Below are 63,387 nucleotides of genomic sequence, written 5' to 3' on the forward strand. Positions count from 1 at the left end.
ATTTTACAATGAATTTCTACAAACATGTATTACTGGATAATAAAGGTACTTGACAGGCGCCTTGAGGAAAGGTTTAAAGTCACCTCGGAGACACTCTGACCTCCCTATCTATAAAAACCAGTTGCCGAGTTCGTCAACCCTATTAAAAAAAAAAAAAACCAAACCCGTTGCCAACGAGTGGATTCCGACTCATCGTGACCCTATAGGACAGAGTGGAACTGCCCACATAGGGTTTCCAGGTCTGTAATCTTTACTGAAGCCGACTCCCACATCATTTTCCCGATCTATACCCTCTAGTCTCGTCATCCATTTGTTTTCTTCCTTGGTACCATATTACAGTCATCTTATTTGTTTATACGTTTGTTGTCTGTCTTTCCAGTAAGTTCCATGGAAGCAAGGACCTTGGTCCAGTTGCCGAGTTAGGTTCTCAATAGAATGAATTACACCCATTATACAGGAAAGTGAGGCTCAGAGAGGTCAATCCACTTGCCCAGTATTACAGAGGTAGATCTTGTCTAGATATCATTTATTCATGTAGTCAACATTTATTTTTTCCAGATCAGGGACTGGGGATTTGATGGTGAGCAAAAACCAGACACAGCCTCTGATCTCTTGCAAGTTTCCAGTCTTGAGAGGAAAGTGAGGCTCAGAAAGGTCAATCCACTTGCCCAGTATTACAGAGCTAGATTTAGGTTTAGAACTGGTTTCCTCGTCTAGATATCATTTATTCATGTATTCAACATTTATTTTTCCAGATCAGGGCCCAGGGATTTGATGGTGAGCAAAAACCAGGCGTAGCCTCTGACATCCTGAAAGTTCCCAGTCTTGCAGGAGAGGCAGAGGAAATAATTAATGACACAACTAATTGGTTAATTACAATCCAAACTTAGTGCTAAAGAGGAATAGTATGATGGCACCTATATTTCATGGGGAAACCCTGGTGGTGTAAGTGGTTAAGGGCTACCACTGCTAACCAAAAGGTCAGCATTGGAATCCATCAGACACTCCTTGGAAGCCCTATAGGGCAGTTGTACTCAGTCCTATAGGGTCGCTATGAGTCAGAATCAACTTGACAGCAACGGGTTTGGTGTTTTTATTTGGTTTATATTTCATGAAGCAGGGCCCTTGAGTGTCCTTCTGAGTCAGGCCTCACCCAATTAGCTGGTGAAGCGCTGGGAGGTGTTCAAGCAGAATGGGGTAGGAGGCTGGGCAGGAGCTGTTTATCAGCCAGTATAGAGACATTTCCATATTTTAACCACCAGTATTACTGGTTGTCTCTCTCTGGTATGTAGCCCTCCAAGAGCACATCACAAGGAGACCTGACCTCACTTGGGCAGCATGAGTTTCCCGGAGATAACACTTGCCCTAAAAGATGAGTTTACTCAGTCAAAGGGTTAGGATAAGAAAGGGTGAGCATCCCTGCAAGAAGCAACAGCAAAGAGCCCTGTTACCAAATGATTACGGCAATAGTAATAATATTACAATTATACTGAATTGATATGAGCATAGATAATTGAGTAAAGATATTTGTAAATGCTTTGGGTCAACATGTGTTACCCCAATTTTACACATGAAGATATTAAGGTTCCAAGAGGCTAAGTGACTTTCATCTTAAGTGGCAGAGCCAGCAGACCTGGGTTCAAATCCTGGCTCTGCTAGGAGTTAGAATTGAGATGTGTGTCAAGTTCTTAGATCACTCCTAGCATATAGTACGTGCTAAATAAATGTTAGTGATTTCTGATTGTTAGTGATTAATCGTTTTGGTTAATATCAGAATAAACCCCCTAACATCAGTCATTTCGTTGGCCATTTTGGATGGGGGTGAGGACATCAGTGTGGGAGATGAGATCAGGTGAGGAAGCCAAGAAGAGCATCCAGTACCAGGCTAAAGTGTTTGGACCCAGTTCTGGAGACACAGGTAGTCTCAAGAGGTTTCCGAGCAAAGGCCTCTGAAATAAACCTCATCTGCCCTCTCAGGAGAGCTGCCAAAGAGATGTGACAGGGCATGTGACCTTCCATGAGGAGGAAGCGAACTAAGGTTATCTGGATCAGATTAAGCCTCGATTGCAAAAGCCTGGAGTAAAAGGAAATGTTTGCCTTTCAAAAAAGAATCTCCATCCTACAAGAGAAATGGCTTTAGAGATGTTAATGCATCTTCAAGTAACTGTTTTAATATTATATAATAATTATATAATATAATATATAATGAGGTGATCTCATTATCACCGATAGAAATTGCAAGTCTCCCTTCCAAAAATAAAGCAAAAAACTATTACTTCAAGGCCTTAGTCTTATAAATGTATCACAAGTTAATTGAACTAAAAAATGGTGTTGGGACATCTCAGCTGCTTTGAGGAGCTCATGGAGGAGACAGCTCATGGAGACAAAAATAGGAAATGAAACTAAACCAAAAAAAACAGTTGTGGTCAAGTCAACTCCGACTCAGGGCTACCTCAAGTGTCAGACCCCCAAATGCACTAAAGGGTTTTCAATGGCTGATCTCTCAGTAGATAGCCAGGCCTTTCTTCTGAAGCACCTGTGTGTACCTGAATCTCTAACCTTTTTGGCTAGCATCTGAGCCTGTTAACCGTTTGCACCACCCAGGAGCTCCAATAAATCAGCTACCATTTATTCAGCACTCACTACACGGCAAGCACTCTTCCACATGCTTCACCTACACTGATTCATTTGATCCAAGCATCAGCCTTAAGAGGTTGATAATTGAGAGGCTATGGAGGACAGCCGAGGTCACAAGGTAGTCAGGGGAAGCAGTAAGTATGAGAACAGAGTCTGACTCCAGAGAGGAACCACAAACATAGCACAGACCTGGCACAGAGTAAACACTCCAGAGCAGTTCCTAGAAAACAGGAAATAAGCTAGGATGTGAAACCCTTTCTGCCTGGGGCTGCTCCACCTTTCCATGCCCCCCGGCCCCAAACACACACAGAGCCATGGAACTGCCCTGAGACCAGTCCCTGAACCCCCAGACAATACCCCTTCTACAAGGCCTCTAGGGTCCCAGATGCCAAAGCCACCCCTGTGCACTCTCCCTAACAAGGAGTTATGGAAACCAGTATGATGTTGGAGCGGTGAGGAGCACAACTTTCACACCAGGTCCTGCTGATGCGCAACATCTGGAGGGTATTACTGTCATTCCTTTCTAGGACTTTATTACCCATACATTAATATTGGGTGTTACTATCATTACCAGCACCTGCTGATCATTGCCAACACAATACTAATGACACACGTTTTTACAATAGACATCTAACGTGTGCTTACTGTGTGCCAAGCACCCAAGCAAAACATTTTACCCAGATTATGCCCTTGACCTCTCACAGCAGCCCTATGAAGTAGGCACTATTTTATTATTCCCTACTGTTTTATTAACTTGGAGATGTTGTCACTTGCCCAAAAATGACAGGGCAGCTATATGCGAGCCCCGAGGTACAAACCCAGGCAACCGGAAAGCAGCTTCAGCAGAGGCCAACATCTGATTTCAACCTCAGCCCCTTCGCACAGATCGTTGCATTCAGCCCTTGCTACTGAGCCTGGGATCACTCAGCTCTGAGCACAGTCCTCATCTTGAGGAAATGGGTCTATCCATAAAGGACAGTGCCCACAGCCCCTCCAAGCTCTCCCATCAACCAGCATTACAAGTGGGCAAGGAAACTCAAAGCCCCCTCACCTGGAGAGCTGGTCCATCTTTCCTCTTGGGGTTGAGACCGGGACTGTTTGTTTTGCTTCATTCTGTCCTGGCATCTAGGTACAGCACTGTACACAAGATGGCTTAATTGGGCAGGTAAAGGCCCTGGGGTATAAATGCCTCAGAGGGAGAAGTGTAGCGCCTACTTTGCTAATTGCAAAGTTCTCACCATGGCAACTCACACCTGTGCTGTTCTAGCCCAGCCACCCCTTTCTAATAATTGTTTACCATTTTTCCACACTAGTTGCTTCTTCCCTCTGGGTCAGACTCTTTAGGAACTTGACCTTATTAAGGCACACAACTATTAAGATGGGCTTTTTCATAACACACCTTATCAATCTTATACATGAAGAAACCAAGGCTCAGAGAAATGCCAAGTTCAACTGCTGTTCAGTGGGCACACATGGAAGTCTTTATCGGCTACTTTTCCCTGACTAAAGGCTGGAGGTAGAGACTAGGATTACAGTATTATGGGCTCTGAGTGGCGTGTGGCAAACAATAAAATGGTACTGATAGAAGGGTGCTAAATTAGTGTTCAAAAGATGGTGGGGCTTTAATCTGGGGCGTTGATCTACCCTGAGAGAACCATATCCCTCACATAGGGCTGAGGACACAGGCAGCTATGTTAGAATCATGGGACCATTCCTAACCGGTCCTCTCACTGAATTTGGTTGACATGCAACAGGACAACTTGGAAGCAATGAAACTAGGTCCAGAAGAATTTAACAGAAGCAGGAAGAACTATGAGAATCAGCCCTGGGCTTCTTTACTTGATCAGCTACCCAAGAGCTATAAGAAATTATGTCTGAACATGGGTGTTCCAAACATGCACTCCAACCACCTTTGTGAATCAAGTCTTGGAAACCCATTCATGAGCCTAGTGGGGTCCCTGGAGCAGTAACATAAAATTCTCAGGCTGTGCTCTAGACTTTAAGGAGCCCTGGTGAAGCCATGGTTAAATGCTCAGCTGCTAGGATGAAAGGTTGATGGTTCAACCCACCCAACGGCTAGCAGTGGGAGAAAGATCTGTTAATCTGCTCCCATGAAGATTACTGCCTAGGAAACCATATTGGAAAGTTCTACTTGTCACATGGGGTTGAAATTGCCTCAAAGGCACCTAACAACCCTAGACTCTGGGGGTGAGCACAGCAATCTGTCCTTTATCAAGCCTTCCAGGTAATGCTGATGCCCAGCAGAGTTTACAGATCACTGCACTAGACCTTAAGCTCCATGAGGACAGGCTCCATGCCTTCTTGGAGTCACTGTGCTATCCCCACAATGCTTCTTGAGTGAATATGAATGACCTACTTCCAATCTCCCACCCCAAGCCCCACCCATCTGACCTGCAGAAGAAAAGGGACAGCAGACTGTTAGAGAAATACTGATTTTAATTAAACATAAGGTAAACTCTAGGCATCAGTCATCTTTCTGCCTAAAAATTAGCAAAACTGTTGAGACAAGGCACAGATTTTTCCCCATCCTTGTTGCGTGGCTTGTTACCAAAAACAAAAGTTTATGAAACTGTTAAACATAAAAATAAAAGTCTGAGATTTTTTTAAAAAGTGTATAAAAAAAACCCCACAATACGCTAATGTTGTTCCTTAGTCGACAAAATAGCACCAGTAAAAGTTATTAAAAAACCATTATGGTAGCATTTCTGAAATGCAGCTTGTCTGACCTCCCATTCCCCTTAAAAATGACTTATTGTGGCATAAAAAAGGATTTTAAAATCTCTGGAGGGAGGCACAAGCTTTTATTGCAGTTTTTTCCCCTGCCATCTCTTAGATGAGGGTAAAGCATGAAGAATGTGCTTCTTCTGCCCCTGGCTGTCACTGCTTCTGAGTTTAGAAAAGGGATGAGGAATTGGGGTATGATACTTCTAATCTGGGGACCTGTGCCTGAGTGAGTAAGACAAGTCTGAAGGGTGCTCGTTGTGGAGGGGGGTTACACCTAAGCTACCTAAGCTCCCTCCTTCATCTCACACGGGGAGAAGATCGAGAAGCAGTACTTGGCTATATAACATATGGCAGCTTATAATTCCGCTCACCCCTTCCTGAGCACCCCCAAAGGGTTCCATTGCAGTCACTGGGAGGGATTTACTACAGGTGGCCCTGCCCTTGGGTTTGGGGGGAAAATAGCCCTGAATGTGATGATGACATCATCCCTGCTGAAATCATCATCATTGTGGAAAATATTCTACATGGGCCCCGACAGCAGAGTCCGGCCTTTGTACTGAAGCAAGGGGCCTGTGCCAGGTAAAATTCAAGACATACACATCATTTCTTCTGCTAGCCCTAGAAGAAAAATAAACAACATCCTGGGCCCTTTAAACATCCCTTAGCTACATGTTCACAGCTGCACACCCCTGTAACATGGAGCAGCAGACAATAAACAGTAATTAAAGTCATGCAATAACTGCCTTGGATGATTTTTCTGTATTAACCTGAGTATTAGAGAGCTGTCGGCACTGTGATTTTGGTATCTTAGCCATTGTTTCTCTGAGTGGTAAACCCAGGGTAAAAAAAAAAAAAGCAATCTTACTACCTATTTCAAGTTTTAGAAGAAAAAAACGAGCACCAAATTTGGCTGCTCAGAGCAGCCAGGTCTGAGTTGTGTACAAGGAGGTGGCACCTTGGGCATGAGGCAACAGAAGCCCTTGAAAGAGCCTCCTTCTGTTGGAGAGGGAGGGCTCTGCTCCCACTGATAGTGGAGTAAACAGGTACGCGGTGTGACCCCGCAAAGCTGAACTGAGGCAGGGCAGAGCTGGGGAAGCCCATCTCCTGGGTCCTGGCCCTGCCCCACCCTCCTCAGTGCCCCCAGCGCGCCTGGCGTGGGACTATTCACAGGCAAAGTAGTCCTTCAGGGGGGCGAAGAGATGTCTGATGACAGGCACGCTCCAGGACCTCCCGAGCAGCTTCTGGCGGGCACCGCGGCCCATGTTGGACACATCCGTGTAGTGTACGGGGAAGCCGAAGATCCTGGGAAGGCACCAGGGTGAAAGACAGGGAGTCAGAAGTGCCATCTCTAGCCAACTCAGAGCCTCTGGACATGCTCAACATGGCCGACGAGGGATCGTCCTCTTGCCCATGCTTTCCACGTACCCTCCCCTCCCTTTAGTCAGGCCACTGGGCCTTCACATGGGCCCTTTCCTGACCGTCAGAAGAGGTCAGTTCCCTCGGTTCTTCAAAACCCTTGATCACAAGTGACTGTCACTGGAGCATGCCCCCATGAGGGCACCTTCTTTATTCCAACAGTACATCTCCCAGTGCTAGCACCACGCTCCTGGCACATACTTAGTGCTAAGTGGGTCTTTCTTGAATGAATGAATGCCAAGCCAGCTCACCAGAGAGGACAAGATGTGTATCAGTCCTCAAAACACAATCATGGTATGAGTTAAGCAAGTTCTTTAACAAGAAAGAAGGGCACTTTCAGATTGGACCAAGTTTTCAGTCATCAGACACTCAGGTGATTTACCCTGGGTACACTTGATTGTCCTGAGTTTCCCTTTCCCTCCTTAATGCAGTTTGCTGGATTAAGTGCCAAGCTGGGCTTGGGGCAACCAAATATACCACGAGCCTCCTCTGTGGGATTCTATCAGTACTTGGTAAGAGGCTACAAAGATGCTGAACCTAGGACTTACCTAGGTTTACAATCAAAAACTAATCACACCAAAAGGCCAGTGGCTGAATGGGTGAAAGAAACACACAAACATACACTATAGGCTCTTCTCTTGCTTTGCCTTGGCATTTACATAAGGATACAACCATTTGCACCAATCGTACTCACAGGTCTAGCCCAGCACGGTAGGCCTGGGTCTCAAAATACAGAATAACTCACAGCATGAATAGGCGGGGCAGGTTACTCACCAGCTTTGCTTTTTTTTTAAAAAAAAAAAAAATCAGAATTTTTTACACTAATTCTAAGTCAAAAAAATAAAACCAGTTGTAGAACTGAAATATCTGGAATATTCTGTATTAAAGCCTTTGGGGCACAGGCAAAAATGTAAAGAGGAAAATTCATAGCCTTAAACAACTTCATTTCTAACAAAATAAACAACAAAAAAAAAAAAGAGGAAAAGTGAAAGAACAAACATTGAATGCAAAATGGGAGAAAAGAATTGAAACCCAAGTGCTGATTCTCTGAGTCAAAATACATAAACCATCAGCTTAGCCAAATAAAGGAAAGACAGAGAAGAGAAACTGGGGCTAAGTAGAGACCAGCCACAAAATGAGAAACTTGGCAAAAGGAATCTTTCAAGCAATGGCATGTCTGTGGAACTTTCTTTCACGGGTTCCTCCTACCTCCAGGTGCCCCAGCACGCAGGGGCAGGCAGATGCCAGGGTGGTAAAGCCAACACAGACAGATGGTAATGTCTAATGACCTCATGTCTCAGATTCCCCCACCATCCCCTCTAACCACCATTTCTGGCAGGAAATAAGAACGAACTCCAAAGAGGTATCACCTCCAGACCCACTGCTATTATAGCTCAATGAGACCAGGAAGAATTAAGCAAAGCACCTGCCCACCTTCACTGCTGGCCTTAACCACATGCTGTTCCCCTTTCTGTCTCTGGCTCAGTGCAGCCTTGCTCACCTTTCTAGCTCAGTGCACCATAAAACATCTTCTTTGCCATTCATGACAACAGGGAAAAGTTGGTTTTTCCCCTGTCTGATCGAGTTCGACTTGGTGGTTATTGTCTGTACTTTCTTTAACTGGAGAACAAAACAACAACATGGAATGAGCACGGAAGGAAGGGTTGGTTCTGAGTTGAGTCAAGGCTCAGAAGGACCTTGGGAAGATGGAGGGAGGCAGGTGCAGGAGAGAGGGTGGCAGGGCTGAGACAGCAGAGGGAATGAGAAAATGAAGAGTTGGAAGGAAAAGAACATTTTGTGCTTCCCACAAACGCTAAGAAGTTAATGAACAGGAAGTACCAGCCTCAGAGAGAATGAGATAAACGAGAAAAGGGATCACGAATGAGATTACACAGGGGACAAAAGACAGAGTTACTGATCAAGCAAGATAAAGTAAACAGTAAAAACCACCCAGATATGTGAAGACTGGTCAATTGGAGTTTGGCCAAACAGAGCTTAGCCTGATGCAAAACACTGAAAATTAAGTTTATGGAGGTTTTAATATAATCTATGACTTGGTATTACCTTTTTTTTTTTTTTTTTTTTTTAAATTACTTCTACTAATTATACATTTCTTATAGGGCAGAGTGGCTGAATTATCTGTCTCTGTGTATCTGGCATTAAGAATTGAAAACTCTAATTGCCTTTTCTCACTGTGATTATTTGCTTATCAAGACTTCTCCTACTTCTCTCTGTACCTGAAGATTGGTCTTGAGGAGGGGCAGGATTATGTGAAGAGACAGGCCCAGCACCAGGGAGTCTTGTGGGCAGAGGGGTAGAAACAAACCAGACAAAGAGGTCATCTCCCAAGTCCCATTTGGAGGTCACCAAGTGTGCTTCCCAGAGGGCCATGGTACAGAGCATGTCTTACCTTTGCTGTCCTATTGAACTCCAAGCAGTCCTGCAGCTCGAGTTTATCATTCTTTGATGCTATCACAGGCCTGGGAACATTCAAAACCCATTACTTTCTACCATCTGTAAAGGGGCCTCAGCTAGGCAACCTCCCAAGGTTGAAGTGGCGACTTAGGCTTCAAAAATGTGCCCTGGCAGTGCGTTTGATGCTGCTGGAGGTGGCCAAAAATTATTAAATAATTCTGGCATGTGCACAAGCCAGTGGCTGATGGACTTGGGGCAGGGGGTGGTCCAAGGTCCAGGAGCTCATGCTTCCATCAAGGAAAGGCCAATGGGCGGAAGCACATTGAATGGGGCGTCCGGAAACCCCTCTGGTCCCAGCCCTGCCACTTACTGCTCACCTCTCTGGGTCTCATGTTTAAAGTAAGGATCTTAGATTAGGTCTTTGTGGATCTATTTGATATAATTAGTACATCGAAACCGTGATTTGGTGGTTATTACTGCATGAGATGCAGCCTAAAGAGGGTTAAAGGAATGAAACTCAGTACAAGTAGGAAGGACAAGAGGTGGTTCACAAAATGATTATGCTTTTAACCTTCGTCATTGAAACTTGTTTGGCAAATGCAGAAAGGCAAACAGATGGCTGGGAAGGGCAAAGGACAGAGGTGAAGAAACTGGAGTGGTTGAGCAGCTCCAGAGCAGAAAATCATCGAGACATCTGAAGGTACAGATTTGATGAACAACCATGGCAGCCTCTATGTAAGGAACTCCAAAGCCATCATAAAGAAAGCAGACATGGGAATGAAAATTGTGCCACAAAAGGGGTCGTGAAATCACACAAAACATTGCCCTAGACTCTGTACCTTAAGCAAACCTTCCACGATAGGTTACAAATGCCACCCTATCCCCAACCCTTACTTCTTCCATGGACCCAAAGAAGCTGAAGGACCTAAAGGTGGAAAAAAGGACCGACATGGGCACCTCCAAACACAAGCCCTGACTTTGTGACAATTCTCAGATTAAGATCTAACAAACCAAAATTGGTCATCTAAAGGCTGAATTTGGGCCTATGTCCCCTGTCTGATGATTGACACAGCATCATAGAAACTGGAGAGCCCAAGAACAGCTGCTCCCTTCTTCTCTCATAGCTAAGACAAAGACCTTCGTATCTTTGCTGATTCATCTTTTTATCTCACGACTCATGTCCAATGCATCAGCAAATCCTGTAAGTCCTACTCTCAAAATATTTTGAACTTGACCACTCTCATTAAGCCTGCAGGGCTCAGTCACCCACCACTCACATTGTGTTCTCTGTGGATGGCACCTCCAGGGGCACAACACAATCACACACAATCATTGCTTTTTTTGAACAAACTGACCTCTCCTCACCGGTTTCCCAGCTACTGTTCTTGTCCTGCTGCAATCTATCCTCCACCCAGACATACAACGAACCTAAGATACAACTTTTCGGCTTAAAACCTCCCAGAGACTGCCATGCTAAAGTAAATTTAATAGATAGTGTGACCCTCAGGTCTCACATAATTTGGCCCATTACTTCTGAGCTCTCTACCCTTCTGTCCTAGACACTCCTCACCCCAGAAACACCATTCTCTGGGCTGGTCTGCAAATGCCTTTATTTCTTCCTTTTGCCTGGAACACACTTCTCTCAAACAACTTCATTTGGCCCTCTGCTGAAATGAACTTTCTCCACTAAGTCTTGCAGTGGGCACCCCCAGAGCCTGATTATCGGTTACTATCTTTTCCCCTCTACCCCCATCAGCATGTCAACACCATGGGAGCCAAGACTGACGTCTTATTTGTTCTCCACCACACTACACCAGCAGCACATGTAACAGTGCCTGGCACACAGCAAGACTCAAATCTTGAGTGAATAAGCCCATTTATTTCCAGACAGGGTGGACACTGCACCATTTGACTGACTGGCCAAGTAAAAATGCAAGACATCCAACGAATCCTCCAAGCTATTTCCAGAACCTTTGCCATTTCTGTCCACACTTTGCTAAATGTCATTAAGTTATCAAGCTTCTTTCTAAAAAGAGGATTTAACTCATTGGCAAGTCTAGGATGTTGCATTACCATCACACCTTGCATCTTAATTAGCAGGTTATTCTTCCTGAAACCACATACAGGAGATAATTAATTCCCAGCAAAGCCACTTGCTTTGTAGCATTCAACATGTCTAAGGAAGTCTGAACTACCTTTGACATTTGACAAAAAATTGGGGGAAGCTCCTGTATAAGAAAACCAGAGGTCTAAAATTCCATAGGAGATAGGCTTCAGGCTATCATTTGTCACCTCGACTCTGCCACCTGGTTAGTCACCAACAGCCTGGTGCAGGGTTTACATCAGCACATCTAATGCTCCACTTCTATTTCCCACTGGGTATCCCTACAGCAACTGAGAGAATGTGCGAAGTATAGAAGAATCAACAAGCTCTCAACTTGTGAGAGAGGCCCTCCTGGCCTCCCTGGCACAGAGAAGATCCGCAGCCTGGCTTTTAAGAAGCAGGCCATCTTCTGAGCGTGAACAGTAGTACTACGGAACTCTGGACTGACTTTCCCAGGTGGGTGCTGACCATCCTAACAGGGATCAAACCATAACACCCTAAGATTCCCTGCAGCCGGGGTGTTTCTCAGCACAGTCAGCTCTTTAGAAGGGTTGGCCATGGTTCTGTAAAGCCAGCACAGATGGTGACACCATTAGCTACATTTAACTTGTCTATTACCTGTCCTGCTCAGATGCCCTTGTTACCTGTTCATTCCTGGCAGATTACCCCAGAAGTATCGGGCTCTGTGAGCAGCAGACACTTTGATGGCATCGATCATCACTGGGTTACACTGTAGGGAAAGGGATGAGAAGGGCCCCCATCAGAACACAAGTGGTGGCCAGAGTGAGGCCTGACTTGAGCATGTGACAGGCTGGTGCTGGCTGTGGAACAGGAATGGATCATGTCAAGTAAGGGACAAACCAATTCTCATCAAGGGGCAGGCTGAAGGACAGACAAAATGCCCATATTAGAGATGGAGTCCAGATCAGAACTACAGGTTCTTACAGAAGGTTATCCCCTAGGCCATGTCAGATTATTACAGAATGTGCCGTATCAAGGTGGTAAAAGCAGCTTGAAATGGAGATCTCGAAAGCTGAGATCCTGTTGCAGAATGGGCGATAGCTTATGGGTTGACAAGACAGAACTTAAGTTGTAAATGTTTTGGGTGAAACTAAAGCATGCAAAAACTATTTATCACAGTGCTTGACACAGGTAAAAGCTAATTAATTTCTCTAGGGCCCCTAAAAAAGTAACTTGAGTCAATTCTCATGAGCCCTCCCACAGGGAGATGGTTTCATCATCTCTAACCTCATTGGGTTAGAGGTGATGTTTGATAGCAAATATTTTCCATGTACTAAAGAGACCTCCCTTAACTCCATTTAGTCTTGGATAGCGCCACAATCCATCAAGAACCCCAAAATAGTTCCCAAGCATTGGCAACCCTTACCCAGCCCCTCATTCCCGCAGTGCCTTCCATGCCCTTTGACAATCAGGCCCCTAGGTCTTCTCACCTCCAAGAATCGCGAGATATCCCTCTTGTCACCGACCTTCATGGCTACGACATTCTCAAACATCCAGAAGAAGGGCCGGTCATCCCCTTCCTTGGGGCGTGTGTAATTCAGCAGGTGGTAGAACTCAAAGAAGAGTCGGCCTGTGCCCTCTAAGAAGATGACAGAGCAGGGTTCTAATCTCCAGCCCAATATTTCATATTCCCCTGAGACCCTTTCACCAGCAAACCAATGGGTTCCTAATGATCATCTGACTCTAGGGCCAATTTACTCCACGTACACCAAGTCCTCTGGAATGGCTAAACAAGGACAGTCATCAGTGGTTTGATAGCATTTCCCTGTAAGGGCCGCTGATTTGCGCTGGGGTACAGAAACAGTTATGAGCTGCGACGTGGGTCTCTCGGGAAGGCAGGCTGCTTCTGGCTCCTTCTAAGGCCAGTTCACCTACACAAGCATAGGGTCTCTTGGGGACTCCATAAAACAGGGATGCTCACCGTACAGGCCTTTCCGGGCAGGGTTCACATTTGAGAGATCATTGCATGGGCTTCCACCGATCACCAAGTCAAATGGTCCCCATTCCTCAATCTGAGAGAGAAAAATAGTCACCCTCGAGGAAGGGAGAGAGATGAGTTGAGAGGGCCAGAGAGCCTGGGTTCCCATGTAACCTCTCAAGAAAAACCACTCCTAGAATCTTCCTTGGTCAATGAAGTCTACCAACTCTACTTCTGTCTGCAGAAAACCTAATGGCCATCCCCCTAAGATCTAAGCCTTTGGGTCTTACTATTAATTTACTGTGACAACAGGTTCTCGTCTACCACAGCACTGGGCACAGGGATGTACGGGGCCTGGGGTATGGAGGAATGGTTAAAAGAAGTAGGGATGCTATAGAGTCCCACGGGGTGAAATGCCCTTACATTTCTTTTTGTGATGTTCCTGACATCATTCACGTATTTGATATTCCCCTCATGCTTAACGGTTCCAACAGCAATGGACTCTTCACACACTTCAGAGGCTACATACTTCTCCACTTTGATGCCTAACTCCTTGAGGACCAAGTATCCTGTGGGAGTTGGGGGAAAGGAATAGAAAAATCACTGGGGGTTACGTGGGTTGTCCAGATCAGCCTCCTCCCTAGACATTGACTCCAAAACCTGCTAGAGCAGAGGCTAGGCACAATTGAGTGCTGCCACCTTGCATCCTTGTATGGGTACCTGCATTTAGCCCAGAAACTAGACTGTCACACACACTAGGCTCTCAGGATTGCTGGGTTTCATAAAAAAAATATATGTGTATACCAGTTGGTACAGCCCACTGCAGGGTGTATTAAAACTGATAGGTGCACAGCCAATGCTTCAGCAAGTCCAGCATTGGTCATTCCAGTACAGACACATGGACAGGGAGGGATCTTCAGTGCCACATGTTTGGAACAGCAAAAAATTGGAAAAACAACCTCAAGACCAGAGAGGAATGGCCAAGGTCAGTCTTACTATGATTTATATGTGCAGCACAGATAGATCTTTAGGCACCACCAGAGTGGGGAAAACAAATTGTTAGTGGTGAGTGATCATTAGAAGCTATAAATATTTTAGACAAGCAGACACAAGTATGCCAGGCAAACGTGTGCTAAGTACAACTCATGCTATATGCAAAGCACCCTATTTCAACTGCTCCCTGCTCAGGTGACATGGGGGTGTTCAGGGTTGTTTTGAGGATTAAATGCGTTACATCAGGCAAAGCTATTAGGGGTACCATGCACGTTGGCTGTGTTCTATGTAGGGAATGGAAGGAACAAGAAGGGGAGTATTAGGAGTTGCCTAATTAATATTTTAGACTTGTGGAATGAATAGTTATTTCCAAGATACCTGCACATAATAATAAAACACAACAGCCAAAATTATGGTTCATTTAAATAAGGACCCAAAATGTGCCAGTTGGGTGTGAAGTTTACAGAAATGAAGGAGCTTGTGGTTTTGTCAGAACAAGTGATAATCACATAACTTCCAGGGGTGTTTCTTGGCATGGGTGGCAGACACCCAGACCAGGCCTTGCGATTCCAAGTCCCTGCCCTCAAACAACCCATTCAAGCATCAGAAGGTGGGCAGCAGAGCAACCCCAGGTGAGCGCCAAACTCACCTGTTGCAATTCCATCAAACAGAGACAGTACACGAATGGGCCGCCTTCGGGCTGCAGGAATCGCCGGGTATAACTTGGGGGCTTCCTGTCAGGTAAGGAAAGGGGCTCATGGAGGTCAGAGAGCAAGGGAATGACATAGCTCTGGGGGAGGGGCAGGACTGAGGGGAGGACTGACTCTCCTCAGAGGAAATCAAGTGTTGCTCTGTCATTGTCAGCTGTGTGACCTTGATCAGCTGTGATGCACCAGAAGCTTCAGTGGGAAAAGCCAAGACTGGGTTAAAACACGAAACATGCCCAGCCCTGCGCTTGGCATAGAATGATCATTCTATCCCTGGATGTGGAACACAGGTGAGAATGCAATATGGGTACACACTAAAGACATAAATCCTTGGTCCTTCTCACGGGTTACATAAGAATGACCTGTGGGCTCCCTCTAAGAGCTGTAAACTAGAGCCCAGGAAAATTCAGTCCCACTAAAAGTGGGGGGCAAGCAAAGGCTTCCGTCTCTTCCCTCTTTATCACTAACTCAGAAGACTTTACAGAACAAAGTCTACATCAGACTCTGGATGTTCCAAACAATGAAAATAAATTGAGGCCCAAAATAAACCTGGATAAGACTAACCTATATAAGGGAGTTGCCAATCAGCCAGGTCTCAAGCCTTTGAGGCTCTGAGATGTCGCATCTGTATAATGGATCTTATTTCCACTAACTCTTGACAAGGAAATGCCAGAACCCTAAAGCCCTGGGGTCTGTGGTCCAGGGCAAGGAGTGGCTTACATATTCAAGCCCAGTGTCGCTGGTGAAGAAGGCCTGCAGGCGCACGTTCCAGTCCTTCCGGCGCCACAGGACACCATGACAGCGCTGCGGCTGGCACATGTAGCAGCTCCAGGGCTCCTGCAGCTTGGCGTCTGCCGCCGTGCCTGTGCCCACCAGCACCTCCAGGCACTCTACACAGAAACACCTGTGACCAGTGGCAGGGGACAAGGGATGCCTTGTCATTAGACAGCTGTCCTTAGCCTCCCCCTTCCCAGAGAGATGGCCTAACACCTTTTCTGGTGCCACAGTTGCTCTTTATTGACCCTGAGTGTTTGGAGCTACATGAATCTTAATTCCCTGTACTTTGCTGAAATACCTCCAGTCCACAGGCTCTTTACACGTGTTTATCCCTACACGTGTTTATCCCATTTACCCAGAAAGGCTCTCCCACTGCCTAGTCAAATCCTAGGGAGCCTTCTGTGCCACCACTCTTCCTTGTCATTGACTCACAGACAAGCTTATCTTAGGCCAATCCTTATAATCCCCCTTCTGTGTCAAGGATGTGACAACCGCAGCCCCAGGCAAACCTGTGCCCTACCATCCAGGTCAGTTTGGCTCCCAGTCTCCTTGGCTGATATTCCATTAAACAAGACAAGCACTTAGACTGGTTGCATTCAGGCTTCAGGGCCCAGCAGTGTCTCACTCACCGGCTGCAACTTGCATTGCTGCAGAGCAGCAGCTCGCGGCCCTCACAGCACACAGTGCAGTAGGACTGATAGCCATCGTCGTCGTACATGTAGAACAGCTCAAGGAACCGATCCTGGCAGCCAGAGAGAAACACCTGTGAAATTGGAGACCAGGGACCAACAGGCCTGGCTCGCTCACTGTCTGGCTGAAGCCCTAGGACACAGCCACAGAACAAGTTACTGATGGCTTGGTGCCCTTCACAAGGAAAAGTAGTGCTCGTCTGCATGCCATCTCAGATGGACACCCCTGCTGGGTGCTATAAACCATCCTTGGCACCTGCCCTCAGAGAGGACGGGGGTGCATGAGCCCTGGAAGGGAATTCCTAATGTTGATAGGTATGTGCTATTGCTGAGGAAACTGAGGGAAGTCGTGGATGAGGGACGGGGCAGGAAAGTCTAGGGTGGGGATAGGAGGACTTACCCGGCATGTCTGACAGAGCCCACCCTCAAAGAGAGGGTGGAAAGAGACTGGGTTTTTCCTACCACAGGACAAACAGCTATCTGTAAAAAAGACAGGATAGAAGATGATAGCAATTGAGGCTCTAATACCAAATTGCTGAGGCCTTGGGTCTAGCAGTTCCTAAACACTCACTGAGCACCAACAATGGGCCATGGATGCTTCATGCCTCTCATAATGCTGCAAAGTAGGACTGTCCTCAAAGGTACCAAGTAGAAGGTGCTGCAAATCAGGCAAAGGGATGGGCCAGTAGGACCACTGAACAAGGGCTCCTGTAGCAGAGGCCAGTGAGAAGGCCTGGTATGAAAATCTCTAAGAACCTTTAAAGACTTGACTTTGTGGTGACCCCAATTACTATCTAATCACGACAGGACTAGTCGCTGACCACACCCTAGGAAAGAGAGCCTGAGGCTACAATTTCAGAGCTCTGGTCCTTCATCAGAAGGCTATCCTGTGTTGCTTTCATATTACCTGATCTTTGCCACTGACCAGGTGGCCAGGACCTTTATAATGCACAAGACCAAACTTGCCCAGGTAGGCAAGAGGACAGGTGGATGGATTAGTCTTGGGTGCAAGGGGGTTGGGTCAAAGTTTCCAGGATGGTCAGGGGCTGCTCTATGCTGAAGCTTTACCCAGGATTCTATGGGTCAGGCGCTGTGCTGTTTTTTACCCAACATTTGAATAATCACGTATTAAATATTTGTTGACTAAAGAACAACAGACTGCGGAAGCAGGGGAGTTGATCTTTCCTCACACATTCAGAATTCCATTAGATATGTTCTGGACAGTGTTTAAAATGCAGTGGCAATTCTCAGATTGGGCAAGCAGACCAGAGTTGGCATTAGAGAGAAGGATGGTGAAGGAGGTGTCTGCTATTTACCTCAAATCTAGTTCTAAGTCTTGTTTGGGAAGATGCCACTGATCTTGGTTTCAGGTGTTGGGTTCTCCTGGCCATAGTGCCCTAGCTTCTTTTCTGACCAAGTCCCCAACTTCCTGCTCATTTATCCTAGGGGCAGAATGATACTCAATCATCAGGAAACTCATTCTATGAAGTATAGCAAATAAGACATAGGGACAAGGCAAGGGACCACAAATACCCAGAATCCACTCACTCTTTGACCTTTGGTCCAGGCAGAGAGAGATCTGGGTTAAACACAGGCAGGACGTACAAGCCGGACTGGAGAGTACATTTACCTTCCAGACAGCTCTTGTTGTTGGTAACATCCAAAGCCATTTGCTCTGTTTAGAAAAGAGGGAGAAAGGGTAAGATGGGGTCAGGGAGCCTCTTAATGGTGAACTAAGCTATGTTAACCACCACAACCCCTTGCTGAGTGGTACCCATACCTGCCCAACTGACAAGGGGTGATTATGGGTCCATCTACCCCCAGCCTCCTAAGACCACCAATCACCTCGACTCTGGTCTTCCTCCCCACGGTCTTTGCCGTTGTTATAGCAATTTGTCTTGAGGCGCTTGGTTGGGGGGCAGTAGTCTGAGGTGGTGGAGTCATCAGCTGTGCGCCTTCGCATCTTGTTCTCTGTGAAGGGTAAGAAGATGGCAGCCGTCATTTGGTAGGAGCAAGGTCAAGGGAACGTGTGGGCCCAGGATGAGATCATGCCATGCCTGGGTGCCAGCTACAACTGGGGCACGACAGGGGTTCCCATCCTGGGTGTCAGGTGTCTCCACAGGATGGGCAACTTAGACCAAAAGGCAATTCAAAAGCCTTTACTCTCAGCTTCCATGTCCAACACATATTTATATGGTTCTAAATATAGCTATAAACTACCCTGGTGGCACAGGGAATGAGAGTCACAGCTGCTAACCAGAAGGTCGGCAGGTCAAATCCATCAGCCACTCCTAGGAAACCCTATGGGGGCAGTTCTACTGTCCTATAGCATGACTATGAGTTCAAGTAGACTTGATGGCAATGGGTTTTTTGTTTTTGTTTTTTAATATTGTAAAAGAATACGCCCTTGAAGATGCAGCTTTGTCCACCACTAAAACCCTGAAACATCTATACCTGTGCTGTCTAACAAAGGAGTCAATGATCATTTGTCGGCAATGAGCACTTGCAACATGGCTAGAGTAAGTGAGACATTAGTTTCTCATTTAATTTTAATTTAAATAAACTCAATTGATTTAATTCTTAGAAAACTTTAGTCGGTTTGGGGCAGTTTGGAGATCGATCTGCTGCTTCAACTATAAATTTTAAGAACACTGAATATAGATCAAGTATTTCCAATAGATATTTGGCATCTAAACTGAGGTGTGCTGCTGTAAGAGTTGAGATTTAGTACTAAAAAATAATATAAAATACCTTTTTTATACTACATATTGAAATACCAATAATTTGGATATATTGGGTTAAATAAAATGTATGAATATTAATTTCATCTGTTTCTTTTTCTAGTCTTTTTGATGCAATTGCTAGGAAATTTTTTAATTACATATATGGCTCCCATTTAGATTTCTATGGGATAGTGCCAGTTTATACAGTGAATCATACATGACATGGTGATATAAATTCTATTCTGCCCCTAGGAAAGAACATTAAGCAGCCATTAAAAATCTTAAAGACACAAATGACACTTGACAGTGTATACTATTAATATTGAGAAATTAAAGGGAAAGCAGGAATCCAACTAGTATATAGAAGAGGCTGGAAGGTTGTGCACCCAACAGCATTAACCTGGGGGTAGTTGTGAGGGTGGGGCGTGAGGTGGGAGAGGGTTGGGGGTTCAAGTTGACTTTAAGAGATTTGATTCTTTCCCAGTGAATATGCAAACATAAGTTGAAAAGAAGTGAAGAAAATGGTGCATAGACAAAATATGGGAAGGGAATACCGTATTTCCTTGTTTCTAAGTTTCCACTGCCTGCACGACGCACCTTCGGCTTATTAACCACTTTTTTTTTGAGAGGGAAAACGACAAAACAAAACAGAAATACTACATTAAATGTACAGATTGTTAGACACATACCAGACTTCCCAGAGTGACAACGTGAAATCACACATATTGGTAAATATGTTAACAATGGGGTATACCTCATTCTGGATGGAGGAGGCTTAGGGTTCTTTAATTAATACTTTCCAAGATTTCTACAATGAGCAAGACTTTACTATTTTTTCCTTTAAAAAATGTTAGTGAAGATTCTACCTTGACCTCCTGATAACTGAAGTTTTCAGGATAGATTCCATCACAAAATTGTATGCTTGACTATTGAGCAGGAAAGTGACCAGGGACCAGAAGAGGCTGGCATGGCCCTTTAAATGCCCTGGATGCTTTGCTTTTCCATAGTCCTGGGGTTCACAGAAACCCCTAGAGGCCTCATGGTTTACTCTGGTTGCTGGAAAACCTAGGGTAGGGATAGCTGCATTTGCCAGTGTTCCTCCCACAGGCAGTGGCACTGGGGACTCATTCCCACCTGGTTGCTTGCTGTTGGGTTTGAGGCCCTCAACCCCAGTGGGCTTGAAGCCCCCATGGGCCCACTCCAACATGGGCTTCAGTTGGTCCTCCAAGGAGTCTCCGGGGCTGCTGGGGAAGGTCTTGCCTGCTCGCACCCTGGCTTTCTGCAGAGATAAAGGAGGCACTGATGAACAGGAGGGGTGAGTGCTTGCCAGGCCACACCCAAGGACCCCATCTGGGGAGAGCATTCCCCTTCACACTGGGCCCTTTCATGCCAGACAGCTGCCCTGGGCTGTGGTATGTGACAGGGAGGAGGGGCCTGTGCATGGACACAGGCAGACAGCCAGGAGGGCAGGGAAGGAGCTAATCTTTCCATGCGGGCTCCAACTATGGTGTCTCCCTGAGTGAACTTGAGATGGTCAGCTCATTCCCAAGGGCAGAGGAATCACAATCATCTCCAAAACTAACTTTTAGGAGAAGCCTGGGTCAGCACTGTCTACCACCTCTTGCACCTTGTGACAGCACTGGATTTCTTGTTTTGTGTCCCCTGGAAAGATGAGGAGTTCTATATTAAAAGAAGCAAGAGGATTTACATCTAACTAAGCTCGTACAACACTTGGCAGAGGCTGGCTCATAAATACTAGACAAAAGCCATTGATCTTTTCAGCTCCAAGTCAAGGTGGAGGGAGAGGAAAGAGCCTAATGGTTCACAAGGGTTAATAACATGGGCCAAAGATAAAGGAAGGGGGCAGATGACCTCAGCTGCTCCCTAGTCTTGAGACAAAACCACATCACTCAAAGGAAGGAGGCTTTGTGGTCTCTGCAAAAGCATATCAACTGATATGAATATTGCAACTCACTTCACAGGGCTCCTCCGCCTTCGCTTAGCTGGCAGTACTAGCAGCCTAGCCATGCTGGGAAGCTGGGAAGTCATGGGGAAGTCTCAAATCCCTAGCTGGGCATGTCAGGCCACCATCATGTTTGCATGGACTGCCCTCCCTGGTCTGCCTGACCCTCTAAGCCCATCAGGCCACCATCATGTTTGCATGGACTGCCCTCCCTGGTCTGCCTGACCCTCTAAGCCCATTAGGCAACCATCATGTTTGCACTGACTATCTCCCTAGTCGGCCTGTCCCTTTAATTCCTTGACAACACTGTAGTCTGAGCTATCTTTCTGTGAGTCTCTTAAAGACTGCAATGGCTGCACCCTGCTCTTGGGACCAGGCCCTCATTCCCCACTCCCGTGTTACCTCCAGGGCATGGTACATGGCCTTCCTGTAAGAGACCAGCTTATTGAAGGTGGCCAGGTTAAAGTGTTGGCTGAACAGCCCCAGGGCCACCAGCTTGTCTGCAGAGACCTAGAAAAGAAAGAAGTCATCACCATCCACCAACAGCACGTGTCTCTAGTGCGTACAGCTCTCACACGGTCCCAATAGGAGGGGAAGATTTTCATACTCTTTAACGGAGGATACTGTTCAGATGTCAATTCAAAAATGGGGAAAAAATGGCAAAAAAGAAGTGGTATAGATGCCCTTGAAGGATCCTATAGCCAGAAAAATGGTAGATAAGATCCTCAAAAGAAATGTGGGAAAAGTATGATATTCTGAATAAACTGAATTGTGTATTTTAAGAGCAAATTATCCACATGGTCCCTGATGTGGGTCCCACACAGCTCAGTCCTATAACTCACTGTGGGTGCACAACATGGAGGTTTTGCCTATGTTCTTCTGTCTGCTTGCCCTCTTCCTTTCTGAGCAGAGCAAATACTAAGTGTAACTAATTTACTATTCTAATCTTTTATTAAAGAGTTAATTTAATGAATGCTTAGAGAACAGAGTTTGGCAGAGTAAGCACTTTGTATTTGTGATGTGTTAATGTCTGCCTTCCAGTAGGGGCTAAAACCCATGTTCTCGAGTATAGGATTCCCCTTCCCCCCAAATCCCCAGGCCATGCATGGGCTGATAGGTTTGCCAGTGGAAAGAGAGTTGGAGTTCAGGGATACTAATCAAAACTGAAAAAGATATGTGATGGTCCATTCTCCAGAGAGTTCTCACTCTCCTAATACGGTCCACTTTGTACCTGAGAGCCCATTTTGCACCTGAGAGCCAGACTTCCCACGAGGGTGTACTACCGCCATTTGACCTTTGAAGAAACAGGCTCAACATAGGTCTTGGAACCACAGGTGAAGCTCACTATAATGGTAGATTCCTGTACACTAAGACGTGGCGACTGTTCAAAGGCAAACTTTTCCAATGCAACACAGAAGTGTGCTTGGCAAGGTACAGTCCAGGTTTGGGGCCCTAGAGCCAAGTCCCACATTGTAATTCCATCCCACAATGCGAACAGACCCACACTGAATCCTATTAGCATCAGACTCTATCTTGTATTTTAAATGTCTTGCATTTTAATGACTCACTAGGCCAACCAATTACAACCATTAGGCCTCAACCCATCTTTCATTTCACAGAATTCATTGCCCACGTCCTGAAATTAGATGCTCGGGAACCGTACAGTCTCAGGACACTTGTGCTTCAGCTCCCTCTGCTGGTCACAGAGGGCATCTGCAGATGGTCTCATAGCTTCCAGTCCCCTAAGGAACTTCAACGTGCTTAAGGCAATTAGCCTGAGAGAGTCCAACTCATTAGAAAACTAGAACCTCACTTTGAGGCTGAATCCCAGAGATGTACTAGATGGTGCTTCATTCTCACTTCTGCCTACATGTTGACTCAGATTCCTCTGTCTCCAGCTTGCTTTGTAACTAACCTTAAGTATATCACCCAACTTCTCTGGGCCTGGTGGTGAAGGTTGGACTAATATCTCCAAAGAGGACCTTACAGGAAAAGTATTCTGTCTCTACTACTCCAATGAAAGTACTGGGAGATCTCAGAAATGTGCCTTCTACAGAATATTAAGAGCCAAAGCAAACTCCTTAACGCCCAAGAGTGATACCCTGACAATTTCTCATCATCAAGAAAGATTAACTTAAAATGGCTAATACCAATAATCAATAACCCAGTCCTGAAATAAACAACTCTGGCACCAGGTGACCTTACCTCCAGCTACAGGCCCACCAGGGAAACCCCACTCTCCAGGGCTAAGAGATGCTCAGAGGCAGTGTCTGCTCCTGCCTCTTCCAGCATGGGAACACCCACCCATATAGAGTGCAGGTCTTAAAGGGTCATGTAACAAATGCAAAAAAGAAAAGTAAAAAATCTGCAGGTCTACGGGCCCTTTTGAGAGCCTACCTTGCCCTGGACTCACCTCTGAGAATTTGCCATCGCCAAACCACTGGACCCAGCGCATGCCAGCCATGGCCTGGCGCTTGGAGGTGACCTTCCAGGACACCACCATGGCGGGCCACCAGGAGAAGCCCTTGATCTTTCCCCACACAAGGTCCCCTATTCCAAACTCCTTTCCATCCTGGAGGGAGAAAAACCAGGTGAAATAACTCTAATAATTAGACAGAAAACCAGGATCAATGGAAAATGCTGCCTACTCCACTGATATCAATGGCAACAGCCTCAAGATCCAACCCATAGATTCCTGTGAGTGCACTGACAGAACTCTTTGGGAAAACAACTATAAGATAAAGTGACTCCAAAAATACCCACCAACCTATCAATGTGTTATGAATTAAAAATTATGTGTGAGAATTGATTAAAAAAATAAGGGGCACTGAATGAAGCAGGATTGTTTGAGGCTGGGTGGTTTGTTATATTATTATAACTGTAACATTTAACCTAGCATCTGGGAATGAAAGATGACAACTGAATATTCACACCAAGACTGAAAGAAGATCACAGTAAAAAAATAACCTGGAAATTGCCAGCATAGGTGATTGGATAGTCTATTATAAAGCCATTAAAATGAAACAAAAATTTTTGGCCATGTGCACATAGCACTATCTTTAAAAGGTTACTGTAGACTGTGGAGATAAGTACCTACAGTACGATGTCCTACAAATTAATATATGTCGAAAAAAGGAATCCTACACCAGCTCAAATTTATGTATACAGAGGCTTAATGTAGCTCTGCTTAAGTGAAAAATACAAAAGCCCAACTGGTTATTTAATGATGGTACAAAAAAACTAAATGCATTACACAAGCATTAAACAATGGAGCAACTCTACTTCCTAATTTAAAAAAAAAGCCAGTCTGCATTCTCGTATGTACAATGATCCTGTTCATGCATAGAAACTTTGTACATGTATTTCTATGCATAAATGTAACATTCAGAACATCAGAAATCAGGTGATTTAACTATGGTGTTTGCGTTATGTCTGGGTGTGACCTCTTGGTAACTTGCTTTCCTTTTCCCTATATTCAGCATTTGGCCACCCTTGGTGGGAAGTCTTTCCTGTAGTACCTGATACTCAGTGCCATCTGCTTCTCTACCCTCTGCATCCAACTGTGATGACTCCAAGTTCTCAAGCTGGCTGTCCTGGATTAGGCTGTCATACGGGGTGCTGCTGCTCTGGGGCGTCACGTCATCATCTGTGAGGTCGATGGTGAGGTAGGGGCTGGCCGGGGATGGCCATGGTGACCCTGCTGATGATGTTGCCCTCCGCCTCAGGGACTGTAGACATAAGAACACATGTGGGGCCACAGCAAAACAGGTTGGTTACCAGAGACCAATGATACCACCAATTGCTTCCTGGACAAGCAGAAAGAGTAAAGAACTAAGTTAAACAGTATAGAGACCAGCAAGGATGGTTTTCCAGAAAGAAGTATCCTGTAAATGGCTACAGGAAGCCATCATAACAACTTCTGTCAGAGACCAGAGACAGAACTGAGATGAAGGCATAATGATAGGTAATGACAAAAGGATCCAAAAGCCAAGCTCGGAGAGTATCACTGCTTTAGGCATCTATTGTGTGCCCAGCCTTGGCACAGGAGTGGAAGTTGCTGTAATGCTGGGGTGACCTAATACGGTCAAAGAAGACACCAGCTCTGAATGTCAGTGGCTCAAGTAGGACAAGTACTCAATCAGCAGGGAATTCTGCACAATTCCATACAGGATCGGGTTAGGAGAGAAACCATCAGGCTTAAGAGAAGCGTATCCAACACACAGAAAGGCAAATCAAGATCCTGAAAATAAGATGAGCATGAGGAAAGCAAACAGGTGATACACCAGTGCAGTAGGCAAGTCAGATCTTCCCTGACTAGAGACGGGAGCAGGGGTCTAGGCATCTGGGGGACCAACCCTGGTAGCTGGGAACTCCACTGGGGACTCGTCCACGTGATTTCGGCCCTGCCGGCCTCGGGCGGAACGCAGGGAGGGCCTGTGCCTCTCCCGCCTGGAAGCACTGTTGCTATTTCGAGTTCGTACCTGGAAGCAAGAGAGTATAGTCATGCGTCATTTATGTCCACGATATGTTCTGTGAAAAAGGACGTTATATGATTTGGACGTTGTGCGAACACCTTTTTATATAGTTAGCAAATATATATGGAATACTGTAGTGTACCTGTATTGACTAAACAGCCAAGATACATACATACAGTACTGTATTTCATTCTTATGAAGGTTTTTTCAAGCATTCACTTCCAGAATAAGGAGGTTTCATCCATATTAAAAATTTGCTGGGGCGAATAATCTTCCTCTACAATTAGTTTATCTAAAGTTTCAACAAACTCTTCTGCTGCCTTCACATCAACACTTGCAGAGCAGACTCACCACACACGTCCACATTATGCTGCGGAAAGTGTTGTTTGAAGAGCTTGAACCACCCAGAGCTAGTAATAAACTTGATATCATCGTAGTCTGGTTCGGCTTTTTCTTTAAGCATCTTGAACAAGCTTTGTGCCTTAGCAGTTATCGTGTATGTGCCGAGAGGGATTTGCTTTTGTGTTTGATCCTCAATCCACGAACGTCATTAGTAATTTCTCCATATCAGATATGGGTATCTCTCACATTTTCATTAGCCTTGCAGCTTTCAGTGGAGCTGGTCCTTTAACAGCTTGGAAAATTTTTTGTTTTTGAGGATCACGGTGATTGTCAAGTGCAACATGCCTAAATCACACGCAATAACATGCACTGATTTTCTACCTTCATGTTGTTTAACAACCTTTTGTTTCACCTCCAAATTGATACTTATCCTTTGCCTCTTGCTGCTGTTATCACTCGTACTGGTTTTGCTGCATTTGAGAACCATGATGCACTTCACAGTAGTATTTTCAAAAGAAAATTAAACAGAAAGATAAAGCTACAACACTCAAGAGATACGTGATATGAGATTGGATGTTCCTGCCTACAAGTCAAAGCATACACTCTTAGACGATAACCTTTTTATTTGTATATAGTAAAAAAAGTTCACATTAAAATAACGATAGCAAGTATAGTACAGTACATATATAAGCCAGTAACATAGGTGTTTATTATGACTATCACAACATGTTTTATAGGTTATATATCTACTGTACCATTATATGACTGGCAACGCAATCACTTTGTATACAAGAGACATGAGATATGCATGTTGCGTGTGGGAAGCTGTTGCATTTCCTACATCTGGTTAGGTTCACTATGTTGCATTCTCAGATCAGGATTTCTGAACTCTATTATAACCATATTGGACCACGTATGTATATGTGGTTGGACGTTGCCTGAATGGACATTATACAGTACATGACTGTAAAAAGCATGGAGCCTCAGATAATTAGAGGCATAGGGCCAGTGGCAGGGGGCCAGGAAGATCTGGCCTTGAGATTTGCCAAAGATACATGGTGACCTCAGGTCGACAGGAAACGAATGAGATAGTTAAGTAGATGAGGACTCTGGCCTGATAACACCCCACCCAGAAATTCTCCCTTAGTGGGATAAAGTTGCTATGGTAGCCAGCACTGTGCCTGAAGATCCAACACAGATCCCAATCCCCTGTTTATAAGAGACCACACAGAGTCTGAGATTTGGCCAGCTGAAGCCGGCACCTGCAAATTAGATTGAAAAATTAAATCCATGTTTACTCTAAACCAAACAAGTTTCTCCAAAAACAGACATACATCTAATTATTGGATACTCGCAGAAAGTTCTGGACCATCAAGATGGCCAAAAAGCCGTCAGACTGTTGTTTCCCACCAAGGCACAAATTTAGGCGTTGAAGATGTGGGTTCAAATCCTGTGCTCAACAGTTATTGTATAACCTTGGTTATGTAACTGAAATATTCTCTCTCATATATTAAAGAGATTATAAACCACACCTGGAAAAATTAAGTGTCAGCTTGGTCTCTAATGGGCTGGCTGACCAAGAGCAATAACTGTCTTCCCACTTCCAGACCCCAAACTTTTTCTAAAGTCACAGAATCCACCATGGAAGAGATAAAAAACCAAACCAAACCTGTTGTTGGCAAGTTGATTCCGACTCGTAGCGATCCTATAGGACAGAGTAGAACTGCCCCATACAGTTTCCAGGGAGTACCTGGTGGATTAGAACCGCCAACCTTTTGGTTAGCAGCCGTAGCACTTAACCACTATGCCACCAGGGTTTCCATGAAAGTGACAGACTCCAGTAATTAACTGGCAGCTGACCATCCACCTTGCAAACTCTACCACCCCCAGGCGTTTCCAAGAAAATTCCAAGAATGAGTTTAAAATCTGCTATGTGGAAGAAAATTTTCCAGAAACTCAGTCCATGGGCCTAATGTCAAAACATTTGCTCACTTCTGTCTTCAAACCTCCCCCAAGGACATCCAAGACATAATAGTTATTTACTCAGGTCTCTGAGTGGTTGGAAGGGCCTTCCTTGTCTCAGTGTAGGGGGACTTACAGCTGGGCTTTCAGAACGAGTCCTGGTTTCACGGAAGAGTTTTGGCATCACTGGTATGTCAGCGCCATCTCCGTCTTCCACGTCATCTCCATCACCTGTCAGATCCTTTATAAATGAAACATTATGAACTTTTAAATGCAATTAGGAAATGACATCATAAAACAGATTAAAATGAAGAGTCAGTCATACTGAAAACAATCACAATTATCAAACCAAGAGATCTAAGTCTTTAGTTACATTACTCTGTTCCAAAAACCAACCATAACAGAACCCTACAGGATCATGTATTGAAGATGGGATTATAAAATAAAACCTCAGTGGAATCAGAAAACCAAAAAATGAAGGAAATGCAAAATATGCATCTCTATACCTTTATTAGACTTTGCTACGCCTGGGGAAAGAGACCTGGTCCATTTTCATTCTTCAGGGGTTGGGAGAAAATGCAGGCTAATTGCTCAAGGGAGATTCTTCTTGACAAGATGACCAGAAAACAATGCCAAGTGCCCTGCATCAGGTCATGAATAATCCAAGTGCTGGCCCCATTCCTCACAGCAACACCCAAAACAAACCAGGCACAAAAACTGGAGTGGTGAGTGGCCAGAAGGTCTAGCTGGTGGTGTTAAGAACTTTTTCCTCCACTTGCCAACTGTGTGACCTTAAATGAGTCCATTCACCTGTCTTTAAAATTGGGATGACAATTAAACAATTAAAAGGAATAACCTCCCTTATAGGGCAACAGGGTTGTAGTGAGAATCAATTAATGCGTACCAGGCACAGAGGATATCCCTCAAAACAGGAAGTTTTGTTGCTGTTCCTAGTAAAAGACCTACAACAGCCTTCCTGAGCCTGTGTCCCAGCACACTGTCTTAGTTGTCCACTGGCTCTTGTTCTTCATTGTCTTGAGTCCCCACCAATGGGAGAATTGCAGGGCTATGTTTTTGTTCATGATTTTGTCCCCCAATGCCTGAGATTGGTTCTTTGAAAAAGGTAACCACATTGATAAAACCTCTATTAAGATTAGAAAACAGGCATAAATAATGTAAGGAATAATGAATACATTTGGGAAACATTTACAAGAAACAGAAACCTTACCACATCTTTAACTATTAAAGAAACGCAGTGATTATTAAAAATTCCCTAAAACAAGCCCAAGGAGCACTGGTGGCACAATGGTTAAGTGCTCGGCTGCTAACCCAAAGGCTAGCTTTTTGAAGCTACCCACTGACTCCACAGGAGAAAGACTTGGTGATCTGCTTCTGTAACGATTACATCCAAGAAAACCTATGGGGCTGTTCTTCTCTGTCACAGGGAGTTACTATGAGTCTAAATACTGATTCAGGGGCACCTACCAACAACAAAACAAGCCAGACAAGTTTTCTCCAACTTGCAACAAAATCCTGAGGCTACATAACCCTTATGTCAAAACTAGACTGATACAGGAAATAAAATCATACATCCATTTCACTCATGAAAAGATGATACAGTCACAACTCAAAATTTGAAACACACCATTACCAAATTGGACTTATTCTAGAAATAAAAGAATGTACCTTCCACAGATTGAGAAAAAAAATTTTTTTTTTTGCAGGAAACATCTAGTAAAACAAAACTTTCATTATTTAGTAAAACAATTTTTCACAATAAAACTTTGCATATTAGAAATTTAAAATAAAAAAAAAGCCATCAAGTTGATTCCAACTGTTGGCAACTTTATTGGACAGAGTAGAACTATCCCATAAGGTTTCCAAGGAGCAGTTTGGTGGATTCAAACCGCTGACCTTTGGTTAGCAGCTGAGCTCTTAACCACTACGACAGCAGGGCTCGTTAGAAATAAAAGGGCATTTTTATAATGATAGTAAATGCCATCCTGAGTGAGGTTGTTAGAACCCCTCCTCAGCCTAGCAGAGTTCACATTTGCCAACAAATATTTATTAAGCAAGCCTCAGGTTCCATATTTGATAAAAGCTAAATGAAAATGCCCTGAGCCCTGAAAAAGGGAGAGGGGAAACTATACCTGAGTATAACTTAGCAGGCTGGAGACCTCTCTCTTGGATAGTCGTGAGCTTGATCTGCGGCCTGTGGAGGGAATGAGTCTGTTTTGAGGAAGGGGCAGGCTCCAGCCATGTACTCCCTTTCCTGACAACGGCTGTTCTCTATGGCCTCCTCTGGAGGCCTAGGCCTAGGATTTCCCTAAAGCGCTGGCATCCTCAGGGATTAACTTAGATCCTTGGCACTCCTAGTACCATGGCATGCATGCCTAGTCACCTCAGTTCCCTCTATTTATTCATGCATATGGTAGTGAGGCACAGGGCCAGGCACTTAATAAGACTGAATGCTGAGGGCGCTAAGGGAAGGCATCAAATTCGTTCCAGAACAGTGCTGCCCAACACAGCGGCCACTAACCCCATTTAAGTCAACAACTCATTGTCTGTCTTCCTAGCCAGATTTCAAGTGCTCAATGTGTCTAGTGGCTATTGTAGTATTAGTCTGGAAATAGAACACTTTCATCCTCACACAAAGAGCTGTTAAGACAGCACTGTTCTGGAAGAGTTCTCAACAACAGGATGGAACAATGCAGGGGTTTCCAAACCAAATGGGTCCAAATCTCAGTGGAGAGAACACCAGTTGGTGCTGAGAGGATGGGAAAGGAAAGAAGCCTCAGATCCTCCCCTCCTCATCACAACCCCAGTCCCAGCTCCTAGGGAGAGGGATCCCACTGCAGAAGGGCCATCAAAGCCCCAGCCTATGCTGAAAAGCCCTGCCGCACTGAAAAAATATCAGGGGGTCACCACAGCACCTCTACATGCAGCCTCTTGGTGTGACCCTCTTCACTGTCCCAGGTGAGGGGACAGGGGAACAGAGGATGAAAAGACAGGTTTGGCTCCATCAACATCACAGGGCTTCTCATTTCCCTTCTGGAGGCAGGGGGTGGGGGGGTGTGGCGGAGGCTGTGGGAGACCAGATCCTCTCCCCAAAAATTCCACAGCCTGCTGGGAGGCTTTCGTCCCAGCTGTGGTCTGTAGTGATGGCCCACCATGTCAGCACATGAGCCCACCCCTTACTCCCCACAGGCCCGGCCACCTCTGATCTCCGGGGTGCCGATAGCCTCCAGGATCGGGGGCGAAGGGGCGTCCTTGGAGTAGGAGGACTGGTCACTGCAAGCCCCGTTGGTGATGATGGAGTCTTCCCTCCTGCTGGCATCCTCCTCTCCGTTGAGCTGTCTTGTGTCTCCCTTCATTGTTTCCTGCATGAGAAGGCCAGGCTGAGTAGGGCAGAATGGAAACAGTGACATTAGGGGGCAACATACACCCCAACCTCCCAACATTGGCTCTATGTCCTTAGGCTGAGACAGGCCCCATGATGGATTCTCAGTGATACTCCTGCCCGAGGACCCCACCCAGGCTGCCCCCAAAAGCCTGCCCCCTCACCAAACTCGGAGGCTCAGGACTTGGTTCCATGTGGCCAGGAAGCCCCAAAGACTCAGAAGCCAGCACCCAGGGCAGAGGAGGGGGCTGGGAATAGGGTCTGAGGCTTAGGCTGTGCTATGCAATTAGCAGGCCCCTTCAAACAATGCCATTTAGGACCCGCCTGCCCCGGGCTGCCTGCCTGCCTGCCGCCAGCCCCTGTTCCTTATGCCCCGGCTCCCTCTCCCTGCCCAGCCTCTGCAGGGCCTCAGGAAGCCAGTGCATTATTTTCCCTCCTGACCCCTTTGTTTGCTCTCTCCCTTCCCTCAATCTCCAGGTCCTCTTCCCACCCGCCCCCTCCTCCCCCACAGAACCATTTCTCTCCTCTCCATGGCAGCACAAGCCCCGCCCCAGCCCATCCTCGGGGACCCATTGGTCTGCTGGCCTATCACTCACTCCCCTCCTCCCTCACCAGCTGAGGCTTAGAGTCCCAAGTTCCCAAGAAGGGAAGGGGTAGGGGGGGCACAGCAAAGGGTTGGGGGCAATTAACAGGAGGGGATGCCCCTGATCTGGTCCACCTAACTTCCTTTCTGGGACTTGGTCTGACACTGCTGCCCCTCCTGGTAACTGCATCATATCTGAGACAGCAGCCCAGGTCTTTGCTGTGCAGCTGATAGGCTGTATGACTTTGGGTCTGGCCATCTGCCTGGTACATGATAGACAATTACATAATTTGCTGTATGTAAGAACCTCAAATATGCATCCTTCTCTCATTTAATCCTAACGTGATTGTGTGCCCATTTTATAGAAAAGGAAAACTGATGTGCAGATAGGCTTAAAGTCTCTAAGATCTCACATTGATATCCAAGAGGTAGAGCCTGGATTAGGCATGTTATGTGCCATGGAGTAGATTCCAACTCAGAGCGACCCCATGTGACAGAATATAACTGTCCCATAGGGTTTTCTAGGCTGTAATCTCTAAGTGAGCAGGTTGCTAGGTCCTTCTCCCGTGAGGGATCCATGGTGGCGGTGGCTTACAGCATGGCTGCTAACCAAAAGGTCTGCAGTTTGAATCCACCAGCTACTCCTTGGCAACCCTATGAGGCATGTCTACTCTCTCCTATAGGGCTGCTGTGAGTTGGAATTGCCTCAAGGGCAACAGGTTTGGTTTTTGGTTTTCTCCAAAGAGTCGCTAAGCAGGTTCCAATCCCCAACCTTTCGATTAGCAGCCGAGAGCTTAGCCTACGCGCCGCAGTGGCTCTACACTATATTAGTAAATAGCCACGGGGTATAGAATGCCAGCTCAAACCAGAATTCTAAAAATTACTAGGGTTACATTTGAACCACCCTCAGTTTTCAAAGATAGAGCCTAGGTACAGGGTAAGTGTCCCACACTCCCACCCCTCGGTTACCCTCAAACAGCACCAGGTCATCAGCCCCAGTCTCCAGTCCTGGAACCCTGCCTGGAAAACTTTCCCAGCAACTGGCCGCCAATCCACTTCCGGCCCTTCCTGCCTCTGCGACCGTTAGCATACCTCGGAGACTCACCAGGCCATGCCCGGACAGTCCGTGCTAAACTCCCAGGGTAGCTTCTCCAAGCAGTATGTGGGGCAGCAAGCTGCAGTGGCGTGGCTCCCACCAGGGGGCGCTGTGGAACTCATTAAGATGGGGCCTGTGGCGCCCCTAAGTGCAGTTGCAATTCGTCACGTGAGCCCTAATTCCATCCTATGCGCCTGCCCATCCCCCCCCAGGCACGAGGAGGGGGCAACCCAAACCCATTGAAATCGACCTTGTAGAACAAAGTTGAACTGTCCCTTAAGAGTTTCCAAGGCCGTAAATCCTCTCCTAGAACTAGTGGTTTCGAACTGCCAACCTTTATATCAGCTAGCAGTTGAGTTCTTAGCCACTGCGTCACCAAAACAAAACCAAACCTGTTGCCATAGAGTTGATTCTGACTCATAGCGACCTTATTGGACAGAGTAGAACTGCCGTATAGGGTTTCCAAGGAGTGGCTGGTAGATTCAAACTGCCAACCTTTTACTTAGTAGCTCTTAACCACTGCGTCCACCAGGGTTCCTTAAATCTATTCTGACACATGGCTACCCATGTATGTCAGAGTGTATCTGTGCCCCACAGGGTTTTCAATAACTGATTTTTTTATTCCACGTTGTTCCGACTCACAGAGACCCTATGTACAACAGAAAAGAAACACTGCCAGTCATGCACCATCATCCTCACAATCGTTATGCTTGAGGCGACTGTTGCAGTCACTGTGTCAAAATCCATCTCGTTGAGGTTCTTCCTCTTTTTCACTGACCCTCTACTTTACCAAGTATGATGTCCCTCTTCAGAGCCTGATACCTCCTGAGAACGTATCCAAAGTATGTGAGACGTAGTCTTGCCACGCTTGCTTCTAAGAAGCATTCTGGCTGTGTTTCTTACAAGACAGATTTGTTCATTCTTTTGGCAGTCCATGGTATATTCAATATTCTTTTTTTCATAAGAACTGGTAAATCACCAGGCAAGGAGCCTAGTGGCGCAACGGTGAAGAGCTTGGCTGCCAAACGGAAAAGTTGGCAGTTTGAAACCTGCCAGCCACTCAGTGGGAGAAAAGACCTGGTGATCTGCTCCTGTAAAGATTTTAACCTAGGAAACCCTAAGGGGCAGTTCCACTCTGTCCTATAGGGTTGCTGTGTGTGAGAATCGATGGCACACAGGATCGATAGACCTTTCTTACAAGGTGACTCTGGGTAGACTCAAACTGCCAACCTTTTGATTAGCAGCCAAGCTCATTTACCATTTGTACCACCCAACTGGTAGCACAACTATGCCTCTGTTGGTCCCCCTGTTGCCCGGGGACCAGCATTCTTGGATCAGAGGCATCAGTCTCACCCGGAAGCCAGTTAGAACTGCACAAACTCAGGCACCATCAAAGACTTGCTGAATAAGGACCTACATTTCTGCAAGATCTCTAAGTGATTAATATCCACATTAAGGAAGCACTACTAGGTTTACAAGTGCATTCCAAGTTCTAGTTATCAAGTTATACACTGATACAGCATAGCATGGGATTATCCACCCCACATGGTCCAAAATGTATAGTTCACAGTACTTCCTGAACTCTGGTGAAGGAACTTCACTAGCACCAGGGATAATAGAGGCCCCCCAACCCAATCTCAGAGGATGGAGGATATGCCTGACCCAGCACAACTACCTGATTCTCAGGCCTGTTTTCCATAAGCCCTGACCCGGAAGAACAGACCACGTGACCTACTGCTAGTTCCTGTGAGGCCCAGAGGGCAGAAAACTGCTGGAGTGTGGTTCAGAGTAATTATTAATTCTAAGCATTTCACCTCAAGCCAAACCAGCGTATTAAGTAACCTGCACAGCCTGGCCACGAGCTGGTAGCAAGTAGCTGGGTAATAAGACAGAGGGTGAAATCAGCAGACAAGCCTTCCCTCTCATCTGGGGTCCAGGGTTCCAAATTGTGGCGACTGGTTGGACAGCAGGTAGCCTCAAATTGGGTCAACAAAAAGTTAGACGGGAGTCTCCCCGCCTAGACAGACCCAGATGGGCCCTGCAGCCCAGATCTGCCAATGATTAACCAACTTGGGCCTTCCTCAGGACCTCAGCAGTGCCTCCCTGCCCAGCTGCCTGCCCACTGTGTGTGCAGCAGGACCTCCCCAAAACCACATCTTAACATTCTGGAAAAACCTCCTGCCCCCGAGCCAGACTTAGAGGCAGTGGAGGAAGGTTAAGGAAAAGCTGTCAAGCGTTTGAGTGCCACAATACTCCACCTTCCTGGTGTATAATTCAAACGCGTGTTTATAAAATGGAAAGTTCCTTCTATCGTTTCCATCCCTTGTGGCACCGTGGGTTTGCAATGAAATTGAGTTCCCTTGCTTCTTTGCTGCTACGACTCCTCATGTGTAGACAGCACACACCAGCTTCCAGAACCTGCATCCTGACTGAAAGAAGCCCATCTCAGATCCTCCCCCCATCCACTCTACACAAACCAAATAAATTTAGCCCCAGGAGTAGGCTGCTGCAGTTCCCTCTGCCTTAAAAACCCTAGCTCAAAAGCCAGGAGCGTTTCTCTCCTAGGCTTCTTTTCCAAAAACGCATTCTCTGGCCCTCTTCCGCCACCCACCCTCCCTCACGTAGGTATTTAAATCCTCTCATCTCCTAATAAGCTAGCTTTTTGCAGAGCTTACTAATATGTGCTAGGAACTATTCTGCGCTTTACTTGTATTAACTCACCAAATCCTTAAATATGGTAAGTACTATTATCCCTGTTTTGCAGATGAGGAAACTGAGGCAAGAGATTATTCAATATAATATACACTTGATTAATGTTATGTCAACATACTCAAATCAAGTTCAAAAACCCACCGCCACAGACAAACCAGAGTGGTAGGGCTGAACCCGTTGCCATCAAGTTGATTCCGACTCACAGCGACCCTATAGGACAGTGTCCAACTGCCCGATATGGTTTCCCAGGTTGTAAATCTTTAGAGAAGCAGACTGCCTCATCTTCTTCCATGGAGCAGCTGGTGGGTTCAATCCACCCACCTTTGTTAGCAGCAAGCACTTTAATCACTGCACCACCTGGGCTCCTAAATCCAGTCCAGTGAAGTTAAATAAGAACACACAAATTCATCTACATGCTCCTGGTAAGAGGGAGAAATTAGCACCAGTGACTGGTGTGAGGGCAGATACAAATCTCCAGGCCATCTCTTCCACACACCACAATCCGGTGTAGTGATTCAAGATTGGTATTTCCCAGATAATGTGGCCCCCAACACAAGCCAGCTGCTTTATCTGGTGAGATCATTCTAGTGCTGGGTTACTTCCTTGAGAGGCGGCATGACCTTCCTATGGGATTTTTCCAGCGTGGCTGATGGGCTGGCTTTAGAACTGTGTACCCTGCCACCCAGCTGTTCTACCATCAACAGGTGCTAACAGTTACTGGGTCCCCACTGTGTAAACTGAACATTGTGCATGCAGCACCCTTAATCCCCTACCCCATCCTGAGGCAAGTCCTATTATCAACCTGCATTCAACTGACTCAGCTGAGTTAATTAAGTCACTCCATTAAGTGGCAGCACCAACACTCATGCCCAGGCAGTCCAGGGCACGTGCCTGTAACCGCTGTGCTTCTGAGACAAGGCAGACAAGAATTATGTAAGTTAGGGACAATGCATCCATCCCAGAGGCTGCAAAAAACTTTACGGCCACAGGACACGATAAACCAGAGAGCGTTTGCTTTCGCAGGAGGCTGGTGCCTGGCCGTGTGATGAGTGGTGACCTTTGACCCTTCCCAAGAGGCTAGGGTCCAGCGCTTGGTTCTGGGATGGGCAGTAGCATTGGGTAGGACAACTCCAAGTCCTCCCTGCAAGGCCCTGCTTCATTAGTGCTGTTGCTCGTGCCCTGACTGAACCAGGTCAGACATGCTCAAATACAATGTGGCAGACAGAGGGGTGGGTGGTACCCCCGATTAGACTCAGGGCAGAAGCTGAGGGACACCCCCTATAACCTAGCTAAAAAGCTGAAAACTGATGTCATCAATTTCCTCCAGGCTGGCAGCAGCAGAAGAGCTATTTCATAGCACCTTGTGTAAATGTTAATTGCATTAATTAAACCTCACAATGCAGAACGGAGGGTAGTGCTGAAAAGAGGCAGTGGTGAAGGGGAGCAATAGGAAGGGGGCCCCCCTTTGGCCTCCCAGCCCCATCCCCAGCCCCCTGGGGCTTAGAAATCTAGTAGAGTAAAAAGGGAAAGATTGAAAGATATTCTTGCCTCCCCTACCTAAAATCCCACAGCCTGTGGGAAGGAACTCTAGATTCCTGAATCCTCCCCTTTAACTACTCAAGTTTTTCTTTGCTGCTTCCACTGTCCAAGCCCAAGATCTCACAGGTATAGTGGAGATGGAGTATTTATTTACTACATCTCTCACGAGACCTCAAGCTCCTCTTATTATGCCATTTTTACTGATGAGTAAACTGAAGCTCAGAGGAAGTGGATTCCTTACCCTGTTTCAGCCTGCGCAGCTACTAAGAGATGGAGTCTTGTGTCTAACCCAGGAGATAGGTAAATAGGACAATCTGAAAACAATGTGATATGTGTGGTTGAAGTTAAGCACAGGGAGGGACACCTCACCCAGGTGAGTGTTGGGGGTGTGGGGAGGGAGCAGCATCCAGGCATAGGGGACAGCAGGTACAAAGGCAAGGAGCTGATAATAGGACACCCACCCACAGGGCTGGTGACATAAGACAAGGTCCCAGTTCAGTGCCTTTGCCTGATAAGGAGCCTCCATTAAATTCCAGAAAAGGTCAGATTTACGGGAAAGCAGAAAAGAAAAGACCCTCAATAGTTCCCTCAAACCTCAGTTTTATCATCTGGGAAATGGAGTAAATGCACCCGATTTACTGCGTAGTTGGTGCTAGGGAGCCCAATGTGGATGATAAACTCCGAAGACATGCAGATTACACCATCTGGCCACCCTCGCCTGCTCTGCCTCAAAGAGAAATCAAGAAACATCTAATCTCTTCATCCTCAATGACCCAGGTGTTTGGAGAATTCCTCACCACTGTCATCCTACAGGAGGCCTGGTGGTACAGTGGTTAAGCACTCAGCTGCTAACCCAAAGGTCTGTAGTTCAAACCCACCAGTCGCTCTGTGGGAAAGACATGGCAATCAGCTACCGTAAAGATCACAGCCTTGGAAACCCTACGAGGGAGTTTTATTCTGTCCTATAGGGTTGCTACGGGTCATAATTGACTCTACTGCAATGGGTTTTGGTTTTGGTCATCTTACAGTAAAACCCGATTCTTGATGTATTAATCAGAATCCCCTAAAGAATTGATCCAGTTGTTGGGGTGGGGGGTGGGATTACACAAGTGCAAAAAGTTGGCTATACAAGGATGTTTCTTTCAGAGTTGTTCATAGTTCATAATAGCCAAATATCAAATGCCACCTAGGCTGGCCAATAAAAGTATTGTCTGGAATATATTTATGTCTGGAATAAAATTATATACCATATCCTAGATAATTCACGGGTGAGAGGGAGAATCTAGGAGCATCGGAAAGATCTGAAAAGGTATGGCAACTTCAACTGGAGTGGGACTAGGGGATAATAGTTTAAAATGATTTAACCCTATATACACAAAATGCAAGCAACCAGCCCACTTCCCCCACCACTGGTTTGGGAAACCTCTGGAAGGGTGCAGGGATGGAAGAGGCTACCAATAATAACAGAATGAGTGAGGCAACATGAGGTGCAGAGGATTCTGGGAGCTAGCTGTTGTGCTCACTCTTGTACCCACATCTGCTCCTTTGCAAAACCAGAGCCAAAAGGCCCTCTCCCAAGGGGGCTAAGGGAAGAAACTACTACTACCCATTGCCATTGAGTCGACTCAGACTCATAGCAACCCTATAGGACAGCGTAGACTGCCCCATAGGGTTTCCAAGGAGTGGCTGGTGGATTCCAACTGCCAGACCTTTTGGTTAGCGGCCAAGCTCTTAACCACTATACCACCAGGGCTCCAAGGGAAGAAAGGAGGCCAGTATTCTGAAAAGCCAGCACTTCAGCCTCTGGCCCTCACAGCATGCTGCACAATGGGACCTCTGCCCAAGATCATTAAACTCTATCTAAATGCCAACACAGTGGGGATATTGGTTCAGTCTTTAGGATGGCAATCCGAGAGAACCATCTAGAATGCTACATGTCCAATTGTACTACTAGGAAGCCACTCAGCCCAAAGCTCTCACCACAATATGTGTGCAAGGATGTTCCCTGCAGCCTTGTTCATCATAGGAAAAGCTACAAACAAATGATCAATAGGAGACTGGCTAAATGGATTACGATGCAACCATACTAAGCTGAGGGGCAGAGAACGAGGTAACTATTGTCACCTGAAGCTGTGCTAAGGGACTCTTAAAAATCTACACAATATAATTCCATTTGTTAATGTTAAACCAAACCAAAAAAGCCAAATCCATTGTCATCCAGCTGATTCCAACTCATAGCAACCCTACAGGACAGCGTACAGCTGCCCAATGGGGTTCCAAGGAGTGGCTGGTGGTTTCAAACTGCCAAACCTTCTGGTTAGCAGCCAAGCTTCTAACCACTGTGCCAATATTAGCATATGTATTTAGCCATGTTCCTCCAGCATTTTCCTTCACCATAAAGTCATTTCTCTCAAGAAGGTAGCTTAGGGGGGAACTTGCTGCCAGAAACACACCTTACTTTCACAATCAGAAAACAGACTTAAAAATTCCATTGCCCATGAAATATCTTCCCTGGAAATTGGTCATTCAGGTATAATCAACCTAAATTCACTTGTATATATGTTAGGAAATAGGGAATCTAATTTTTACCCATAAGGAAAGGTAGGAAACTGTAATAACTAGTATGTTCCAACTCCACCTCTTATATTAAGTTCCCTTATATATGTGGGGAGTCCCTGGGTTGTGTAAACTATTAATGCACTTAGCTGCTAACAGAAGGGTTGGAGGTTCAAGTACACCCAGAGGCACCTCTGAAGAAAGGCCTGGCAATCTATTTCCTGAGAATCAGCCATTGGAAACCCTATGGTGCACAGTTCTACTCTCACACACAAAAGGTCAGCATGAGTTGGTGTCAATTCCTTGGCAACTGGTTGTATACTTGGGCTTGTTTCTGGTCTTCCTTTTTAAGTTTGGTATTTATCCCATGCCTCTACTTTTAATGACTATAGCTTTATTATATTCATAACTGTTAGGGCATGCTGGAAACACAGGTGGTGTAGTGGTTAAGAGCTATGGCTGCTAACCAAAAGGTTGGCCGTTTGAATCTACCAGCCGCTCCTTGGAAACCCTAAGGGGCAGTTCTACTCTGTCCTATAGTCACTGTAAGTCAGAAACAACTCTGTGGTAACAGGTTTTTCAAAGGGTAGAGCAAGCTTGCCCACCGTATCCAAAATTTCATCAATTTCCTCCTTTAAAATTCTTGAGCCTTCCTCACATGATCTTATCAGTCAATGCAGAAAAAGCATTTGACAAAGTCCAACACCCATTCATGATAAAAACTCTCAACAAAATAGGAATAGAGGGGAAATTCCTCAGTATAATTAAGGGCATTTATACAAAGCCAACAGCCAACATCATCCTAAATGGAGAGACTTTGAAAGCATTCCTCTTGAGAATGGGAACCAGACAAGGATGCCCTTTATCACCACTGTTATTCAACATTGTGCTGGAGGTCCTAGCCAGAGCAATTAGGCTAGAAAAAGAAATAAAGGGCATCCAAATTGGTAGGAAAGAAGTCAAAGTATCTCTGTTTGCAGATGATACGATCTTATACACAGAAAACCCCAAAGAATCCACAAGAAAACTACTGGAACTAATAAAAGATTTCAGCAAAGTTTCAGGATACAAGATAAACATACAAAAATCAGTTGGATTCCCTTACACCAACAAAGAGAACCTCGAAGAGGAAATCATCAAATCAATACCATTTACAATAAATAGCCCCCAAGAAGATAAAATACTTAGGAATAAATCTAACCAGAGAGGTAAAAGACCTATACAATGAAAACTACAAGACACTACTGCAAGAAACCAAGAGACCTGCATAAGTGGAAAAACATACCTTGCTCATGGAGAAGAAGACTCAACATTGCAAAAATGTCAATTCTACCCAAAGCCATCTACAGATACAATGCAATCCCAATCCCAACAGCATTTCTTAATGAGATGGAGAAACAAATAACCAACTTCATATGGAATGGGAAGAGGCCCCGAACAAGTAAAGCATTACTCAAGAAGAAGAACGTGAGAGGCCTCACACTACCTGATTCTAGAACCTATTATACCTCCACAGTACTCATAACAGCCTGGTACTGGTACAACAACAGATACATAGACCAATGGAATAAAATAGAGAATCCAGACATAAATTCATCCACCTAGGAGCAGCTGATACTTGACAAAGGCCCAAAGTACGTTAAATGGGGAAAAGACAGTCTAGTCTCTTTAACAAATGGTGCTGGCATAACTGCATATCCATCTGTAAAAAACTGAAACAAGACCCATACCTCACACCACGCACAAAAACTAACTCAAAATGGATCAAAGATTTAAATATAAAATCAAAAACGATAAATATCGTGGAAGAAGAAATAGGGACAATGCTAGGAGCCCTAATACATGGCATAAACACAATACAAACCATAAGTAACAATGCACAAGCACCAGAAGAGAGACTAGATAACTGGAAGCTCCTAAAAATCAAACACTTATGTTCAAAAGAGTCAAAAGACAACCTACAGACTGGGAAAAAATTTTTGGTGACGACAAATCTGATCAGCATCTAATCTCCAAAATCTACAAGATACTGCAAAACCTCAACAACAAAAAGACAAATAACCCAATTAAAAAATGGGTAAAGGATATGTATGAACAGGCACTTCTCCAAAGAAGACATTCAGGCAGCTAACAGACACATGAAGAAATGCTCACAATCATTAGCCATTAGAGAAATGCAGATCAAAACTACAATGAGATAGCATCTCACCCCAACAAGGCTAGCATTAATCCAAAAAACACAAAATAATAAATGCTGGAGAGGTGGTGGAGAGACTGGAACACTTATACACCACTGTTGGTGGGAATGTAAAATGGTACAACCACTTTGGAAATCGATTTGGCGCTTCTTTAAAAAGCTAGAAATAGAAGTACCATCTGATGCAGCTATCCCGCTCCTTGGAATATATCCTAGAGAAATAACAGCTGTTACACGAATAGATATATGCACACCCATGTTCATTGCAGCACTGTTCACAATAGCAAAAAGACGGAAACAACTTAGGTACCCATCAACCGATGAATGGATAAACAAGTTATGTATATCCACACAATGGAATACTACACAACGATAAAGAAAAACGATGAAGCCATGCAACATAACATGGAGGAAGGTGGAGGGTTTTATGCTGAGTGAATTTAGTCAGTCACAGAGGGGCAAATATTATATAAGAGGTTTATATAAAAGGTTTAAACACAGAAGACAACATTCTTTGATGGTTACGAGGGTTGGGAGGGAGGGTGAGGGTTATTCACTAACTAGATAGTAGATAAGAATTATCTTAGGTGAAGGGAAGGACAGCACACACTACAGGGCAAGTCAGCACAACTGGACTAAACCAAAGCTAAGAAGTTTCCTGAATACAATCCAACACTTTGAGGGACAGAGTAGCAGGGGTAGGGGTCTGGGGACGATGCTTTCAGTGGACATCTAGGTCAACTGGCATAACAAATCTTAAGAAAATGTTCTGCATCCTACTTTGGTGAGTGGCGTCTGGGGTCTTAAAACCTTGTAAGCAGCCATCTAAGATGCATCAATTGGTCCAAACCACCTGGAGTAGAGGAGAATGAAGAACATCAAAGACACAAGGAAAGTGTTAGCTCAAGAAACAGAAAGGGCCAAATAAACCAGAGACTTCATCAGCCTGAGACCAGAAGAACTAGATGGTGCCTGGCTACCACCAATGACCGCCCTGACAAGGAATACAACAGTCCCTGATGGAGCAGGAGAAAGGTGGGGTGCAGAACTCAAATTCTAGTAAGAAGACCAGATTTAATGGTCTGACACTGGAGGTACCCCGGAAAGCATGGTCCCTGGATTCTCTATCAGCCCAGAACTAAAACAATTTCCAAGGCCATCTCTTCCAACAGGGATTGGACTGGACTGTGGGACATAGTGATACTCGTGAGGAGTGTGCTTCTTATTCTTAGCTCAGGTAGATGCAATTAGAGTCACATAACAATATACGTATAAATCTTTGTGTGGGGGGAAAAAAAATTCTTGAGAGTTCCTGAGTTTGTGTTCTCATTTCTGGCCCCTTGATTTCTCTTCCTAGGGAGCTGAGGCCTGCGTGCAGATAAATTTAGACAGTATTTCTAGGGAGGGCTTTCAGATTATATCCACAATACCCAGATTGTAAGTTCTTGCACATTACTTAAAAAAAAAAAGACAAGATTTTCACTTTGTGAAACAACAATGTGTATAATCATCAACAAAAAAAGGAAATGTTAAAATAAAAACTCAGATTTTGATATTGAATACTGTAATTGGCTAAAAAAATAAAAAAGCTTTTGATATTACATAAACCACTTTAAAAAACTGTCCACATTACCTTAGTTTCTGGGGTTCAGGTCTGCTCACTTCAACATGGTTGTGAATAGACCCGCAGTTGAAGCCCACTGGGCAACCACATACCCTGGGGCATCTTAACCCAGCACACTTCCTATCTCCAACCAGTTCTGTCAGTTCAAGGCAGGTGGAGGCAGAGGGTCTTGGAAAGATTTTTAACAGCAACCCCCATTACACTCCCTGCTAGTTGTGTGACCTTAGGTTATGGTGATGATTATACTTAAAATTGAGCAATTACTCTGTACTGTGCTTACAATTCAACATGTAACATCCCAACATAGATGAAAACACTAGGGCTCTAAAGAGAGTTGTAAATTTACCCCAAGTACCCTGGCGAAATGAGTACTCCTGACAAGAATTCATTTGAGTCTCATTAAGTTCTATTTTGTGTCAGGGTAAAGCTCTTATCTACCTCTTTGGGGTCAGCTTGAAGACACAATGGGTGTTCGCTCTTGACCACATCACCTTTCCACAAAAGTATGGGCCTGTAGCTGGATCAGTGGGATCTTCTTCAGTGGTCCCTCCCCACCAATCCCTCAAGTAAGATGAAAGAAGAAAGGCCTTCATCCTGCTACACTTCTGAGTAAGGACCAGGCACTTGGGAATCAAGGCCAGGGAGCCTGTCCTCACGGGGATGCCAGGCCAGGAGTGTAGGAAGAGACTTGTCAGGGCAAGCTAGAAGACTAAGCTGAGTGATAACAAGATAGCTTCACTCCCAGAATCTATATACTAGACAGCCTTTTGCCAATAGGACAAGATTTTGCCTATACCTCCATGGGTATTTTCCAGTTTTTATCATCCTATTTTCATGCTGCCTCCCCCACATAACCCAGGACAATCCAGAAAAATCTCTACCAGTAGCACCTGCCTTAGTTAAAACTCCATTTCTAGCTATGTCCCAGGTGACCTGTTCTCTTCCACTTAACCTCTCCATGTCTCCTCTGGGTTCTAGTGCTGCAGCTACATGAAGCTCCCGCAAGGAGTGGTGCCTGGCTTTTGCTACTTTAGACAAGTCACACAGCTCACAATCACAGAGCCAGGGCCTGGCACTTGCTGGCTACTGGGGACACAGACCAAGAAGGCATCATCCCTACTCCAGGAGCTGGGATCCATCTGAAGCTTCTTAATTCCAGCCCCAGCTCTGGCCCAAGCATGCCCACTTACACAGGAATCCACTGCTGCTGGACTCAGAAATGCGTAGGAAGAGGCCCAATTACCAGAGAAGGTGGGGCAGCAGGGAGAAATGAAAGAGGGATAGTTAAACACCGCAGATCCCCTCCTCCAGCCAGGATGAGGGTCTGGACAAGAACACAGGAGAGAGACATCAGACTGGGACAGAGCACAGGGAGACAGTCAGACTGAAAACTTCCCAGCTGCCCTCCCTTGTAGTCAGCCCTACCTCCCAGAGTAGACCCTGGAAGAAGAGTCCTTGCTCTAGAAATAGGACAGACCTCGTAATCAGATTTTGGTGTCTGGGTGACCCAAAGTCAAGTCCAAGTCACTGTCCCACAAGGAAGCCCACCGATTTTCAAGCCCTCAGCTTTTTGGTTCCTGTCAAGTATGGAGATAAAGCTGAAAATATTAAAAATTAAATTAAAAAAAGATACTCAGAAGGAATAAATGTCATAGGAACACTAAAAACAAGAATATTCTCAGGAAGATAAAATGTGGCTTGCATAAAACAAGATGAGGACACCATTCAAATCAGAATTTGGAGAACAAGAATTCTTCAAAACATAAGCGACAAAAATTTAATAGAGGGGTTGGAAGCTGAGGACATCACTCAGAAAATAGAAATGGTCAAAAGAAAATTCCAGTCGGGGTAGGAGACTCAACATCTGATTATTAAGATTTGCATTAATGAGAGCAGAGAACAGAGAAGACACATGGAAGGTAAGGGTCCAAGGAATTCCCTCAAACTTCAGCTAGGAGAGCCCAACCATGCCTCCCCCCCTTCCCTGCCCTTCTCACACTTCTTCAGCACCAACCTCTCCCGAATAGGAAATTAGGAACTTTTCCCACTGACATCTGTTTCTCTCTCCCACCTTTCAACTGTCATTTTTTGGAAATACATTACTAACTTCCTACCCAAAATCTTTCAATGGCTACTGCTCGCCCACAATTTCAAAGGTTGTAAAAGACAGGTCATTTTCTGGAAATTTTAAGTTTGACTCCAAGTCACAAAACTAAAAAGCATCCCACCCACCCACATAGGCCAGGGGCTGCACCAGGGCAGAAGCCATGGACCATGGTGTTTGAATGAACGGAAACAATCTGCAGGTGAAGTGACTAAGGCAACTTGGTGAGGCAAGATGGTGAAATTACAAGGACAGAAGCCAATGTTGCTAATTCCAAAGGATCTTTTCCCACTTTTCCCCATTAACTGTCCTGTCTTGTCTGTCTACCTGGGAAGCCAGCCTCAACAGTGACTGCACTGCCCCCCAAGGAGACTTCACCTATTGAGCATCTTAGCCCCTCTGCAAAACAGGTTTCATCCTCATACAACCTGTATTATTAGGATTGTTCTTCCTTGTGTTCATGTCCCTTTGATTGGTCCCATCTACATTTTCCTCCATTTTTAGAAGTCCAACATGGCAAAACAGTGATTACATTGGGATGGTGAGATATCACGTTTTCTAGTTTCTTCTTGGCATCTGAAGACAATTTGAAAAGCATCTTTTTCTTTTTAAATATTCCAATTTCCTACAAAGAATTCTCATTCTTTGCTTATTCACTGGAAAAGCTTCAGGAATGCTAACCAGGTCTGCATTTCTCCTAGGAGGTAAATTATCACTTGCCAACATTTACTGAATCCTCAGTACATGCTTATTGTTTAATCTGTATCATCCCTCAACTGATTTTTAACCTCAGCATCTCCTGGAATTGGCTAACAATGCATACCTATTTTACAGATGGAGCAACCGAAGCTCAGGCCCCTGACTTTTATAAATGGTTTGGGCAGGAATGTAAATCTGGCATTGGTTTCTAAAGCCCAAGCCCCTTTGGTCTGGTACCTCAGACACCAATGACCTGACAGGTAAAAGGCTTTTTGTAATATTTAAGGCCCCCACCCAATTTATTTTGTTAATAAGCAATTAAGACTCGCTAAACAGAAAACCAGAGGGCTAGTGGCACAGTGCTTAAGGGTTTGGTTGCTAACCAAAAGGTCAGCAGTTCAAATCCACCAGCAGCTTCTTGAAAATGCTATGAGGCAGGTCTACTCTGTCCTATAGGGTCACTATGAGTAGGAATTGTCTAGACCACAACAGGTATAAACAGAGAAGCAGATTATATTTAATCCTCCTACCAACCCTGCTGGAGCCCTGGTAGCGCAGTGGTTAAGAGCTCAGCTGCTAACCAAAAGGTTGGTAGTTCGAATCCACCAGCTGCTCCTTGGAAACCTTATGTGGGAGTTCTACTGATAGGGCCACTATGAGCCCGAATCAGCTCGATGGCAACAGGTTTGGTTTGGGTTTAGCAACCCTGCTGGGTGGGTGGGTGGGTGTATTTGGTACTCACTCCACAGACACAAACAAGTATCTCAAGAAAGGTAATCCACTACAGCACAGCAACCCTACCTGGGGGCTCCCTCTGCCTTTACCAGGCCACTTTTCCACGCAGAGGTGCCTGGGGAGAAAGGCCTGGTGATCTACTTTCAAAAAAATCAGCCATTGGAAACCCTATGGAGCAGTTTCACTCTGACATACATGCAGTTGCCATGAGTCTGAATCGACTCAAGGGCAACTGGTTGGTTGCTTGGTTCCTCTAGCTGTGGTCAGCCACATCTGAGCACCTGCACTGGGCCTTTTCCCCCTCTGGAGGGACAAACTGTCCTGGGACTGTAGCAGTCAGCCAAGCACAGGACATCACCACCCAAAGAAAGCAGATGTGAAAGTGTTCTGAAAAGCACTAACCATCAAGGCGCAGAAGTAACTAGATCTCTCACAGCCTCGGTTCCATCATCTGTAAAGTGGGCCCAGTGAGAACACTAGCCCCCACGAAAAGGGAGACAAGTCCACCCTACACTTTACAAAAGAAGTGGTGGTTTGCAAACGAATATGAAATTGGGCACTTCCCCAGTCCTGGTCTTCCATGAAACTGAGTATCACCCTGAATTTCCAATTTAAAAAAAAAAAACAAACCACTCACCAGAAGTATGTGCCTGGGTTCAGGCCCTGCCCCCACTGAGGGGTAGGGCGGCCCCAACCACAGTGTAGGACCCACGAGGAGCTTCAGACTTAGCAAGGAACTGAAAAAGGGGTCTGAGCCTGGAGGCAGGGCCAACTGGCATCGGGGCAGGTCTTGGACAAAGGAATCCCAAGGTAAGATTTCCTGGAAGGGAACTTGCCCAAACCTCTATCAGAAGTAGGTCCCTTGGGCTACAATGAGGTTTGACAGGCTTCTCTCTGGGTCACAGACCCCTTGTGGTTTAAGGAAGAGGGGGATGCAACCTTTCCCAGCCCCCACTTCCTTGATCCCGATCCCCCTCCCCCTTAGTCCCCTGCAGCTCCCAGATACTTTCCTCCCCTCCCCTCCCCCCAGCCTTTGCACAGGGTGGGGGTTATACACCTAAGAGTTTCTGGAGCAGGATGCAGCCAGCCAGTCCTTGCCCCTTTGTCGCTGCCCTCTCCACCCCAGCATGTAAAGGTAATGGATCTGGCTTAACTCTGCAATTACACCTTCATGGTAGGGCCCAAGCTGGGGAGGGGAGAGAACGTAAAAATGGACTCAACCCGTAAACAAAACCATGGCTCCATTCAAAAGGGAACAAAGGCATTTCTTCCTGCCAACTCCCAAATCGAGGACAATGATGATTTGGAAAAGCTTTCATAGCTGAGAGGAATAGAACACCTTCATGGAGGAAGGCAGGAAGGGAGGGACTGGCAGAGCTGCCTCCATCCCCAATTCTCCCTATTGGCCACACTAAAAAGAGGAGCTATTGGTTAATCAATTAATACAGACATCAACATTCATCACATGTTAACCCTATGCCAGGCACTATCCCTTTTAGTCCTTACCCAGTGCGGTAGGGGTTGTTACACCCATAAAGCATTTAAGGAAAACCAAGAATTGGAGAGGTTAAATTATGCATAACAGGTTTCATCTTTATACAGCCTGAGGTAAGAAGGATTGTTCTTATTTCACAGATGTAATAATTAAGGCAGAGAAGGGAAAGGACTTGCTGGGATAGTTAAGCGCATGATCTAGAACTTTTCTTCCCTAAGGAGGGCGGCCTGCTTAGCCCATACGCTAGATAATGCCAACAGTGGCAAACATTTATTGAGTGCCTCGTGTATACCAGCCCTATAAAATAAGTTCCATCATCTCAACTCTGTAAAAATTAAGTCTGTACTTGGGAATTCCAAGGGCAGGGAGCAAGAAGCAGCAGCAGCTGTCCTGGCGGAGTAGGACAGAGACAGGTCAGCTTCCTCGGCCCTTAAGTGAGGGTCCCAGCAGGAAGCTTCCTCTGAAAAACAATTGCCAGCAATTTGCCCAAACCCTCAGCATCAAGAACTCAGGAGGTGGTTCAAAGTTCATACACTGTCCTTAATTCCCTAATTCATAGGCCTCTCAGCCTTGGCGTGAGGGAGGGAGAAACGAAGGAGCCCAGGGAGTCAGTCTCCCAGCCCAGGGGCTGGAAGCACAGGCCTCGGGCTGGTCCCACAACTCCTGCAGCCCTTCCCTGCCACAGGTGAGTCATTCCAGAAGAAAAGCCTAAGCCCAAGGGTAGCTGTCTTGCTAACTTGCTGATTCCAAGTCCCCGCTGTTTTTCCCCGACTTGCACTTTCTCCTCTGTAAAGGGGGCTCAACAGCCCCCCAAGGTCGCCAAACACGGGCACGGAAGCCTGTTTTCTAGTGGGTTGTGCTCGAGGTTTCGAGGCCTCAGTTTGTGGGTTTGAGTAGGGCCAGCTTCGCCCGGGAAGCGTGTTAAGAATGGAAGGTGAGCCCCTAGGGCAGGCGGCGTGACTCCGGCAGGTTGGCGCCGCCCCCGTCGGCTGCTCCCTGGCCAGGTGTGCACCGGCAAGGGACAGCCCCTCCCAAAAGAGCGTCCTGGAAGCCCCACGGCGCGTCGCCCGTCGGTGGTTCAGGAATGGAGAACCCCTGGAGCCCGCCCTTCTGGTTCAAGCCTCCCCTCCCCATGCGCGCACACCTCGGACTACCTGCTCGCCTGCGCCCACAGCCACTAGAATGTTTCTAACCCTGACAGAAAAAGATCCCTCACCTGTGTCCCTAGATATAAAGTCAAATGAGATGGACTCCCTCCTCCCCGCCTCAAGCCCAGAGGATAAAGGAGGGCGGCAGGCTGGAAGCACAGGCCTCGGGCTGGCCCAGAACTCCTGCAGCCCTTCCCTGTCACAGGTGAGTGATTCCAGAAGAAAAGCCTAAAAGTCTTCCCCTAAGACAGAGGCCAGGTAAGGACACCCGCTCCCCATGAGAAAAAAACAAAAAACAAAAAACTCACTACACCCCTACAGAAGGACGCTTCCCCTCGAATCTAGAGCCCCGGAAGGCCGCCCCGTCCGCCTCCCTAAGGGAGGACCTCTCTACTCCCAGGGGTCTTGGCTTTACAGCAGGCGTGTCCCCTCCACTGTATTCCCGTAAAACATACGCCTCCCCCGGTTTTATCTTTCTTGTCTGCTTCCACCCTATCGCCCCAAGTAGGGTCAAGAGACCTTTCCTCCAGCCGTCACCCAAAAACTAGTCTGGTCAACAGCCGGGTGGGTGTCCCCTCCCCTGCGATGTCCTGGAGTGAGTCCTTTTCTTGTAGACCCAGTACAGCCCTCCCTCTCCCCCTCCCCCACCTTTCCGCGGAGCGTCTGGTCTGGTGAGCCTCTCCGGGACCACCAGGCGCTCACCTGCCGACAGCCTGGCTCGCGCGCGGCTCCGCGGTCGAGCCGCGGGTCCGGACAGGCTGGCGAGAGGCCGGCGGGCGGCCGCGCAAGGCGCTTGGCTCGCGAATCTCCGGCGCCGATCGCCGCGCTACGTTTACTTGGGCCACTTAACCCCCGCGCTGCCGGCCGGGCGCGCCCGCCTGCTCGCACGCCCGCCAGTGGGCCGGTCCCGTCCGTCTGGGGGCGCTCCAGGTGTCCACGCGGGCTGCGGCCGTGGTGCCCGGGGGTGGCTGCTGTGAGGAAGCCGCGCGGGCCGAACTGGGCAGAGGGAGTGGGTGGGGAGGGGGCGGTGCCGATTCCCCTTGTAACCCCGGCCCGGCCCTCGCCCCGCCCCCGCCCGGGGGCGCACCCGCCGCAGCCATTCAGCGGTCGGCCCCTGGCGCGGGGGGAGCGGCGGAGGGGACGAGGGAAATTTGAAATCTCTCCGGGAGCCTCTCCCTCCGCCCCTCCTCTACAAGCACCGCCTCCTGGCCCCCCGGGGCCTGTGAAATCGCTAACGGGAATAAAATTCCCGATACTGGACTCCCAGACGTTCCCCAACACTGAAGACTCCTCCTGCGGCCTTTTTCCCGCCCCCACCCCCACCACATACATGTACATTCAGGTCCCAGTGCAGGAGTCCAGAGAGGCAAGGGCTCCTGCCGGAGTCACACAGCAGCAGAGTCTCACCTTTACTGCCCCCTAACCCCCCATACACACACCAGCCGCAATGCCACCTAGGCACTGAGGTGCCCAGCCAGTCACCAGCTCTGGACTCTGGCTAGTCCTCCTTTTCTTCCCACCACGCTGGGCCTTTGTCAGCCATCTTAAGGGGAAAGGAAGGGAGGGAAGAAGAGGAAGGCAGTCAGGTCCCTAGCTGCCTGGCTTCTTGGCCCCGCAGACAACGACCAGCTGAGGGAGAAGCCCCACGCTGGTAACAGGTCTCAGTTGCCTCTGCCCTTATGTGGTCATGGATGATTGGAAAATAGGTTCCACATTTATCTCACATTGTATTTATATTCATATATTTGTTAGTTTACATGCCTTATGGCCTCTCCACACAGTAAACTGAGCACAGGGTGCCAGCGTATTTTAGCTCTCAGTAGATGCTCAGTAAATATGTGTTGAATGAAAGAACAAATGAATGATTGACATGGCAGCCTACGAGGTCCTATATGAGCTGGCCATGCCTACCTTTCCAGGCATGTACCCTCTCCCCTTTCTCATTTCACTCTAACCGTCTGGCCTCTTTGACATGCCTCAAACACACCAAGCACATTCCTGCCTCAGAGCCTTTGCCTACGCACACACACAAACACACACACACACACACACACACACACACACACACACACAGACACTCTCTCTTTGGCCTGATCTCTATATGGGCAGCTTCTTATCATTCAGTCTCTCCCAAACGGTCATCTTCTGGAGAAGCTTTTCCTCACCACCACCACCTAAAGAGACTCCCCTCTCCATCACTGGGTTCCTTCCAGTGCTCCTTTCACTCTCGGGATGACATGTACTCCTCCCCCATCACACCTTCTCCCCCAGCATGGCATTCTCTGTGGGGCTACTGATGGAATAGAGGGGGACTTTTCATTAGACAACAGAGGTTTGAATCCTGCCTTCACCAATTTGTGAATCTGATAAATCACTGGTCTTTCAGAGCCTCAGTTTTCTCAGCCATGGAGAGAGAATACCTCACAAGATTGCTTCTGGGAATTAGTTTAAATGAATTTAAGTGAAAACATTGATGGTGAGTTGAGGGGGATGAAGCTCCTACCACTAAAGAAATATTTTTATGAAAGTTTGCTTTTTTGTTTGTTTGTTTGCTTAAAAAATACACAGGTAAGAGAACATCCTTCCTTGTTCTTAGAAAATATACACTGACATTTTTAGGGGTAAAAGAACAAGAGGTCACCAATTTGCCTCAAACGTTTCAAAAAAATAATGAGGGAGGTTGTAAAGCAAATGGGACAAAATGTAAACAAATGGTGAATCTGGTTAAAAAGACGTTTATAAGTTTCTTGTAATAGTCTTGCAACTCTTCTACAGATATTATATCAAATAAAAAGTTACAAATGTTGAATTGGCAAATGTTGTGTTGTATATATTTTTACAACGATAAGAAATATAGAATAAAAAGTTACCCCCCAAAAAAATTAAGGTTAAAAAAAAAAAGACACATGCATCCTAGAAGCCCTTGTGCTAATAAATCCAAGCCTTGATGGACTTACACTTATGTGCTAGTTTAAGTATTATATTTGCATTGGGTTATTCCATCATCTTTTCGGCCCTTAGAGCAGCTACAGGTTTTTAATAACATGTGTAAAGTGCTTAGCACAGTACCTGATGCTTAAAAGATGCTTAATATATGTAGGTATTTTTATGGGTAAACGACTTCATCTCTGTGTCTCAGTATTCTCATCTGTAAGATGGAGCTAAAAATAGTACCTACTTCATGGAGTTATAATGAGAATTATAGGAGTTAATTAACATAAAGCATTTTGAACAGTACCTGGCACATTAAAAACACCACAAAAGTTCTTGTTTTTAATAATTAATACATGCCTGCACTTCTTTCCTGGCTGCCCCAGATCTTGGCAAATGCAAACATGAACTCTCTCCCAGCCTCCTCACCTTCTTCAGCTATCCCTGTCCCTTTGTCCCCCAGCCTGTCTGTCACCAGTCTGCTCCCAGCTGCTAGGGCAAGCCCAATTCACCCGTAGGTCTACAAGCAGTGTCTAGTACGATGAGCCCCATTTTATAGTTGAGGAAACTAAGGCTCAGCAAGATGAGGATGTTTGTCTGAGAAGCACAGTTGGTCTGCGGCAGAGCTGGGACTAGACTCTTAGCGCAACCCCCCACTCTGTGTGGTATGCTAAGGAGTTTGAGCCTCAGTCTTCTCCCCCATCTAATTGGAATAATAATAATAATAGTAATGCCTACTTCCCAGAGTGATTGTGGGGATTCGCTGAGCCCATGTATGTGAAAGAACCCCATTGTAAAGTACTCAGTCTTAATTGTAGTGTCGTTAGAGGCCACAGTTCACTTGCAAAGTGGGTTTCTCACCATTCATTTTCAACAGGAACACCCAGGCTTTTTTCTGCCCCAGTTAACCCATGGAAGGGATTCTTTTCTCCTTTTTTAAACTAAAAAATGGGCCATTGATATATTTGCTTTAAATGTACCTGGTTAGACAAGTACTCAGTCTGGTCAGGCCTTATTAACTATTCAATAATAGCTAATAATAGTAATAGCTATCCAGAACCTACTGTATGCATGCTGCTGGGCTGAGCATTTTGTATGTATTATACATTGAGTCCTCACAGTAGCCTTAGGGAGTAGGATGAACTATTATCTACGTTTTACAGAAGAGGAAACTGAGGCCACAGAGGCAGAGTAATTGCTCAAGATCACACTGACAGGAAATGTGGCAGGAACTAACATTAAATACCAATCTGTGGTCTTTCCTACTGTAAATGCTACTGTAAAATGTTTAGCAATGTGCCTGGCAAGTGTTCATTAAATATTGACTATTGTTAGTATTATTATTATCACTGAGCATAACTGAGTAATTATTTTCCAAAGCCCAGTCTTCAGGCAACGTTATCAGCATGCTGTGCATATGGACTCAGAAAGCTTAGAGGGAGAGGGTCCTGCCCTGAGGGGATCAGGACAGGTCTAGACTAAGGGGATCCATCCCCTCTATGTTTATCCCAAAACAGTAGCACAGGCAGTCACCACGCAGAGTCAGGACCCAAAAATAGAATCCTTCCCTTCCAGCCCCTCAATAACAACAATAACAGTTACTATTATTACTACATAGCAGGAACTGTGCTAAGGATTTTTTACATGGTTTCTCTTTTAATCTTCATAATAAACATCTAAGGCAGGTACTAATAGCCCCTCTTTTCAGACTAAGGGTCAAAGAACTTGAGTGACCCTCCTAAAGTCACGCAGGTGTTAGACATCAACACCCTAAACCACAAGTACCTCTTCACCATCAGTAAGAAAACCAACATTTGGACAATCCTCTATAGTTTATAACAAAAGTTTCCACCGTAGGGGGCAAGGGTAGAAATGAGAAGCCTTGTGAGGAAGCTAGTGCAGGAAGCTAGTGGAGTGAGGATGGTAGTTTGCATCAGGGTGGTGGTAACAGAAGGATGGCAACAGCCAGATTTTGGATGTGATTTGAAGAAAGAACTGTCAGATTTGCTGATGAATCTGATGTGGGGAAGGGAGAGGAGTCAAGGATGACACCAAGGTTTTTGGCCTCATTCCAGCTATACCATCTGCCTCATTTGCTAGTGGAGGAAGCAGGTGCCCAGAGGGCGAAAGATACTTGCTCAAGGTCCCTCAGCAGATTAATTGGAGAATGAGACCAGGACCCCAAGCTGCTGACCTTCCTCCTTCTGTCATCGTACCCCCTTAAGAGTCAACCCCAGCTTCCAAAAATAAAAGAAGCAAGACCCCAAGATACTTGATGGTTTGTCTGAGGATGAAGATAAGAGAATACTGAGTGAGGGCCTCAGGGGAACAAATATTTATTGAGCACCTGCTGTGGGGTAGATGTGGTCCCTGCTCTCAGGAAGCCCAAAGCCAAAATACATGTGTCCCAGGGAATGAGAAGTTATTTGCTGATTGGAGCCCAAAGAAGGAATATAACACATCTGGCCAGGAAGAGATAAACTTCTTTAAGCATCTGAGACAAGGTGGGCAATTTTTTTCTGTTTTTTTTTTTTCTAATTGTACAGGTGAAAAATGCAAAATTGGTAAATGTGTTGTATGTATTTTTACAACAAAAAGAAGAAGAAGAATATGTGTGTATGTATGTGCGTAGGAAGTGGGATTTCTTTTTCTCTGTTAAAAAAGTGTAAAGCTCTCGAATAGGCAGTCTGTAGTGGAAAAATTTAAAACACCAATTGTATCGGGTGGGTCGGGGCAGGGGTTGCCTGGGAAGGGACACAAAAGAACTTTCTGAAATGATGGTGATGTTCTGTATCTTGATAAGGGTTAAATAGGTTGTGTGTTTTTGTCAAAGTTCAGCAAATGTACAGTTAAGATTTGTGCATGTCTTCATATGTAAATTCTACTTGAAAGGAAGAAAAAAACTGTTAAAAAATATTAAATGCTAGTGATATGCATGTTAAATGTTTAGGGACAAGTGTACTGGTGTCTCGTCTTGGAAGAAGTATAGCCAGAATGCTCCTTTGAAGCAAGGATGGTGAAACTTCATCTTACGTACTTTGGACATGTTATCAGGAGGAACCAGTCCCTGGAGAAGGACATCATACTTGGTAAAGTAAAGGGTCAGCAAAAAAGAGGAAGACCCTCAAGGAGATGGATTGATGCAGTGGCTGCAACAAGGGGCTCAAACGTAACAAATATCGCGAGGATGGCTCGGGACTGAATCGTGTTTCATTCTGTTGTACATAGGGTCTCTATGATTTGGAACTGACTCGATGGCACCTAACAACAACAACATACTAGTGTCTGCCAACTACTTAGAAATGCTTCAGAAAGTAAGATGGCTGGATGGATGGAGAAATGAATAGATATGTAATAAACCAAGCACTGTAAAATGTTAATGGTAGAATCTGGGTGGTGGGTATAATTTTGTTGAATGTGTGAACATTTTTATTATAAAATTTCAGGAAATTATAAAAGTAATTAATAAATTGTTATACAGTAATCTTGGACAATTTAGCAGTAACTCCTGAAACTAGAAATGTATATACCTATGAAGAGGCATGTAGAGGAATGTTCTTTGCAGCCAGGTTTGTAATGGGAAAAAGTTGTGAACAACCTGATTATGCATTGATGGGGGGTGGTTAAATAAACTGTGTGTCGTTCATACTGTGGAATTCAATGTAGCAGTTACAAAAGAATGACCAATGGGCTGACGTGCTGACATGCGTACTTTGTCCGTATGGGTTGACCAAGGAAAGAGCAAAACGATATACACATAGAACATAACATAGCCCCAACCCTACCTTCAGGACTTTGATTTTTACCCTGAGAGCAATCTATGCAAGAGTTCTAAACAGAGGCTTCAGGCAGGGGGAAGGAAAGTTAATTGCTTTATAAGCCAAAGACCCCTTAGAGGCAGCTGGCTGGGAGTAGCTGACAGGAACTTCGTACGGGAATCTGGAAAACCTGAAGTCGGACTGGGGGAGGGAAAGAGGCATGGAAGAGAAAGTCGCCTCAAGAATGGAACTGGAATAGACACTGGGGCCTGGAACTTGAGAAAGGGGTAGGGAAAGTAGACATTGCCCAGTGCTGTCACCATCATCCCAATTAATGTTATTTCAGGAAGAACCTTAGGCTGAGCTCTGTACTGATGTGCCTGAGAACATGCATGAGGATATGCAACATCCCCTTTCAACTTAATCGCCTTTCAAGCCTCACCACTCCCCCATTTTACAGATGGAGAAAGTGAAGCTCAGAGAGGTGAAGTTTACATTCTGCCAGGTAAAAAGTGGCAGAAGCAGGACTTTGTCAAAGAGCTTCCTGAAAGTAGAAACCTAGCAAGTATGGATGAGTTATCGTAAATGTTACCTCATTTCATGAGTATCACCAATTTTGGGGGGAACACAGGGCAATCTCTAAGAAGCGAAAGCAAATGATGGCTGATGGAGTGAGGCATGCCATCTGTTTGAAGGCCCAAGTTGAATAAGCAATCAGGAGTTCAGGCCTGGACCCCAAGTGAAAAACCACACAGACAAATCACAGACTTTGAGCTTTGGCAGAGCCACATCTCATAAGGGCCACTCTAAGGGTACTGTTTCAGGCTGGTGGGCAGTAGGGCTGTGTTTTCTTCATTGTATTTTATACTTTTGTCAATGACGTTTTTGGGCAATGCAGAAGTAACAACAACAGTAAATAACTTGAGCATCCATCCATTTGGTGTGTAGGGAAATGGGGTTAAACTATTTATCAATAGATACAGAGACTATTTTCAGAATGAAGGGAAGGCTTTCCTCTCCTCTATTATCTACCGTTGTGCCAGACACTGGGAAAAAATTCTTTACTCATATCTGATCATGTTGCCACCCTACCCACTGAAAACCCTCCAAAACCCAAACCAAACCCATTGCCGTGGAGTCAATTCCATCTCACAGAGACATTATAGGATGGAGTAGAACCGCCCCATAGGGTTTCCAAGGCTGTAAATCTTTAAGGAAGCAGACTGCCATATCTTCCTCCCATGAAGGGGCTGGTGGGTTCGAATTGCTGACTTTTCAGTTAGCAGTGGAGCACTTAACCACTGCTTAAGGTCAGCATAATCTGAGTTCTTCACCAGATTCCACCTTGTTCTCCAGCTCTGTGGTCCAGCCACTTGGGTCTCCCCTCAGTTCTTTGTGTGGGTCGTGCTCCTTCTGCCACAGGGCCTTAGCAAGTACAGTTCCAACTGCCCAGACCACATTTCCCTCCACCCCTTAGCCTATTTAACGACTGCACCCACTCACAGCACTGGTTGATCATCACTTTCTCAGGTCCCGAGGACCTAACTAAGCCTTCCTCTTATACTACCCTGGCCTGGCACATAGTACTGGTTACTGTCAAATCAATTCTGACTCATAGCTACCCCATGTATATCAGAGTAGAACTGTGCTCCATAGGGTTTTCAATGGCCGATTTTGGGGGGAAGTAGATCACTAGGCCTTTCTTCAGAGGTACCTCCGGATGGACTCAAATTGCCAGCCTTTTGGTTAGCAGGGAGCACATTAACCCTTTGTACCACCCAGGGACTCTCTTGTGCATAGTAGATGCTCAATAAATATCTGCTGTCTGAATGAGTGAATGCAGCCCTCTATTATTCAGGTAATGAAAATGGTCTAAAAAAGAAAGTTCTCCAGGTCACTCGTCCAAGGTTGCACCTCAGGTTGTGGTCACAGCACCCAGAAATGATTTGCATTGCAGTCCTAAATTGGGGCAGGCCAGGCATTCACTTTATAATTGTCCCGAGGAGGAAAACAAAGCAGACAATGGAGGTCCAGGCCTCATTTTCTCAGGCAAAGTGATTCCTACCATGAATTTGAAATAAGGGTGAGATTCCCAAAAGCTGTAGGCATTATCACCCCCACCCTCAAACCAGAAACAGGCAAAAGCCCTTTAAAAAACAAATCTCTAGAGGGGACAGCTTAAATGTTCTTTGGAGTTTAGGCACTAGAATCTTTTAAAGATTTAAACTTTACCCCAGGGATTCCAAGCAAAAACTTTGAAATTTGGAGGGAGATTTGTGGACAGGCAAGCAATTTCATCACCACACATCCTATGCAAAATCAGAGAATTGGAATTGTCCAAAAGTCCAACAACAGGATTATTTGCACACATTTTGGAATGTGTGAGGATAAATGCTTCAAAGTGGAATTAGCTCCCCTCTGCGTGGCTTCCAGTAAATTCAGCCCATTTGAAAGCTAATCAATAGCCTCTCCATTGCCTGATATGTTGGCGAGTTTGCATCCTACATGCTCTTGATGCACTGTTTCTTTTTTTATTAATCCTTTCATCCTCCTATTTTAAATGTCCTTTATTTCCTCTCTCCATAATCCTTTTTGGAATAAAGCAAGTTCCTGATAAAGTCTCCCCTGGAAGATAGTCAGCCTCCGAACAGCAGAGTCTTTGTCACACTCACCGCTCTGTCCCAGCACCTAACACAGCACTTTGACACATAGTAGGTGTTAATAAAGACATGTTGCATGAATAGACAAATGTATCCACAAAGCTCACTTTAAATCCTTCCTTCCTCTTTGGCAATTTGGCCAACTCCTACCCAAATGAAATGTTTACAAACATACCCAGAAATTCTATTCTAAAAACTTATTCTACAAGTACATGTGGGTATACACAGATATCTGTATTGTGTAGGGATGTTCCTTCTAGCATTGCTTGTAATAGTGAAAACATGGGGAAATCCTACGTGTCCATCAATAGGAGCCTAGTTAAATCAGATAGGCTTCATTTATATAATTAAATATGCTACGCAGCTGTGAAAAAGAACTAGTAAGTCTGTAAATACTGGTATCGAGAGATATCCAAAGCATACTGCTAAATGAAAAGGTAAGATGCTGAAAATATATATGAGTCCATGGTTTGGAAAACAAAACAAAACCATGAAGAAAAATCCTAAGAGGCCTTTCAAGAGTGATCCTAATCCTAGTCCTATCCCTCACCGCAAGTGATCTCGGGAAACACCTCTCCCCTCTGAACCCCATCCCTCCCTTCCACAAACCAGGGACAAGAGTTACTACCTCTTGGTGGGGTTAAAGGGAGAAAATGCATGTAAATACCCAGTACCCCTGCCAGAGTGAGTACTCAAAGATGCATCAGTTCAGATCGAAAGTCATTTCCCTGTGGGTGGGATGGAAGGGAAAGGAACAAAGGTCATTAACTCTTTTTTCACCCTGTTTTATTTATTTTGGAAATAATTCCAAATTTACAGAAGAGTTGCAAGAATAGTACAAAGAATACCTTTATACTCTTCACCCAGATTCACCAGTTGTTAACATTTGCCATAGTTGTGCGCTTTTCTCTTCTCTCTCTACATATACATACACTCATTTTTTTTTCTGAGCCATTTTATCTGCTTAAATATGCCAGTGCCTATTTCTTCAGAACAGAGACATTCTCTTGTATAACCACAGTATGATTATCAAACTCAGTAAATTAAACAATTGATACAATTATTATTATCTAATTTCCAGTCTTTGTTCAAATTTCATCAAGCGTTCCAATAATATGTTGTAGCAATATTCACCCCCATCCAGGATCCAATTCGGGATCACACATTGCGTTTCGTTGTCTTGTCTTTTTTAGTTTCTTTTAATCTGGAACAATTCCTCAGCCTGCCTTAGTCTTTGTCCTTCCTGACATAGGGATTTTTGAAAATTCTAGGTCAAATATATCTTTGCGTTTTTGTTAATCCAATTTTATAATAAAGGATGTAATATAATGATGATGATCACAGTAAATGGAAACATAAAAATGTTCACAGTAGTCCTTTTTTTCTTCCAGTTTTTAGTATAAAGAGGGCCTGGCATTTGTCTCCTCTGTTAAAATGCTCTTGGGCAATGTGAGGAATTCTTGTGGGGATGGAAATGTTCTGTATCTTGACTGGATCAATGTCAATATCCTTGTTGTGACATTGTACTCCCGTTTTGTAAGATGTTACCATCTAGGGAAAACTAGGTAAAGGGTAGAAAGAATTTCTCTGTATTATTTGTTACAACTGCATCTGAATCTACAATTATCTCAAAATAAAATGTTTAATTTTTTTAAATTTAAAAATTTTTCTAGCACAAAGGGTCAGACTTTCCTCATTGCCGGGACCTGACATCTCAGTGAAATTCCCAGCAGGAATCTTCTGTGTCAGAAACTACTTCTTAATGAGCTCCTTTCACTTGCAGGGGGAGCTCCATTGCCCTCCAAAGGGATATTTTAAAGTGAATGAAGGGAGCAGGGTCCCTCGTTAAGGCTAAAATGGGAGCTGCTGGGGGCCTGGACCTCTCCAGAAGAAGAGGCCTGATCCAGGACTGCATTTCCGGTTACAAAGTTAGGGCATTAACAGTAATCACCACTCCTGTTCTTCGTTCAATAGTGGCTTGTGAAGGAGAACATTGGAAAGGTGTTTTTACCTATTGTCTTTGTTAGTTGAAAAATTCTTAATAAAATTGAAGAAACTGAAAATAAAGACCGAAATAGGTAACCCTGAAGATTGATAATGGACATTATTATATTCTCGCTCAGTAGAATATTATGCAGCGTTTTATGATAATGTTTATAACTGAAGCCAGGAATGGGGTTGTTTGAGATTTTGAGGTTTATTTGAGAGGACCTGGATTTCTTCTGCTTCGGGTGGAGGAAATGTGGGTTGGAAGGGGAAACTTACCACGGCGATTTATAATAAAGTTCACCCACCTCCAGGTCCCCGTTCAGGTTGAAATGGTAATTTTGGGGTGTGCCCAGAGAGATTGTCATGCTGTCTTTCCCCACCATGAAATTTTGTCCATCCTAGTGCTGTTTGAGAACCCTAGTGGCACAGTGGTTGAAGAGCTGGCTGCTAACCAAAAGGTCAGTGGTTCAAACAAAACAGAGGCTCCGCGAGAGAAAGATGTGGCCGTCTGCTTCCTAAGATTTACAGCCTTGGAAACCCTATGGAGCAGTTCTACCCTGTCCTTTAGGGTCGCTGTGAGTCAGAATCGACTGGAAGGCAGTGGGTTAGTGCTGTTTGATCATGGGGACCAGGCAGTGTTTTGTTCCCTCGCGCATGGGATCGCCACGAGTAGGGAATCGCCTTTTTCTTTTTCTTTTTTTAAATTATTATTATTTGCACCCAAACCGTGCCTGAATCACCTGGAGAACTGGTTAAAATGCAGATCCCAAATCAGCAGGACTGGGGCAGGCCTGAGATGCCGCATTTCTAACAAGCTCCCTGGTGATGCCAACGCTGGCCCAGGGACCACACTTTAAGTGTTGTTATTAGTTGCCTTCCAGTAGAATCTGACTCAAACTGAGCAAAACCTGGGGTTTCCGCCCGGTAACGAGGAGGGATTAAATCGCTCCTCGTAAAGGGAGATCCCTGAATATGTAAAAACAAGACCCTTCACAGAAATCCCAATGACCTGCTCTGTGGAAAAAGACTGGAAGACAAGACAGTCTTTGTGTTACTGTAACATTGGGCAGCAGTTTCCAGTGAATTTCCTCCCTTTTTTTCTATTTTCTGTCACATGGGCTAATTCAACTCCACAAATATTTATCGAGTGCACAGCGCCAGTCACTGTGGGAGCAGAAATGAAGGAAACCCAGTGGTTTCCTCAAGGATGTTAAAGGAAGAAAAAAAGAAAGTTAAAAATAATTTTTAAAAATACACTTGAATTGAGTGCATTTTATGGTGTGTAAGTTGTATCTCAACAAGCTGGTTTAAAATTTAAAGGTAAATAAATATAATGCCCTGACAGGGATCTTTTTAAAAAAGATTTAAAAATATTTTTAAATCAAAATTCCTGAACAGTGAGTCAGGTGTTCTGAGTTCAGTCCCTGTATGTTAGAAACCCGAAGGTTTACTGTCTTCCAGGCACCCTAGATTGGGACAGGCGCCTGTTAATTTCACATACACATGAACTTCACGCATGTGTCTGCCACCTTGACTATAACTCTGACTTCTTTGAGGCCAGGGACTGCATCTGGCTTTGTCACTATGGTGTCCCCAGCACCCGTCATGGTGTGTGGCCCACAGTAGACACTCAATATTATCTGTTGCATGAATCATAGATGAAATAATGACTAACAGGTGTGGGCTTGGCCTGTGGGTTGAAGACATTTTGTTCATATCCTACAAGAAGGAATTTTTGGGGAAAGGGTAGAGAAGAAAGCCTGGTGGGGAAGGCCAACCAATCCTCCCACATCCCCCCTCCAAGGTTTCTAGGCACCCCTCTGCACCCTTAAGGCTGGATTCAGAGGTAGGTGAAGCTCTTAGGTTTGGGGATCAGTAGTCCTAGATTCCAGGGAGCATACCTCAGTTTCCTCTTCTGTCCAGTAGGGATCAGGGTGATCTTCACCCGGGGACTGTGAGGGATCCCTGAGAAGACAGATTGTGGGGGTCTAAGTGTTTCACGGGCTGCGCTGATTATCACTGTCCCAATACTTTCCCTCACCAACCAGCCCACCGCCTTCCTGGACACTGTCATAACCCTTTCATTTCTCTGAATAAACTTTGGTGAGTCAGTTTCCTCCCCTCCGGTGATTCGGTGATTCTCTAAGTGTGGTCCTTGGGAACTTGTGGGAAATGCAAATTCTCAGGCTCTCAGGCTCTACCCCATGTCCGTTTACTCAGATACTCTAGGAGTGGGACCCGTAGTCTGTGTTTAGGGAGCCCTCCCGGTGACGT

The 63,387-nt window shown here is 45.5% G+C and overlaps 1 protein-coding gene across 2 annotated transcripts; it reads right to left on the reverse strand.

Moving 5' to 3' along the window:
* Positions 1-6,542: 6,542 nt before the first annotated feature.
* On the reverse strand, positions 6,543-50,646 carry DNMT3B (DNA methyltransferase 3 beta). Of its 2 annotated transcripts, XM_004370450.2 has the most exons (22): positions 50,478-50,646; positions 31,105-31,267; positions 30,038-30,099; positions 28,024-28,128; positions 25,464-25,589; positions 24,627-24,836; positions 23,522-23,680; positions 21,511-21,618; positions 20,280-20,424; positions 18,268-18,393; positions 18,053-18,097; positions 16,823-16,902; positions 16,363-16,475; positions 15,677-15,860; positions 14,899-14,983; positions 13,680-13,825; positions 13,260-13,350; positions 12,769-12,917; positions 11,962-12,047; positions 9,209-9,278; positions 8,300-8,418; positions 6,543-6,684 (listed from the first exon to the last, which is right to left on the reverse strand). In XM_004370450.2, the coding sequence occupies exons 2-22, from the start codon at positions 31,259-31,261 to the stop codon at positions 6,543-6,545; spliced, it is 2,508 nt and encodes an 835-aa protein (XP_004370507.1). In that variant the 5' UTR covers positions 31,262-31,267; positions 50,478-50,646. The 2 variants fall into 2 exon arrangements, with proteins under 2 accessions (XP_004370507.1, XP_023581094.1); XM_023725326.1 differs by lacking the exon at positions 50,478-50,646 and having other exon boundaries at positions 31,105-31,282.
* Between the last annotated feature and the right edge of the window lie 12,741 nt (positions 50,647-63,387).

The sequence above is a fragment of the Trichechus manatus genome, unplaced genomic scaffold (assembly GCF_000243295.1).
Source record: "Trichechus manatus latirostris isolate Lorelei unplaced genomic scaffold, TriManLat1.0 scaffold00008, whole genome shotgun sequence".
NCBI classification, from domain to species: Eukaryota; Metazoa; Chordata; class Mammalia; order Sirenia; family Trichechidae; genus Trichechus; species Trichechus manatus.

Coding starts and splice junctions, on each gene's coding strand:
- DNMT3B (XM_023725326.1), bottom strand. CDS start 31,273: ATGCAGGAAACAATGAAGGGAGACACAAGACAGCTCAACGGAGAGGAG. Junction 30,100..31,104: donor CGGCACCCCGGAGATCAGAG/GTGGCCGGGCCT, acceptor TTCCCTCCACAG/GCCGCAGATCAAGCTCACGA. Junction 23,681..24,626: donor CAGATGGCACTGAGTATCAG/GTACTACAGGAA, acceptor TTCTCCCTCCAG/GATGGAAAGGAGTTTGGAAT.